This window comes from Benincasa hispida, chromosome 9 (assembly GCF_009727055.1).
Source record: "Benincasa hispida cultivar B227 chromosome 9, ASM972705v1, whole genome shotgun sequence".
NCBI lineage: Eukaryota > Viridiplantae > Streptophyta > Magnoliopsida > Cucurbitales > Cucurbitaceae > Benincasa > Benincasa hispida.
This window is the reverse complement of record NC_052357.1, coordinates 49,285,850-49,357,938: the sequence shown is the minus strand read 5'-3', so window position 1 is coordinate 49,357,938 and position 72,089 is coordinate 49,285,850. Positions and strand designations below refer to the sequence as shown.

Here is a 72,089-nt window from a genome sequence, read left to right as displayed (position 1 = left end):
TTCATCTGATTGGGGAGCTAGGAACATAGCTACACAAGATGGAATTCACTTCTTCCCTAATGTTGGGGTAAGTGGATAAATTGCTCCCCTTAAAAGCTGATTCCAGGGTTTAAACAATGTGGTGCCACATCCTCTCTTGGCTCGAGAGAGGTTTGGTCATAGTTGGACTATAACTTATTGTTCATTAGAGGAATCAGTGTTACTTAATGAAGGAAATCGAACACGAGGATTACCATGAGCAGCGGAAAGATCATTCCAAATTACAATCGTATATGAACTTTACAATTACAATCATAAACAGAAACATACGGTTATGCAAAAATACATAAATTACAGCATGCTATATAAATGATCAAGGACAAGAGTAACACACTTTTGCAGACTCATCACAAGGCTCNCATACGGTTATGCAAAAATACATAAATTACAGCATGCTATATAAATGATCAAGGACAAGAGTAACACACTTTTGCAGACTCATCACAAGGCTCCTTGATCACGAACGCTCGATCACAGCTACACAGCAACACACAAACGCTCATCTAACACGACTGCTACACTGCACGAATACCACGAACTTGAACTAAGTGATCACATTGGTCATGAACACCCCGAACAACACGAACGGCCTCCACAGAATCTCGACAGTGTCGAGTTGTGTATGACACCACCAAGAAGGCTACCTTGGTATTCTCGGTGTGAGAATCTAGAGGGTGGGCTCTGTGTGGACTTGGTTCGAGGCAGAAAACAGAGGGAATCACAATCGTGTAAACGATTAAGCAAGTGGGAGATGGAAGAACCTATCGTATAGGTCGATGCCCAATCGTTTAGGAAAAACTATACGATTGTTTAGCAAAAGTTATGCGATCGTTTAGCTCATCGCTTAGCTGAATGTCTATTGCCTACTAACACTCCACGATCGTTTAGCTCATCCAAGCTGTCACTTAGTAAATCTCATTCACTTGACAACTTCCGTGAGAATTTTTTCGAGAGAGGAAATCTCAAAACTACAATTTTTAACCTTACTAAAATTAGGAAAACATTTTTCCTTTTATCTCACGATTACCAAGAAACCACCAATAACCTCTCACTCAATTGGTTATTAGAGAAAAAGAGATAATTATCCAATAATTAATATTATTATAAATATAAATGATAACTAACTTACTATAATATATTTATAACCTATAGTTTTAATATTTCATTCTCATTAAACATACAAACCATAGCTTTTTTTCTATTCTATGACACTTAATGTAAATCTCATTTACATTAATACTTCACTAGATGTATCTCGTATACCATACCGATCATATCATATATAATCGAATTACCTCTTATCAATTGAACATTTCAAATCAACACCAAGAACTGATCATCAAACTTGAATCCATTGAGCTACCAAGAGGACCTTATGGACCTATAGGTCGAAGCTCCAACGGTACTTGAATAACTGATTAAACTCTTTAGTAACGGGATCCACCACCCGTTAACTGCCAGACACTCTACTAAAGACCGACAGCTGAACTCTCCTTACCATAGATATATTATGTGTCCATCTTAACCAATCAACAGTGCGATAATCCTTCATAGATCGCTCGCAAGTACAGCTCGACCAATGACCGTTATGCCCCTGTAGTTACATCTAACTTCTTAAGTACCACTGATCCCTCTAATGAACATAAGTCATAGTCCTACTATGACTGAGTCCTCTCTTCCAAAGAGAAGTTGTGGTCACTATGTTCAAGCCCTGGAATCAGCCTTTAAGGAAGCAATCTCTCTACTTATCCTTGCTTCGGGAAAGAAGTGAATTCCATCTTGTGTATTGAGTTCCCAGCTCCAGACCAGACAAGTCCCTTAAAAGGTAGACATGTTGAGTTGGCAATTTGGCCACTCTCATCCATACTAATCAAAGGATCGCCCTCAAAGTAGGAGTTCCCGAAACACTCAAGATTAAGGTCGTGTCACCTATGGTCATTTAGGTGAGATGTAAATCTCTAGTATCAACGGCATTATATACAGAGTCTTGTTATCTCGTGGTCCGGTCTTATATAAACTCTTTGTATAGGACACCCCCGTTCGCATATCTCTATATGAATGCTCAGGATCTACCATTTGTGGTAGTTTACAACACTTGAAAACCTCTACAAAGCGAGCCGTATCCGTAGTGTGACCAAGATCAAGTATCCTACCTTAATTCATATACTACAGACCTATTTAGGTTATCACTTAAGGCATGATCCACTTGTATATCATATATACATGCTTAAGTTTACATAAGATAACCATGGAGCTTTGTTTATTAGATATGAGTAAATGTCAAAATGAAATAACGATTATTTTATTCATAAAATAATGTGTATCACTATAAAAAACAAGACTCCGGGAGAATTAAGACACTAATCTCAACAATCTCCCACTTGTCTTAGTGCCTCGGGAGACTAATGTACAATACAATATAAAACATGTACAATATACAATAAACTAGGGCATTATCTAGTATCATTTCCCACTTGCCCTAGACAAGATGTCGCATGTACCGCAGACCCAGACTCTCTAAATGACCCTCGAACACTTTAGTTATGAGAGCCTTTGTAAAGGGATCAACAACGTTCTGCTCTGACATGATGTTCGTGACTATCACATCATCGTGATGCACAATCTCCTTGATCAAGTGGTATTTCTTCTCTATATGCTTACCCAATGATGACTCTGAAGCTTCTTTGAATTTGCCACAACCCCGCCATTATCACAATAAAGAGTGATAGGAAAATCCATATTTGGAACAACTTCCAAATCTGAAAGGAATTTCCTCAGCCAAACAGCCTTCTTAACAGCTTCACAAGCGACTATGTATTTGGCTTCCATAGTGGAGTCCGCGATGCATCCTTTCTTGATGCTTCGCCATACTACAACCCTCCATTCAGAGTAGACACTAACCCCGATGTCGATTTGTGAGAATCTCTGTCAATCTGAAAGTCATAGTTCGTGTATCCTGTAAGGATCAGATCTTTATCTTCATACACGAGCATGTAGTCCCTCGTTCTCCGAAGATACTTAAGGATCGTCTTGACCGTCGTNGATCTTTATCTTCATACACGAGCATGTAGTCCCTCGTTCTCCGAAGATACTTAAGGATCGTCTTGACCGTCGTCTAGTGATCAAATCATGGATTGGATGATACCGACTGACAATCCCTACTACATAGTAAATGTCGGGTCTGGTACACAATATTGCATAAATGTCGGGTCTGGTACACAATATTGCATAATTAAGCTTCCTACAGCTGAAACATAGGGAATCCATATTATTTCCTCAACTTCTTGAGGTGTCTTAGAACATTGATCCTTAAACAAAATAATTCCATGCCTGGAGGATAATAAACCCTTCTTGGAATCCTGCATCCTGTACCTGATCAACAATTAATCGATGTACGATGCCTGAGACAAGGCTAACCGTTTGTTCTTACAGTCTCGAATGATCTGGATCCTTAGAACTTATTGTGCCTCACCTAAATCTTTCATTTGGAATTGAGCAGCTAGCCATTTCTTAATGTCTGTCAGATACCCTACATCATTCCCAATGAGTAGGATATCATCAATATACAGTACCAGGAAAGCTACTGAGTTGTTGATGATCTTCTTGTAGACATAATGCTCATCAACGTTCTGATCAAAGCCAAATGACTTGACCGCAGTGTCAAATTTGATGTTCCATGATCTAGATGTTTGTTTTAGCCCATAAATAGACCTATTAAGCTTGTAAACTTTTTGCTCTTGATCAGGAACAATAAACCCCTCTGGTTGAGTCATATAGATGGTCTCCTCAAGATTACCATTAAGAAAGGCAGTCTTGATGTTCATTTGCCATATTTCATAATCATAAAATGTGGTTATGGACAGGAGAATCTGGATAGACTTGAGCATGACAACATGAGAAAGTTTCCTCATAGTAAACTCCCTCGACCTGGGTATAACCCTTTGCCACGAGTCTAGCCTTAAAGGTTTGCACTTTCCCATCTACACCTCTCTTTCGCTTATAGATCCACTTACGGCCAATAGGTCTTACCCTATCAGATGGATCAACAAGCTCCCATACGTTATTGAAGTACATAGACTTCATTTCTTAGTTCATGGCTTTAATCCATTCATCTTTGTCAACATCCTCCATTGCTTTCTTAAAAAACAACGAATCCTTGAACCCATCATTCGAAATGACGTTTTGGGCTTCAGTCAAACCCATGGAGCGATTCGGTGGGTTCATAACCCTTCCACTACGTCGAGGCAGTCTCAACTCTTGAACTGGTTGATTAGATGTTCCGACCTCAACAACTCTTGTTGATCTGTCGGCCTGTTCAACAACTCTTGTTAAACCCTCAACAGTCTCAGTCTCACTAGAGATCTCACGTAAAACAAGCTTACTCCATAGTTTATGATCCCAGATGTGGTCTTCTTCCAAGAAGATAGCTTTTGTAGAAACAAACACTTTATTCTCACTCGGAGCATAGAAGTATCCACCTCTCGTTTCCTTGGGGTAGCCTACAAAGAGGCAAACCTTCGAATGCGGTTCCAACTTCTTTGGGTTAGTCACTAGTACATGTGCGGGATAGCCCCAAATCCTGAAATAGCGTAAACTACCTTTACGATCTTTCCATAACTCAAAAGGTGTTTCAAAAACACTTTTTGAGGGAACGTTGTTCAGGATATAGCATGCAGTCTGCACTGCAAAACCTCAAAACAAGTCTGGAAGATGAGCATACCTCATCATAGACCAAACCATGTCCAACAAGGTTCTATTTCTCCTTTCTGATACACCATTCTGCTGAGGTGTACCAGCGGCCGAGAGTTGGGACGCAATCCCATGTTCTATCATATAGTTCTAGAATCGGAGGTCCATATACTCTCCACCATGATCAGATCGTAGTGTTTCTATCTTCTTACCTAACAAGTTTTCAACTTCAATCTTATACTCCTTGAACTTATCAAGGGCTTCAGACTTACGTTGCATTAGGTAGAGATACCCGAACCTTGAATAATCATCTATGAAAGAGATGAAATATTCATACCCACCCCGAACTCTAACATTCATCGGACCCAGAGGTCTGAATGTACAAGCTCCAAGGCTTTCTTAGCTCTATAACCTTTTCCAATAAAAGGTTGTTTGGTCATCTAGTCTTCGAGGCATGATTCACATACCTGCAAGGAGTTTTCTTCTAAACTATTTAGAATTCCACTTTTCACCAACTTTTCAATCCTATTGAGGTTGATGTGACCTAACCTTAGATGCCAAAGATGGGCGTTTTCCTTAGGAGAAACCTTTGGTCTTTTAGTTGTTGTTATTGTACTGAACATTTCACTATTAAACAAGGCTTTTATGATTAACGACCTTAATACATATAAGTTACTTTCCATTGAACCATAACTAATCTCCATTCCATTCCTTAAAATAAACACTTTATTCTCAGAAAAGGAGACAGTATACCCTTGTTCAATGAGACAAGAAATCCAGATCAAGTTCCTCCTAATATGAGGAACTAAGAAAACATTATCCAATAACAGATAACGTTTCTTGTCAACAAATAACTTCAGCCTATAAACCCCGTACTCCATTTTTATACATAAGTGAGTAACAAGCGTGTTAAGTAAAATTATGAAAGAAGGTAAAGAAAATAGGCAGATGGAGGAAGAAAATTCTAAGTGTTAGAAATACTTAGTCAAAGATGAGTCTTAGATAATATAACAAGTGAAAATTGGCTAAGTATGAAAGCAAAGTGTAGACATGCGTTGATGGAGAAGTGTGGACGCATGGGGTTGCGTGTGTAGCAACCAAGGCTTGTAGAGGTTAAGTGTTGAAGGCAAGGGTAAACTATGCGTTGGTACTAAGGATGAACGCATGGGTTGAAAGGCATGATGCGTTCATAAGGCTCGCGGCAACCTCAAGTGTGTGCGAGTAAAGGCGTTGGACGATCATGTAGCAGATGAGCGACACTATACGATTGGGTATACGATTGTCAAGTAAGTGAATGACACCATATGATGAGGTAGGCGATCGTGTAGTAATTGCGCGGAGGTAAATGACGCTCGCAATAGCTAAGCGATAGGCTATGCACGAGATCATTGAGAGCGAGATCGGTGAGGGCGAGATCATTTGCTAAACGATTGAGCTAGACGATAGGCGCTGGGCGCTAGACGATACAAAGGATCTCGCTAAATGATAGCGCTATACATTGGATGATAGCGTCAAGCGATGGGGCGTTGGCACTGCACGATTGGCATCAGCGCTAGATGATGAGCTAGACGACAAGCGCTAGACATAGACGTTGAATGCCAGATGATAGACGTTGAATGCTAGACGATAGGCGCTGGGTGTTAGACGATGGAGTGTGCGATACACGCTAAATTTATATTATGAGATGAAGGCCTAACATGGGTTATGAAGGAAGGAAAAATAAATTAATTAAAGAAACTCACTAATGGGAATTGGCCGGGAAGCACTAAGTGTTGGATGAGGTGGCAGTTTAACCCTTGAATAGGGGAGGCGAAAGGAAGTATAAAAGGGAAAGGAACTTCAGAAGCTCGATTTTGGAAAATAACTTGAGAAAATTAAGTGAGATCAGTGCCGTACGAAAGCTGGGAGAATCTAGTTTTTGAGGTTATTTTTCTGGAGAAAGATCTCACACGGAGAATAGCAAAAAGTGAAGAATTTGCAGAAGGGGTAGATTCTCGGATTAATCAGGGCTCGAAGTGAAGACTGGAAGCTCCAAGCAAAATTACAAGGAATTTGGGGCCGATATTTTAAGGTAAGAAAACTAACTCTATTCTAAACAAGTTTGTAGAAGAAAGTTTCTTAAAAAGAGTTCTGGATTTTGAGTTATGAATTTTTGAAATTGGAACAGGGAATCGGTGCGTAAGCATGCAGCTGCTTGGGAAGATTAAGCAAACAGCTCACCATAGTGAGCGAGAGCGAGCAAGAGATAAGAGAATGAGCGAGAGTGAGCGAGAGATAAGAAAATGAGCGAGAGCGAGAGTGAGTAAAGGAAGAGGAGGATCTCGCTAAGGATGTAAATCTCGTTGGAAAGTTTCAAATCTCGCTGGAAGTGTTATGTCTCGCAGATGATGATGATCTCGCTCATGATGATCATCTTACTAGTAATGGTGTTTTGTTGGTGAAAGTTTCATTAGTAAGCGAACTACCTGAAGCATTCTGCTAAGAATTCTAAGGAATCTACCCGGAGATTATGTCCTTTCAGGCCAAGAAGAGCTAGGAGAGGCATATAAATTGTTTAAAAGCCCCGACGAGCTGTGAGTGACTCTAAATGCTTTAAATGTTTTAAGTAACTTGCTAATACTTATGAATGTTTAGCAATGCATATTTACTGAAAGCTATTTATGACAACTATTCTCAAATAGTTACCAAGCAACGCATCTCACATTAATGTTATATTTATGCTATTCTTTTCAATGACCATGAGGATGAGTTAGTATAGAATGTTTTTTGGGCAACTAAGTCATTAAGATATAAGAATATGCAAGTCAAGTATGAGTAGCTTAGTACTGAAGGACTAGATGAGAAGGTACTGAAGCTCAATCTTAGAATTTGAATAGCTCGGTACTGAAGTAGATGGAGAAGGTACTGAATCTTTGTCTTAGAATTTGAATAGCTCAATACTGAAGGACATGGAGAAGGTATCCGAGCAGCTCGATATTGAAGTACACGGAGAAGGTATCTGAGCAGTAGTACCTAAGGTATGACGGTACTTAAACTAGAATCACACGAATGAAAGAAAAGTTGTTATTGGTAGTGTCGAGATCACTCCACACTAGCTATGGATTAACGTTGAGGAGTTGAATAAAAGTTCTCTCTCAACTAAGGATGCAAGTTATGATTGTAGGAAGTAGACAAAAGGGTTCCTTCTCAGTTAAGTAGTAATGCAATAAAGAATGGTAAGGAGTGAGCAATAAGGCCAATTTAGACTAATAGACTAAGGCATAGTCTAGCAAACTAAGTAAAATGCTATGTGATGTTGATGATGGCATGAATAATAGTTGTCAAGTTTATGTTTCAGTTAAAGCTTTTAGTTTTAATATCAAATTTATGTATGAAAATTATGATTTAAATGTTAGTCACTCACTGGGCTTCTAGCTCATGTTTCCAAATGTTTTCCTTTTAGGTAGCAGTCAGTTCCCAAAAGACTTCTTTGCTGCTGCTTTGCCACTTAAAGAGTCAGGTTGAAAGAAGCTTAATTAAAGACCTGTATTAGTTAGTACACATGTGTCTGTCATATAGGGACTAGTATTCTTGATAGGGCTCACTAAGTTGTAATATTCATGTAAAACAATACTATGGAACCCTGTAATGTAAATGTGTTAAGTTCTAAGTTAATTAGTTTTGTATATTGATGAAATGTACGTATTCAGGGTTTGAGAAAATTTAACAGGTTAGATAGGCAGTAAGTGCTAGTAAGAGGGTTGGTAACTGCTGTAGTCACCACTCCATCCAGGTTAAGAGGGTAATCTGGAGCGGGGTGTGACACAGCTTGCCTATAGCAACAACTGAAATAACCTCACCATTGCTGACTCGTAGAGTCATCTATCCCTATGGCAACGTTTGCCAGGAATTAAATCCTTGATAAGAGAAACCAACATGATTGGTGACACCCGAATCTAAGATCCAGGCAAAATCATCATTCTCTACCAAACACGTCTCTAAGACCAATAAATTAGATTTGTTGTTTTTCCTCCTCTTTTGAAGAGTAAAGGGATCAGTGTCAGAACAACTGACACTACTGGTTTTGTCATCTATCCCTTTATGCTCGACAAGTAAAAACTGACGTTCAAACAAATCTTGCAACGAGTCCATGATCTCGTGTCCAATGATCATGTGTTCGTCCCTTTTGGCCAAAACATCAGGTATGTTAGCCAAAATGTGAAGCCGGGCCAATGAATTAGCCTTCATCCACACCTCATATGCATTGCGAACACTTCGCGGTGCATCAAGGGTTGGGACTTGAGGACACTTCTTAACCATGAAAAATTCAAGGTCGTTTGCCACGAAATACGTTTTACATGATTTTTTCCACTGTATGTAGTCAGTCATATTAAAAGAACTAAACGGAAATACTAACGAGTTGCTGAAAAGAAAAACACATTGACCTACGTTAGGTTTTTAAACAAATACCCGTTGTAAAAAAAACATCCAATAAGGTTTTAGCAAAACTAATATGAACCCCGTGTGACATTTAGTTTCGCAATGATGCTTCAAAGGTTTATGATACAAACTGCCGAAGGGAGGTTAATCATCCCTCCTCTGAATTGAGAAGTTCTCAACCAGTCATTAATACCAGAACAACTCTTGCTCTTATAACGACTAACCATCATTGATTTGGCCAAGAGATCATTAACTTATTTAACGATCTCCCATAAGCATGACCCATAATTTTAGGCCCTAGAGATCTGCCCCAAGCAACCAATCTAAAGGGAAAAAATCCGATTGGGGAAAAACCTAAAGCGACCCTATCCATTTTTGGAGTTCACCTTAATCTCGACCAACTGCACAAAACCTAGAAGGGGGACGCTCCCAAGGCGCCACGAGGGAGTACAGAATGATCTCACGCTGTGAACCAATGACAGAGACCATAGGACGTGTTGACACAGACCCTTCACCCACTTACTATAAACACTCTCTTTGTCCACCTTGATATTGACTCATGCAAACACCATCCAAAGGGGGATGCTCCCAGGGCACCACGAGGCCAAGCATGAATCTCACTGTGTAAATATACAGGGAGAAACTTGAGTGGTATCATAAACATATTAGATACATCTCTTCCTCCCACTAAGTATTTTGTAACCTAGGGTTTAGTTAACTTAGAAAAAAACACGGCTAAGAATTTTAACTAAGTGACTTTTAGGATTGTCTAAAAGTAACTTTTACCTTGGATAGTTAAACAATTTTTTATCATCATCATCCATTAATCTCTTTAACGGAGTCTTTGACCAAATTGTCGCATGCTTGTAGAAAATCTATCTAATTCACCTTTCCAAGTAGGTTCCCAGGTAGGGGTGTTTCGTTTCCGTTAACTTAAGAACCCCAGCCTAGACAGAACCTGCCTTAGACAAAAGGTCCCTTATAGATAGATTTAAAACAAATTTAATCTTTTATGCCAATCAATTTAATCCTATTAAACCGATTTTAAAAGATTAATCTAGGTTAGTAAACTCTTTAGAACCATTTGAACTTAGATCTATCTCAATCCAATTTTAAAACCCTTTTAAAAAACTACATGCAACTCTTTCTTATTGATTTTAGTTCTAATTTCCTTTATAACACTTATAAACGGAAACAACCAAAATCACAATGCTAAGCTAAGACATGCAAGGCAATCATAACGATCATAAACAGCCTAAGTATCATGCTCAATGCATTGTTCATTCATTGCTACTTCTTTTATACAACACTTACACAAAACAGCAACGAAACAAGCATAGCATGCTTCCATTCACCCTTAGACTATAACACTTATAATAAAAGGATGATGCATGATAATGCTCACTCCATGCAAAATATACGTTTATGTTTCATGATGCATGCGCATGCGTTCATGTAATTTCTTCATGCTAGATTATAATATTTATAATACATGATGCATGAATAATTGCACAACCTAAGATGGGTTTTTAAACTATATGTCAAACACTTTTCCATATAAACACCATACGTCACATGTATAATAAATAAGTGTTGATGAACCGGGTGAAATTGCCTCAAATTCAGACAATTAAAGCTAACTATTACAAAAACAGGAGTCTCCGATTCAAACAGGCAGTCTTGAACCATCCGGGCGAAGCAACGTGTCTCCAACCATCGTGTACCAAATTCCCCGCGATCATCTACACGAAAGAACAAACAATTTGCTCTATCGTTTACCAACGCTCCTAGAGCTAAGTGATCGTTTAGCAACAATCGTGTACTTTTTACTAAGCGATAAAGATATGCGATCGTTTAGCACACTGCGCACAACGTATGCTTTACGCAATCGTCTAAACGACTACGATGCAACAAAGCACCATCGCCTAAACGATTAGCGAGCGCCTTTGTATCGTATATCACGCGATCGTGTAGGTAGTAACTAAGCAATGAGGCTTGCTAACTACACGATCGTCTAGCGCGCACCTTTTACTAAATGATGAGCATCACATGCTCCCACTACGATCGTCTACCTCCAGGGCCTACGCGATAGAGTAAATGATTTACCCCATCATTTAGTAAATATTACACGATCGTATAGAAAAATCTACACGATCGCTTAGATAAATCCCAAACGATCGTTTACCTTAGGCTACACGATACGACCAACTCTTGGTCTTTTTTCTCGTTGAGAACCACATCTCCATGCTTCGAAACTTTATCACGAACGACTCAACTAACTTAAACTCTTTGAATTACAGACTCGATTGCATGTTAATTACACCAAAAAAACACAAGGGCCTTTACAAATTAACACTTTGTAATTGTAGAAAGCTTTAACCAAAGGCAATTAAACCCAAAAAGATTCATCAACTTCATCCATAAATGCACTTAACAATTAAACACAAATGCAGAAAACCCACCAAGACTGTAAAAGAAGTTCAAAATAGAATTGAAATTTGGAATATCAGAACAACCTGGCTCTGATACCAATTGAAGGAAATTAAACACGAGGATTTCCATGAGCAACAAAAAGATCATTCCAAATTACAATCGTATATGAACAACTGGCTTTGTTTATTGGATATGAGTAAATGTCGGAATGAAATAACAGTTATTTTATTCATAAAACAATGTGTATCATTACAAACAACGAGACTCCGGGAGAATTAGAATACCAATCCCAACACTTAAGAAGTTAGATGTAATTATAGGGGCAAAACGGTAATTTCGACCCAGCTGTACTTACGAGCAATTTGTGAAGGATCATCGAACTGTTGACTAGTTATATCCAATGGACACAGAAATATATCTGTAATGCGAAGAATGCAGTTGTTGATCTTTAGTGGAATAACCAGCAGTTAATGGATGTTAAGTAATTTAATTAATTATTCAAGTACCATTGGAGCTTCAATCTACAGGTCCATAAGGTCCCCTCAATAGTTCACCTGAGTTTATTAAAAATTAATTTTGGATTAATTGAGGGATTGATTATATATGATATAATTAATTTAAATTAATTATATGTTATATAATTAATATAATGTATTTGATACACTATTATGAGAGGAAATAAATATTTGAATATGATTCAAATACTAATATATGGATTAGATTCATATAATTAAATTTAATATAAATTTGATTTATATTAAATATCAAGAACGATTGGGAGAATTTAAACTATAGATTATATTGTATTTGATACAATATAAAACTATAGGTTATGTGTTATATTCGATATAATATATAGTTTAATATATATTATATGATAAGTTGGTTTTCATATATATATGTTAAATTTTATTGATTAAATTATTTGAATTTGATTAAGGAGGGATTTGTAACTCTGTCCCCCAATTTTCTCTCATTATCATTCGTGGGAGTGGAAGTTTTTACGATTACTTCTTCATCTTCTTTATGGAATATTATCGCAGAATGTCTGTGGGTTTTTGGTCTCAGAAGAACTCTCCTAGAAAAATGTTCCTATCTTCTAAATCTTCCTCCCTCTCTCAAAATCAACAGAGCCCACAACTCTTGTAATTCTCAACCCCTAAGGAGAATACAAAAGGCTCACTTTTGGTGGTGTCCAACCAAATAGTGATTTGGTTTTGCTGTGGTTTTTGGTTCAGTTCGTTTTTTAAGAGTTCGTGATCAGATCGAGGAGAATTTTCGTGAAGATTAATTGGTTGTTCAAGGGTAAGTTATCTTCAAACCCTAATTCCTTCTCAGTTTAATTCTAAAGCATGTTGTAAATTTGTTTAATATGCATAATGTGTTTTTCTGTATTATAATTCTGTGAAATTGAAATTGGGATACGATCCACGCTTCCACATCGGACCTCACAGTCCTTCAACCACCACTTGATTTCCTTGCTATTATCAGGACAAAAATCAAGGATGTGTGGGCTCCTTAATTTGGTAGGAAAGATTTGTATGAGAGAGGTTTGGGGAAAAAGATCAAATATATGGAGAGAACTCTTCTTTTTTGGTTGTATGTGATCTATGTCTTAGAAAATAATCACAAAAAACAAATATTCTCCTTTTCTTTTATGTGAGAGTGAGTTGGTTGGAGAAGGAGTCAACTCACAATAATTCCCTGTAGGATTTATTAGTTTAGATTTAAATAATTTATATATTAAATCAAAATTTAATATATAAATAAATATTAATTAACAATTAATTAATTTATAAATTAAATATCATATTTTAGTTTAATTTTGAATCATTTTGAAATAACATCCTCTCACATAACCAATAGTTTTAATATGAATCTCATTCATATTAATTATAACCTATGGTTTTAATATGAACTTCATTCATATTGATTTTAACATATGATTTTGATATGAACCTCATTCATATTGATTATAACCTATAGTTTTGATATGAATCTCATTCATATTAATTATAACCTATAGGTTTAATATGAATCTTATCCATATAATTAATATTTGAATCTTATTTAAATATTTATTTCTCACATACTATAAAGTATAATTTTGAATCTCATTTAAAATTAACTTTATGTTATAATGTATTTGTATATATTATATTAATTATACAATTAATTCTCTTATTTATTTTAGACAATTCAAATTAATCCAAAATTCATTGATTCTTGTTTTACTCTTAATGAGCTAGCAAGGAAACTTTATGAACCTACAAACTAAAAGCTCCAATGATAGGAGATTAATTAAACCCTTTAATTAAATTAATCAACATTCATTAACTGTAGCTCATTCCACTAAAGACCCATAACTGCACTCTTCATACTATAGATATATTTTTGTGTTCATGGATGTAACCAATAAATAATAAGTGAACCCTTCATGAATAGCTCGTAACTACGATTGGGTCAAATTACCGTTTTACCCATGTAGTTACCTCTAACTCTTTAAGTACCATAGATCTCTCTAATGAACAAATAATTTATAGTCCAACTATAAACTAATCCCTCCCATGCCAATGAGAGGGTGGGGCTTAATGTTCAAGACACAAAATCAACCCTTAAGAAAGCAATTCATCTACTTACCCTAAAGATGGAGAGGAACAAATTTCATCTTGTGTAGCTATGTTCCCAGCTCCTTACTTGGAAAAATCCCTAAAATGGTAGGCTTATTGAGTCTGCGAATGTAGCAACTCTCACCCATATAGATGAAATTGGTTTCATCGTCTAACCGATTAATTGTATGAAAATTGTCTAAGTTAGAAAGTAAATGCTTGTTAATTGGAATCCCTAATTAACATAACAAACTGACTTAACTTTTGCTTCTAAGTGATGACTACCTAACGATTACAAATTAGGGCCAAGCAAAGTAGTCAAATAAATATGCAAAGCTAATTTGTCAAATTATCCCATATATGAAAGTTGAAACTTTACTCAAGACAAATTCCATTAAGTCAAAATAATACTCACGGAATTACAAAACGAGTCTCAAGAATTACATTGGAATGAAATTAAACTAACTAACCCAAGCTAAGTTCTTACCCTTTAGCCACGAAACATGTCAAAAAATCAACACGATTGGCAAAAGGGGAGAACTTATTACAAAATTAAAAGCAAAAGCAATAAAAATAGAGTTAGAAAAGAGACTAAAACGCCTAAAATTGGGAGTAGAAGGTAGAAGATGGGATGATTTCGGCTAAACCCTAAGGGTTCCTTTTATAGGCCAGTTGCAGAGTCGCAATGCTAGGGAGAGCATTGCAATGCTCGACTGTGCCGCGTGCGCTGAGAGGTTCACGTTAAACTTCGTAGCATTTCAACGCTCTGAAGGAGCGTTGCGACACTGATACTTCTGTCTTTCAGTATTAGGCTTCAGCATTGGAGTGCGTTGCAACGCTGGCGTCCTTAAGTTTTTGAAGCGTTGCAACGCTGCCCTGCGTCCAGAAATTTGTCCTTTTTTGGTCATTTGATTGATTTAGCTTCAAATTTTGTCATTTTAGCGTCTTTAAGTCCCGAACACTTGATCCAACCTCTTGTATACTCGAGTCCAACAAAATAAGCAATTAAACCAAATTAAGTAGCTAAACAACCCTGAGTTAAGCAGAAGAAAATAGCACATTTCAAGTGCTATCAACACCCCCAACTTAATTCTTGATCGTCCTTGATCAAGGTAAAACAAGCAATCATGCATGAATAATTAGTTTTTCAAACTAGAGTGTTCTCTACTCAAGCCTCAATAGTCACCCAAAATCAAATTCACAATCAAATGGGTAATCAAAAAGCATTCCATCATTTGATGAACAGTTTGAAAATTTGTCATTCACAAGCGGAAAGTCATTCAATGCATTCATTCACTGTAACTATGGTAGAGAAGATAGCTGTAAACGCCTCTGCTCTTGTTAAGCTGGTCTTTCATCTCTATGCTATAAATGAGCAATGCCCTGACCTGGCTCAAGGATAGAGAAAGAGAACAGATAGGCTCTTCCCTCTGTTGTCGATCGGTTCGATCTATTTCTTTATCTCCCCATGAATCGTATGTTTGTAACAACGGGGAAAGAATTTTCTCAATTCCAATCGACTAGGCGTATTGTGTCGATTCTTTTGAGTAATATATCTGGAAATCGCGATTGATTCCTTATTAACACCGTTTCGAACACAACGAGTACATTCCAAAATAAGTGTTACTCGGGCATCTTTACCCTTGGCCATGAACCTCCCTTAGATTTTTGATTCACCAACTCTTCCATTTTTCGATCCAAAGCTTCTCCTTCATAAAAGAGCGCTCCGACCATCAAGCGGAAGGAAGGCAGTGCCCTCGATTGTTCCAGAGAAAAGGATCATGGCGCCCCAGAACCGTGACATCCTTACGTCATCCACGAGGGAAAACAAGAAAGTACCTCGATTCAGTGGAGTAGGTTCCGTTGGGCATTCATTCTGGGCAGAAAGATAGACTGAGCTACAACTTCCTATGCTATGGGCTTGCTACTTTTCATCTGACCTAAAAGTCCCATGAAATAGTTGAACGAAGACCCTAAGATTACGCATTGAATTTCTGGTAGTAGATCCATAATAAAAAAAAGTGTTTGTGATTGTTCTAGAAGAAATGAAACAAAAGATACGGTAGAGCTAGGACAGTTATTGTATGAGGTCTACCCAATGCTAGATGCAGAGGCGCATAATAGATCGATATGAAATGAGCTATCCCGTAATAAAACCTATTGTTGCTGATACTTTCTTCTCGGTTCCTTCTTCCATAACCCGAGCTCGGAGAAGGAAGAGATAAGAGGGCCCTATGGAGAATGTGGTCAGAAATCCACAATAGAGTCTGACCACAATGACCGAATTAATTATCTTCAAGCATAAGGATCTTGAATGAGAAACTCCCTGAAAACAACAAATCTATTTAGATCGATAGATCTACTTTAACATTTGAATTTATCTGACATTCTACGTTCCCGAAACGGATCCTATCAAATATTTCACATTTTCTATGATCATCTCTATTTTAGGTATTCGGGGAATCCTCCTTAATAGACGAAATATTCCTATTATGTCAATGCCAATTGAATCAATGTTATTAGCTATAAATTCGAACTTTTTGGTATTTTTTCGTTTCTTCGGATGATATGATGGGTCGATCATTTGCTTCATTGGTTCCAACGGTCAAATAGTAGTGATTCGAAACACCTCTTTTTACACTATTTCCGAAACCCAAGGACTCAATCGTATGGATATGTAAAATACAGGATTTCCAATCCTAGCAGGAAAGGGAGGGAAATGGATACTCAATTTAAAGTGAGTAAACAGAATTCCATACTTGATCTCATAGATACATATAGAATTCTGTGGAAAGCCGTATTCGATGAAAGTCGTATGTAAGGCTTGGAGGGAGATCTTTCATATCTTTCGAGATCCACCCTTCAATATGGGGTCAAAAAGCCAAAATAAATGATTTTAGCCCTTATAAAAAGAAAACTTATTCTTGAACCCCTTTCACGCTCATGTCACGTCGAGGTACTGTAGAAGAAAAAATTGCAAAATTCGATCCAATTTATCGTAATTGATTAGTTAACATGTTGGTTAACCGTATTCTGAAACACGGAAAAATAAGGGCCTCCATTTGAAAAATTTGTGAAAAATGTCACCTGATCCGTAGGCGGAGACAAATTATGGTAATTTTTTCCAATCCGAGACATAAACAAAGACAAGGATAATCTTTATAAAAAAAGGACCCCTAAAGGCCACCCACAATATACACATAAAAATCAAATTAAAGGATCCGTTTTGACATGAAATGGATATATCCATATATCTCTGACTTAGATTTATGAGATGATAAAATATGGCAAAACCCATACCAAGAATCGGTTCACGTAGAAATGGACATATTGCTCACGTAAAAGTACGCGTAGAATACCAAAGGGCGTTATTCATGTTCAAGCAAGTTTCAACAATACAATTGTGACTGTTACAGATGTACGGGGTCGGGTAATTTCTTGGTCCTCAGCCGGTACGTGTGGATTCAAAGGTACAAGAAGAGGGACACCATTTGCCGCTCAAACTGCAGCAAGAAATGCTATTCAGTCAGTAGTGGATCAAGGTATGCAACGAGTCGAAGTTATGATAAAGGGCCCTGGTCTCGCAAGAGATGCAGCATTAAGAGCTATTCGTAGAAGCGGTATACTATTAAGTTTCATACGGGATGTAACCCCTATGCCACATAATGGCTGTAGGCCCCCTAAAAAACGACGTGTGTAAAAATAAACATTGAAGAGAAATTTCAAGAGAAATAAATAATTCAATGATTTGATAAAAAAAATATTACTATGGTTCGAGAGAAAATAAGAGTATCGACTCGGACACTAAAGTGGAAGTGTGTTGAATCAAGAGCAGACAGTAACGTCTTTATTATGGACGCTTTATCTGTCTCCACTTATGAAGGGGCAAGCAGATACTATAGGCATTGCGATGCGAAAAGCTTTGCTTGGAGAAATAAAGGGAACATGTATCACAGTGCAAAATCTAAAAAATCCCACATGAATACTCTACCATAGTCGGTATTCAAGAATCAGTACATGAAATTTTAATGAATTTGAAAGAAATTGTATTGAGAAGTAATCTGTATGGAACTCGTGATGCGTTTATTTGTGTCAAGACCTCAGTGGCATAGAGCAGAAGTAGAAGCATTAGCGTACCCAACGTACAAGACAGATGCCATGGATTTATCAGCAGTAGAATAATGAAAAGATGTTATCTCTTAGTAGGATGCCAGATCAAAAGCTCCTGTTGTTAGGAATGGCGGGACTGTTTTTAAAAAAATATTTTTAATGCATGTTCAAACTCAAAGTTATTTATTTTGAACCAGAGCGAGCCTGGAATGGCTTTATGAATCTTCTATTTTACTGGCTCGAAGGATCCTGAATTAACTTTCCTAAATTCAAACGTGGTGATGACATAACAATGGATTCCGTAAAAAATCTATTTACCATCACCCCACATTTTTTTCCTTTTTTTTTTTGTCTTTTGTTTTTTTTGCTTTTTGCTTTTTGCTTTTTTTTTTTTTTTTTTTTTGCCAACAAAAAATAAAAAGGGAAAACTTAATTAGGAAATCGACTTTCGTTTTGGCTTGCCCACACGGTGTCCATACGAATCATCCAACTACGGGCCAATTTCCCTTCAAAAGTGCCTAAGCTTACTCATTCGTCTAGGATACTTTAGCTCAGAGGGAAACCACAGGTGTCATGACCGCCCCAGGTGAATCATACCCTTTGAAGAAGAGGGGTAGACCCCTAAACATGCATAAATGAAAGAAATATTTTGTTTTATTATCATTATCATATTTTTTTTTTCTGGCGATAGTAATATCAATTGACTACATCTCAAGCATGCATTGCTAAATTGAACCTTAAAAAGACTAATATCTATAACCAAGGCCATTGGAGTGACAACAAACTTATGGTCTCATAATTCAATTCTAAGCAAGCATACAGGGTCAAGATAGATATGCAAAAGGCTTGCAGATGTAATAAAAATTTTAAGAAGAATTTTAAAAAATATCATGAAAATTATGAACCCTTTCGTCCAACCTTTTCTCATGCAAAAAAAATTCCTACGAGTGCGTCATAGGCTAGTCATCATAAGGAATACAATAGCAAGACAAACAAGCAAGCAATCATTGTTCGAGCACAACGCTCAAGGACTCCAAATAATATCATCAATAAAAAATTTAGCCAAAAAATTTGAAAAAAATGGCCCAAAAATCCAAACAGCTCACCCTCAACTTTTTAAAATACACATTGTCCCCAATGTGATCAGAAATAAGGCATGAGGGATCAGAATACTTCCCTGAACAATGGGGTGAAGAAAGAATTTAAGGCACTTTGCTCAGCCTTTTTTTTCTTTCCAAAAATCCTATCCTAAAAAGCAAGTAAATTTAAATCCTGACTGCCTCTAGGTAGCGCAAATGTTTATGGTCGGTTGCTCGACTGTTATGGATCGTTTCAGATGTAGACTGGTAAGTCCAACCGGTAGGAGATGTCGAAGCAATCCAAAGACTCTCTTTCTTGGAAGACCTTTAACCTATGCCCATTAACTTTGATGACTTTTCCTGTCTCAAGATTAACAATGTCTACTGCACCATGAGGATAAATGTGAGAAACACCAAAGGGTCCAATCCATTTGGACCGGAGTTCACCAGGCATAAATTTCAATCGAGAGTTATAAAGGAGTACCTTTTACCCTACCTGAAACATCTTGGGTGCAACGTGCAAGCATCTTGTCATGAAGATCCTTCGCTCTTTGCTTATAAATTAAGGAATTATCAAAACACTCTAACCTCGGCTCTTCCAACTCCTGAAGCTGTAAAAGTCTGGCCTCCCTAGCTGCCTCTAAGTTCTAGTTGCAATTTTTTTATAGCCCAATAAGCTCTATGCTAGCTTTCAACTGGAAGATGGCATGCCTTACCATAAACCATCCGGTAAGGGGACATTCCAATGGGAGTTTTGAAAGTTGTCCTGTAGGCCCATGAGCGTCATCAAGCCGAATGCTCCAATCCTTTCTTCCTGGGTTGACCTCATTTTCCAAAATTGTCTTTACTTCCCTGTTGGACACCTCTGCCTGCCCATTGGTCTGAGGGTGGTATAGGGTGGCAATATGATGTTGGACACCGTAATTCTTCAACAGGGATGCAATGACTCTATTGCAAAAGTGTGATCCCTGATTGTTGATGATTTCTTTAGAGAAGCCAAACTTGCTAAGAACGTTAGTCTTCAAAAAACCTGTAACCACTTTAGCATCATCAGTAACTATGGTCTTTGCTTTCGCCCATTTGGAAACATAGTCCACTGCCAATAAAATATATTTGTACCCACAAGAAGAAGGAAAAGGTCCCATAAAGTCAATCCCCCAAACATCAAATATCTCACAAAAAAGTATAGGGAATTATGGCATCTCATTCCTATGGGACAACCCTCTAGATTTCTGACACCATTCACAAGTTTTGCAAACGAAATATGCATCCCTAAATAGTGTGTCCCAATATAAACCAGAATCTAAGACTTTTTTGGCAGTTTTCTTAGGACTGAAGTGCCCTCCACATACATGCTTATGAAAAAAATTCAAGAACAAAAAAAAACTCATCATTAGGGACACACCTCCTAACTACCTAATCTGAACAAAACTTCCACAGAATAGGTTCCTCCCGAACATAATATTTTGACTCACTTTTAATTTTATCTTGCCTATGTTTGTTCATACCATGCGGGAACTTACCAGTGTCAAGTAATTCACAATGTCAGCTTACTAGGGAATCATAGAAATACCATCTACCTGCATTAAAGTGTGGTCAGGGAAGTCTCCATCAGAACTGAGGCAGCCTCCCTCTGCTACAATCCTACTCAGGTGATCGGCAACGACATTCTCGCATCCTTTTCTATCTTGAAGTTTTAGGTTGAACTCCTGAAGGAGAAGAACCCACCTCAACAATCTAAGCTTGGACTCCTTCTTTGACATCAAGTAGCATAGAGCTGCATGGTCAGAAAAAACATTAACTTCAGATCCCAAAATATAAGAGCGAAATTTTTCTAAAGCAAAAATAACAGCTAAAAACTCATTTTCCATCGTGGTGTAGCTGCATTGAGCTGGGTTGAGGGCTTCGAAGCATAGTAGATAACATGATGTTTCTTATCAATCTCCTGGCCCAACATTGCTCCCACAGCATGGTCACTCACATCGTACATGATCTATAAGGGAAGGTCTCAACGAGAAGCCTGAATAACTGGAGCGCACGACAAGACATTCTTTAGCACATCAAAACTTTTTTTTGCATTCGTCAGTAAAATCAAAGGCCACGTCTTTTTGGAGAAGAGAGGTCATCGGTTGAGCAATCTTACTGAAATCTTTAATGAACCTACGATAGAAACCTACATGACCAAGAAATGAACGAACCTCCCTCACATTTATGGGGTAAGGGAGCTTAGTAATAACATCAATTTTAGTAGGATCTACCTCTATGCCATGTTCAAATACTATATGTCCTAAAACTATGCCATGGGAGGCCATAAAATGACACTTTTCAAAATTCAGAACAAGGTTAGACTCAATGCATTTTCCAGCACCCTAGACAAATTAGATAGACAATCAACAAATGAGTCTCCATATACAGTAAAGTCATCCATAAAAACCTCCATGCATTTCTCAATATACTCATAAAATATGGACATCATACATAACTGAAAGGTGTCGGGAGTGTTACATAGTCCAAATGGCATTCTTCTGAAAGTGAAGGTGCCACAAGGACATGTAAATGTCATCTTCTGTTGGTCTTCTTGATTTATCGGGATCTGATAGAAACCAAAAAAACCATCGAGAAAACATAAAGAGGGCTTTCCAGCAAGTCTTTCAAGCATCTGTCAATAAATGGAATGGGGAAGTGGTTTTCTAGTTACAACATTTAATTTCCCAAAATCTATACTCATTCTCCACCCATTCTAGACCTTAACAGGAATCAAACTACCCTCATCATTTTTAACCACAGTAATACCCATTTTTTTAGGCACTACATGAATAGAACTGACACACTCACTATCAGGGATAGGATAAATAATAGTTGAATCCAAGAGTTTGAAGACCTCTTTCATAACTACCTCATTAAGACAGGATTCACACGTCATTGGAGCTGTCGACAAGGCTTAGCTCCATCTTCCAAAGAGATTCCATGCATGCATACAGTAGGACTAATACCTTTAATGTCGGCCAGCGTCAATCCAATGGTCATTTTATATTTATGCAGTACCTCAACCAACTGCTTTTCTTGTTCCTCAGTTAGATGCTTGGAGATAATAACAGGCAAGGTCTCAACTTCCCCCAGATAGGCATACTTTAAGTGGTCTGGGAGCTCCTTCAGTTCCAATTTAGGTGCCTGCAAAACAAAAGGAAGCACCTTGTCAGAAGATTCATCATCAGAACATGAGGGTATACTTACCGGCTCTATCATGGACAAGGTGGCAAGCTCTCCAAGGGGGATTAAATCTCCCGAGTCATCCTCATCGTCATCATAGACATCCCATATAACCTCTTACTCAAGAGAGTCAAACACATCAATCTAGCACAAATAATGTACTTGCCCTACGGTGGAAGTTTTCATAGCATCGAAAATATTGAACTTGACCAACTCACCATCGAACTCCACAGACAAAGTGCTCTTATCTACATCAATCTTAGTCTTAGTCGTCTTCATAAAAGGCCACCTAAGCAAGATTGATGCAAATGAGATGGATATGGGCTCTTCCATCTTAAAACATAGAAATCAGCATAAAAAAGCAACTCATTAACCTAAACTAGGACATCCTCTATGACTCCTAATGGGTGAATAAATGACATATCTGGTAATTGTATGACAACTCCAATTTCGGTTAAACCCTTTAATTTTAATTCTTGATAAATTGAATAAGGCATAACATTTATTGATGCACCCAAATCTAGCATGGCCCTATCAATTTTCTTTTTGCCTATGATGCAATGGAGAGAAAACATACCTGGATTCCTTTTGTTTTTCTGGCAATTTTTTCTATAGGATTAAAAATACGGATTGGTTTACCACCATTTTCTCTTTTTCCTTGGCTTGTCTTTTCCTCATGCAAAACTCCTTAAAAAAATTGGCATATTTAGGGATTTTCTTGACGGCTTCGAGGAGAGGAATATTTATCTCAACCCTTCTAAACATCTCCAAAAGCTCCTTGTCTTTGACTGCAATTGCTTCCTTTAGCCTAGCAAACTAGGAAGGAAAAGGGGCTTTAGGTACATATGCATCTAAAAGAGGATAAGGGTGAGAAGATACTCCCTATTTATTTCGTGGTGGCAAAATGGTTTGATCTGAAGAAGGAATTTCTGGCTTCTCCAATTCTGGCTCTTTCACTGACTCAACAGGTGGCTCCAACTCCTTGCTACTCCTCAATGTGATTGCACTAAGCATTGACTCAGGTTGGGATGGAAGTTTGCCAAATTGTCTCTCCAATTTGCTCATTGAGGTGGCTAGTTATGAGACTTGGGTCCCCAAAGCTTCAATGACTTTCCTTGTAGCTTGTTGAAAATGTTGTGTATCTTGTTGAAATTTAAAAGAGTTGTCAGTAAGACTTTTAATAATGTCTTCCAAGGACATACCTGAACCAGACGGAGCTCCATGATTAAGCTGGGTCTGCTCATTCTATCCTCCCCATTTGAAGTTTGGGTGGTCTCTCCACCCAGGATTGTAGGTCTGACTAAATGGGTCCTGTCGTCTGCTTTGCCCATTATAATTGTAGCCTCCAACGACATTCACCTCAAGAATTTCTCCTTGTAGAGCACTTGGGCAAATGTCGGTTGAATGGCCAGTTCCATGACATACTTGGCAAACAGTAGCAGGTTGTCCAATCTCTACTTTCGCCAACTGTTTCACAGCAGAAACTAAGTCAGAAATTTCTTTCTTAGGTTCATTTACCTCATTGGCGGACTTTACACTGACTGTAGCTCTAGTTCCAAACTGTTGAGAATTTGCTGCCATAGTAGCTATCAAGTTCATTGCCTCAGTCGGGGTTTTATTGACTAAGGCTCCTCCTGCAGCTGCATCTATACTACTTTTGTCAGTCTGCATCAGTCCCTCATAAAATTACTGGATCAAGAGTTGGTCTAAGATCTGATGATGGAGGAACTTGGCACAGATCTTTTTGAATTGTTCCCAATACTCATGAAGAGTCTCTCCATCGAATTGCATGATGCTATAAATTTCCTTTCTGATGTTAGCAGCTCGGGATGTTGGAAAGAATTTCTCCAAGAACTATCTCTGTAGTTCTACCCAGGACGCGATGCTTCCAGGCGGAAGAATATAGAGCCATTCCTTGGCATCTCCCTTCAATGAAAGGGGAATGCCCTCATATTGATCTGCTCCTGAGTCACCCCATTGAGATTCATTCCATTGCACACGACATAGAATTCCTTCAAATGTTTGTGCGGGTCTTCGTCCTGCAAACCAAAAAAGGCATGAAGTAAGTTAATTAAGCCAGATTTAAGTTCAAAGTTACTTGTTGTCTCCGGATAGGCAATGCACAAGGGCTACTGAGTGAAGTCAAGGGTTGCAAGCTCTTTAAGGGTCTTTTCTCGTTTGGGCATTACTGGGAAATTTCCAGAGACGTCTCCTTCAAATGTGTCTTCAACACGAATCTCGTGTTAAGAGCAACTTGTTGTCTCCTTTCTCTTCTAATTCTCCGCTCTTTCCTAGAGATCTCTACAAAATCTAGCACCCTGGGGAGTGTGGGTCATGCACTAAAAGGAAAAATTGATTAGCAAGGATAAACACTACAAGTTTCAAAAATTAAGGATTCTATCAGCTCCCCGGCAACGGTGCCAAATTTGATAGCGGTAGTTTTGCTATCGCTCCCAAACCCCTTGCTATACAAATAAAATTTATAAATCACCGAACAAACCCTTTATACTAAATAGTAGTATAAGTAGCAAGTTCAGGGTCGAACCACAGAGAGCCTAATATGGATTCCTAAAAAGTTGGAACTTGTAGAAAGTAACCAGGGGGTTTGTGAAGATTGTTAAAAACAAATTTTGAAAACAAAAAGGAGTGAAATGTAATAATTGTGAAAATTATCAATCAACAAACACTCGGCCTGGGCAATTGTAATCTAATTCATTCCTCAATAATTCTATCATAGACTACTAAAAATTTGTGTGAGATTAATTGAACTAAAAACTTAGTCTACTCAATTAGAATCCTAACTGGTAGTCCAAAAATCAAGGTAATTAAAATAAGAGTGAGGATCCTCAACCAATCAATTAACTAACAGGCTTTAAGCTTCAGGGCAAAACTAAGCCAATTAATTGGTTTCATCGTCTAACCGATTAATTGCATGAAAATTGTCTAAGTTAGAAAGTAAATGTTTGTTAATTGGAATCCCTAATTAACACAACAAACTGACTTAACTTTTGCTTCTAAGTGATGAATACCTAATAATTACAAATTAGGATCAATCAAAGCAGTCAAATAAATATGCATAGCTAATTTGTCAAATTATCCCATACATGAAAGCTGAAACTTTACTCAAGACAAATTCCGTTAAGTCAAAATAATACTCACGGAATTACAAAACGAGTCTCAAGAATTACATTGGAATGAAATTAAACTAACTAACCCAAGCTAAGTTCTTACTCTTTAGCCACGAAACATGTCGAAAAATCAACCCGATTGGCAAAGGAGGAGAACTTATTACAAAACTAAAAGCAAAAGCAATAAAAACAGAGCTAGAAAAGAGACTTAAATTTAATTAATTAATTTTAAAAACATGATTTAGATTAAAAAAAGTTCTTAAACACACAAAATGAATTCCATAATTCAATTTTTCGTCAAGAAACTTACCAAGAAGGAAATGTAATTTTTTCGGAAAAAATTCTTAATTATTATTTAAAAAGTACAACATTCCTTACTTAATTAACTTCCCGGTAAGTGACAATTTTGTTGTTGTTGTTGTTATTATTATTATTATTATTTTATATATATTTAAACTATTTTAATTAAATAATAAATATAGATAGATTAGGAAAATTATTATAAATAGAAAAATCTGGAATATATTTACACTTTGTTAACAAAAAGTGTATTGATAAATATTTGTTCGCACGAGAATTCAAGAGAAATTTATTTCGTGGAACTTGAACTTTGTATTTGTATTAATTTTATGGAAAATGAGTACAATCTCTAATACATAATATTTTGATGCTTTCAAAATAAACTATAATCTTTAAGTTGGTTGATCTTCTTGAATGATCGGCCTTTGGGCTTGTTGATCTTCTTGGATGATCGGCCTTTGGGCTTGTTGATCTTCTTGGATGATCGGCCTTTGGGTTTGATGATCTTCTTGGACGATCGGTTTTTGGGCTTGTTGATCTTCTTGGATGATCGGCCTTTGGGCTTGATGATCTCCTTGGATGATCGGCCTTTGGGCTTGTTGATCTTCTTGGATGATCGACCTTTGGGCTTGTTGATCTTCTTGGACGATCGACTTTTCGGCTTGATGATCTCATTGGACGATTGGCCTTCGGGTTTGAGGATCTTCTTAGATGATCGACCTTTGGGCTTGATGATCGACCTTTGGGTTTGATCATCTCCTGATCTGCTTGTTGGGAGAATTCTCTTTGGGCTCTCTGGAATGTAGAATTGATGACCTACTTGGAGTAGTCTTTGGGCCTGTTGATCATCTTGGAGCGGCCTGTGAGCTTTTCCTTGAGTTCGAAGAGATTGAATTTTCAGCTTATAGGTTGTGAGTCAGTTTGTTGAAGTCTTATAATATTCAAACCTTCAAATAGTTATCTTCAGTTCTTTAGAATTTGAGTGTTTTAGTCTTCGAGACTTTGAGAAGCTTTAGTATTCAACACTTGAGAGCTTGAGAGCGTTGGTTTTCAAGAATTAGGAGCTTCAGTATTTGGATTTTGAGAGGTTAAAACTTCAGAGCTTTAATATGTCTTCTGATCTTCAAAACTTTAGTATGTCTTTTGATCTTCAGAGTTTTGATATGTCTTTTGATCTTCACAACTTTAATATGTCTTCTGATCTTCAGAGCTTTAGTATGTCTTTTGATCTTCAGAGCTTTGAAGGAGTTGTGATCTTCAAACCCTCAGAGCTTCAGAATTTCAGATCTTCAGAGAGCTTTGGCCTTTAAACCTCCCCTCCCAAATAAAGAGATAAGACCTTAGAGGTTTCTCATGAACCTTACATGGGCTTGGGCCTAATTGCTTTATTGAGCCCAAATCGGCCCAAATTGGGTTTGGGCTAAAGTTGGGCTTGGACCCATTTGTTGTTGGATCAAAACACTGGGCTTGAGATTAATCTTTAATTTAGCCTAAAATTTCACCATGGGTTTGAATTGGGTTGGACCCGAGCGACTTTAATTACTCAACCCAATCCAACTTATAATTTTTCCAATAAGCTCGGGCTTTCATTGATGATGTGGCAACTCGTGATTCGCTAAAATTTCTCATTCAACATTTTTTTTTAAATACCTTTTCCAGTAAGTCAACCTACCGGGAAACATGTAAGTTTCTTTTTTAATAAATTAATTAATTAAAAAAGGACTATGCATCCTTGGTAAGTAACTTATTCGGAAGTTCAATTTTCCGGTAAGTCCCTTATTAGGAAATTGGACAGAAGCCAATGCTTTTTTTCCCTAGATATACATCTTTGCCATAAGTAAGGATAGTTGTTTTTTTTTTCTTTTAAATAATATTTAATATTGATACAATGTCGTGTGTACTTTTTTTAAATTTTATTTAAATCATGTTTTTTCATGAAACTAATTAATTAAACTTAAGTTAGACCAATTCCAACTTAAAAAAAAAAAAAAAACAATGAAGGGAACTTTTGTAGAAAGTGACTTACTGAAAAAATTGTACCTAAGTAAGGATAGCTGTTTTTTTCTTCTAAATAATATTTAATATTGATACAAGAAATTTACATTTCATTCCCGATAAGAATTCGAGTAAATGTCGTGTGTGTACTTTTATTTTATTTTATTTAAATCATGTTTTTTTCCTTAAAACTAATTAATTAAACTTGAGTTAGACCAATTCCAAGTTAAAAAAAAAAAAACCTCCAACTTTCACAAAATTCCATGAGAAATGAAAATTATGGAAATTTCTCTATTTTTAAATTCTCAATAGAAATTTCACCTAAGAGCTTTGTCAAAATGGTACTTTCATAGTGTGGGATATTCCATCGAAAATCTCAAAAAGTAAAAAAGAATAAAAAACTAGTTTTTAAAAAACAAGTTAGTTTTGTAAGGTAAAAACCTTTTTGAGTTAAAAATAGTAATTTTCTTGAAAAAAAACTATTTTAACCAGTTTTTTAAAAGCATGCCAATTTTAAAAAGTGAAAAATTGATAGAGTTATTTTAGAAATTACCGAAAATAGCACGTTTCAACTTACAAAACTAGCATGCTTCATAAAAATTATAAGAATTTTTAAATTTCTAAATGTATTTAACAATTAGATTTTTTGAGATTGATCATTTTGATTTAAAAATTTCAAGAAGATTAAATTTACAAAAAAAATATTAGATAAAATGTGAAAAATATATAAATCTTGATATTAATTTGTCTGAGACTAATATCAAAATTTTATATATTTGTTCATATCTTACCTACTTTTTTTTTTTGAAAAATTTAATATTTCTTAAAATTAAAAAATAAAAAATAAAAAACTAATCACCTAATCCATCTAAAAATTAATTTGAAAATTAGAATTTGGGTAAAAAATTTAAAAACTTATTTAAGATTTTGATATAATATTCGATAAAGATAATCAAATTCGAAGAAAATTTTGAAAAATATAAAACTTGGTATAAGATTTAGGGATATTATATAATATTTAGAAAAACTATCAGAATTGGGTCTTAAACCTACAGAGGAAGACTTAGGAGGGCCAAAACAAGTCAGAAAAACCTTTATTTATTTTTTTTTTTTAACTAAATCTAAATCTAAATCTCAATATTATTTGAACAAATTAAAAAAAAAAGGTGCTAGATTTGTAAAAATTCTATTTCTGACCAATTTCCCGAGTTATTTGTCACGGTTTCACACAGGAAAGAGGAAGAAAGAAATTAAAATATAAGCGCCCCTAAATCACTTGCTGCCGCCTCCCTTCAATATCTCTCTTCTCTCCGGCACAGACAAGTACGAGCGGCGGCAAGTCTCGGCGACAGCCCGCCCCCTGCACGACGTTTTTGGCAGTCTTTCCCACCTTTGACGGAAATCATCGGTGTTTAACCACGGCGGGAATACCTCCTGCAACGGCGACCGAATCCCAGTCCCTCGCAGCTTCTTCTCCGGCTACGTCTCCCACGCTCCACCCGGCGTTTACACCAACAACAGAGAACACCCACGGCTCCAACGACGTACAGACCAGCAACCCACGACCAGATCTGCTGTGACAGCGACAGCCCCGATTCGTGGCGGCCAGGTATATCTTGGCTGATTAACTAGGGCCGGTAATGACCCACTCGGCCTTAGTTTAGAGTTTTCCACTCCCTAGAGACTTCAAATAAGCAGGATTAAGCGTATTCGAGCACCAATCAGCAAAGATTCGAGTTGTTTTGGATACGATTCTGTGGGTAAGGACATTTTGAACTCTTTTGAACTCTTGTAAGTGCTGCGTTTTAGCTCCGAACCTTTAGAACTATTATCTTTGCAGTCTTGGGAACACTTTTGGACATTTGTTAGCATTGATTTATTTTTGTAGACTTAAGTTCTCTTGCTAATGATGAAAAATTCTTGTAAATGTTTGTTGGTATCGGTATCCATTTATTTTGCTAGATTTAAGTTCATGAGAATCTCTCTCAGATGTTTGTTGCCATTGATTTATTTTGTTAAACTTAAGTTGGTCTAGATGTTAAATTGATGTTAGTATTGAGATTTTGATCTAGGAAGAGTGTATGAGAGGAATGTTTTGAGAAAAGAATTGGTTCAAGGAAGAAGTTTTGATGTGGGAATGTCTTTGATGTCTTAAGAGGTTCATGTTTTGAAAATTGAAAACAAAGAATATTAGACCAGCCTTCCAATGTTTTAAATTTGCAACATAAAAACATTGATGTTGTTTTTATTAATCAGATCTTTAAGTTGTCTCTTTTACTGCCAATGCCATGTCCTTTTGTATCATTGCTTTGACTAGCATTATAAAATTATAATGAAACTTATTTTCGAGCATTGTAATTGCATTCTCATAATACCAGTAGTATCTGATTGCTATTTTTTTCCTCTTTTCTTTCTTTGGTTGGAGAAGAATTCAAGCGATATAATTGCAACTCACGGTGATATTTGTAGGACATTTAACCATGTGTTAAGGTTGGTAGCTAGTTAACTGTTTGTAATATTTTAATAAACTTTTTGATTGATCGAATCTCCTTATTTCTTTTTATTTTCCATGTTCAAATTAATGCTTTTGACTGTTTGGATGGACATAATACTGTGCTTGCGAGGTAATGAATAACTGGTGGCTTGGTGCATTTGTTTGAGTGCTTATGTTTTGAATTATATATCCATTACCATGTAGAAAACTTATTGACCACATTTTTCATTGGACATTGTTACCATCTAGATATCTGTACATTTGCTTGTATAACTAAGCACAATAGTGCTAAAAGTGCTTGTGTTTCCAATCCTTTGTAATTTTTTTCGTTATATATTCCCTTTTCTTTTCCTTGTTCTTATTTGTTCTTCATTGTGTAAAACTTTGGAGTTTTGTAGCTCTTTCATAAAACTTTTGGATTCTTTCTTTTCATGTGTCAATTCATTGAAATGATGGTTTTGACTTGTATTGCTTGAGACTTGAGTTTGATTGAAGTTGACTAGTTAGGAGGTTCAAATCTTGTGTCTTTATCTAAAAACAGTTTATAATATAACAATTGCGCATATGCTATCTTAGACTGATCGTGCCTTTATGGGCGACTTGCCTTTTTTGATGAGCTTGTCATAGGGTCAAATGAGGCAAAAAAGAGTCCAAGAAAAACTTTAGGAGATGGTTATTTATTTTGTGACTTGGTTGGGTGAAAAGGTTTAGTAGAGAGTTATCATGCAACGTGGTTGTGATCTTTCATTAGAATATGTGAAATTTGGCCGAAACTGACTTCACAATGACTTTGCTATGTGCTAATAGAATAACCGAAATTTAGATGAAATTTCCTTCAAGGATTTTGATATGTGCTTATAGAATGGGTGAAATTTGGTGAAAAACGACTTCAAAGAGTTTGCTATCTTGGTGGGCCTCCTTTACATTCAAAATTCTTTTGTAACTACAACATCTTGATGATTAACGATGACTGGAGAACTCTTTTCTTGTAGCTAGTTTTCTGGGAGGGAGCTTCCTCTATCCCATCCCCTAGACCTTTTGATATATACATATTTGTAATCTATTAGATTCATATTATGCTCTTGAAATTAGTTGAAATGACTATAGCTAATACCAATGTCAACCTCCAATGCGGTGATGTTTGAATTGTTTCTTTACCACATAGCTAAAAAAACCTAGTCCAACTCGGAAAAGAGAATTTTAGTCCATTAATTTGTAGGCTCATTGTCTCCCAATTCTCTTATTTTATTGACCCTGTGTTAATTTCAGATTGATCGAGTTGGAGATTGAGAAATATGCCTCAGAGACACTCAAAGAACAATAACGATTTAGCCTTCTTCACCTATGATGAGAAGCGGAAGCTCGGGTATGGAACACAAAAAGAGAGACTTGGAAAGGACTCGATCAAGCCCTTCGATGTCTGTTGCCTATGCTTGAAACCCTTCATTGACCCCATGTGTTGTCAGAAGGGTCACACGTTTTGCAAAGAATGCATTCTTGAGTGCCTTTTGGCTCAAAAGAAAGATAATCAAAGGTATGTTCCCCTTACAAAACTTGTATGTTTCCATTTGGTTGTGCCTTTATCTGTGCAGTTTGAATTTCTTTATGTAGTTGATAGTAATCAAACTATAATCTTTTATTGCCTTCCTTGAATCCATGAGTTGTCTGTTTCAGTTTTTTGTATCGGTTGTTCCTTTATGATTGCTTTAGGCTTTAAAAGTTGAAAATTTGATCTTAGTTTGTAGTCAAAATGGGATCATGATAAGTAACTTCTAAGGAAATGTGATGTTACTAACCACCCTCTTATTTGGTCTAGTGGCTAATTAAAGTCAACGTAAAATAAAATAGGATTTAAAGTTAGTGGGTTCAAGTCATGATGGCTAACTACAAGTTACCTTAACAATCAAATGTAATTTTGTTACGGTTGTCTCGAGAAAGAGATGTTACTATGTTGCACCCATTATGTCTTATGATGATGTGTGAGAAGTTGATATAACCAATGGGAATTTTCATTTTCCAACCACTTTATTTCTCTTATACTTCTTACCTTTCTAGTTATAAACTAAAAAATGGCTCATGTTGTATTGGGTCCTATGGTATTTTCCCTTTCTCTACCCTGATCGAGTTATCTTCTCTTTCGCCCAAGACTAATAGATTTAATCATAAAAAATTTGGAAGGTGAAGTGAAATTAGATCTATTTTTGGGGGTATTTAGATTAATATTATCAATTAGAATAAATTATGGTTTTCTTGATTGTACTAATTGTTGAAAATAAACGGCTGTTATGTATTAGCCCTAAAGACATTTTAGTATTTTTACTTTGCCCTATTCTGTATTAGGGTTTCCTACAAGTCTATTTATACCTATGCCCTCACTTGTATTTTGATAAGAAAAAGAATAATAAAAAGAACTCTTCTATCATGGTTTTTTTCTCCTTGTTCTAGGGTTTTCCATGTAAATATTGTGTCTTCTTCTTCCTTCAATATGGTATCAGAGCATGGTGACAAAACTCTAGCCGTCTCGATGAAAATCAACTGTTGGTCTCTCAATCTTCACCACCAACAGCAGTCGACGACACCACCTCTGTCGAAACAAGTGGCGTCGTTGCCGCTGACGCAACTCACGCCACCGTTGTGCAAGCGGCAGTGGATCGGTACTTCCAGATGACCCTTCCGCTCCTCCTCAAGCCGACGACCACGCTGCTGCATCCTCACCTTCCTATTGCTGAGGCGTGACCGATGACGGGTTGACCGCCATTGCTGTGAACGCTCTGACGTTCCCGAGCCAATCGAGCCACCCGAGCAACACGTCGATCTTCCTATTGCTGGCCACTCGAGTGCTGGTGCTCCTTGTGTAAGCCACTCGAGCGTTAGTCACATGGGATGCACGGGCATTGACAACCAGATGCATGTTTTTTGAAATCGGGGAGTCTTCATCTCTTCACCGTGGATAGCAACCTGTTCTATCGGCCACGACCAACCATTTGCAATCTCTTCCGGGGAGTCATGGTGCTATGGGTTTAATGAGTCTATCTCCAATAGAGGTCCAACAATAGTTAGCTAATCTTCAATAACAGATTGTAGCTCTTGGGGCAGTTCTTAGGACAACCACAAACATCCAATCACACACCCGTTAACTTAGATCTCTTTTCCAGTCTACCGATGTATTCAGAAAATTTAGTAACTACTTTTCCTGCTTTACCTACAATAAATATTTTGTTTGGATCAATGGGAAATTCTATAGGGGAAAAGTTGAATGGTCAGAATTATTTCTCTTGGTCTCAGTCTATCAAGATGGCCCTTGAGGGGCACAAGTTTGGGTATTTAACTGACCTAGACCTAGTGATCCTCAAGAGTGCATTTGAAAAGGAGAAGACTCTTTACTTTATTTGTTGTTAGTTCATAGTATGGAACCACAGATAGGAAAACTCTTACTTTAAGCTGTGACTGCTTGAGATATTTGGGATGCAGTAAAAAAGTTGTTTTCTAAGAGGCAGAACACATAACAATTGTACATTTTGCATAAACAGGTCCATGAATGCAAACAAGGAATGATGGATGTCATTTCCTATTTTAACAAATTTTCTCTAATCTGGCAGTAGATGGATTTGTGTTGTGAAATTGTCTGGGACTGTCTGTGTGGTGGAGTTCAGTATTCAAAAATTGAGGAAACTGATCGTGTTTATGACTTTTTGCTAGTTTGGATTCCAAATTTGATATTGTGTGCAGTCGAATACTGGGACAGAGACCAATACCTTCCCTCATGGAAGTTTTCTCTGAAGTTCGTTTAGAGGAGGATAGATCGAGTGCCATGAACAATCCTATTGTACCACAGATTCCGTTGCATTTAGTGCAAAATCATTTGGGCTTGATGCTAACAAGCAGAATAGTAGACCTCCTCCAGTATGTGAACATTGCAAGAAGCCTTGGCATACTAAAGATCAGTGCTGAAAGTTGCATGGTCGTCCTCTAAATGGTAGACGTCGTCATTCAAACGATAAGTCAAATCCTGGTCGAGCACTTGTGAATGATTCTACAAATGGTGTTCTCAGTCTCAATCTTGGGTGAATAACTATAATGACTTTGGTATTATTGGGGTCAATGCTATTTCCCAGTCAGGTACGTTTCAGTCCTTCAACCTTCTTAGTATTAATGGTAAAAAAAACCGTGTATTCTTGATTCAGGAGCTACAGATCATTTGACTGACTCATTTGATCAGTTCCTCTCATATTATCTGAGTGCTGATGATGAGAGAATTCGGATTGTAGATGGGTCCTTTGCTTCAGTTGCGGGAAAGGGTCATCTCTCTCCTTTTTAGGGTTTGACCTTATAGGATATGTTACATGACCCAAAAATATCATACAACTTACTGTCTATCAGTAAAATTACTAGAGATTTGGATTGTCAAGTTGTATTCTCACCCGATACTGTTTTCTTTCAAGACCTGAGCTCGAGGACGACAATTGACACTTCTCGACACGACAGGAGGCTCTATTTCCTTAATGCTGATGCTTCCTTTAGGAACTGTTATAGGACTAGTTTATTATCTTCTTGTTTTTCAACTTCTGAAAAAGATTATAGATGGCATTTTCGTCTTGCTCACTCAAGTTTTCAATATATAAAGTATTTATTTCCTCATTTATTCCATAATGTTGATGTTTCTTACCTGTATTGTGATGTGTGTATTCGTGCTAAATAGCATCGGGTCTCTTTCCAATCCAAACTTTACAAACCATCTCAGCGTTTTACTCTTATCCATAGTGATGTTTGGGATACCTCAAACATCACTATTTCTTTTGGGAAACGTTGGTTCATGACCTTTATCGATGATCACACTCGTCTTACTTGGGTGTTTCTTCTCACTGATAAATCAGAAGTATCATCGGTATTCCAATAGTTTTATACGACTGTGGAGACTCAGTTTGACACTAAAATTGTCATCCTTCGCAGTGACAACGATCGCAAGTTCTTTAACAACACCATCCATGATTTTTTGACTTTTGAAGGAATTGTCCATCAAAGCTTACTCCTCAACAGAATGGGATGGCTGAACGGAAAAATCGTCACCTTATTGAGGTTGCACGGTACCTCATGTTATCTACTTCCCTTCTTTCTTACTTGTGAGGGAATGCTGTTCTGACTGCAGCACATCTGATCAATCAGATGCCTTCCCGTGTTCTCCAATTTCAAACTCCTCTTGAGTGCTTCAAAGAGTCATACCCAATCACACATCTTATTCTTGATGTCCCTTTTCGAGTGTTTGGGTGTATTGCCTTTGTCCATAATCATGGTCCTAACCGCACTAAATTTATCCCTCGTTCTAAAAAATGTATCTTTGTCGGTTATCTTTTTCACTAGCGAGGATATAAGTGTTACCATCCATTTTCATGGAAGTATTTTGTCTCCATGGATGTCACATTTCTGGAGGACAAACCATTCTTTCCCATTAATCATCTTCAGGGGGAGAGTACTAGTGAAGAGACTAATTGGTTCACATCTTCAATTTCTACGGACTTGCTTCCTGAACCTATCTTGGATATGAACGATACTGTCCTACCCATTAAACAAGTTCCATGGATAACGTACTACAGGAAGAATCTTATAAAGGAAATAGTGCCACTTGTTGCTTCTTTGGCTTCTTTGGCTACAGTTCATGAATCAGAACCAACACCAGCCCAAGGTACTCCTATTTCTGATAATATTGATGTTTGTGTTGAGGGTGATATATGTGATGTGGGTGTGAATGACAACTTCTGGTAATATTGATGCTTGTATCAAGGGTGATATGTGTGATGTGGTCGTGAGTGACAAAAATGATGTGTAACTCAAAAAAATGACAAAGTTGCATGTAGGGATGAGTGTTTGGAAGAAGCACCAGAGGATGAGACTCTGTCGTAGGGAACTGAGTTTGATCATTATCTTCTTACTGATAAGGGGCCTGACAAAATAGAGAGTTATGATGCCTCTCTTGATCTACCCATTGCATTGAGAAAGGGTACTAGGTCTTGTACTAAATAACCCATGCATAGCTTTCTATCTTACTATAATTTATCTTCTGAGTTTAGGACTCTCACTACGAGTCTGGATACGTTAATGATACCAAACAATATACATGCAGCAAGGAAAGTTCTTGAATTGAAGGCTGCAATCATGGAAGAGATGAGAGCTTTTGAAAAGAACAATACATGGGATCGTGTTGCTCTTCCTAAAGGGCATAAGGCAGTTGGGTGCAAATGGGTGTTCACCGTAAAGTATAAGTCTGATGGAACTCTTAATAGGTACAAGGCCAGATTGGTTGCTAAAAGGTTCAGACTTTTGGAATAGACTACTCAGAGACCTTTTCTCCTGTAGCGAAGCTAAACACAGTTTGGGTTCTCCTTTCAGTGGCAGTTAACAAAGACTGGCCTCAACTTGATGTGAAAAAATGCGTTTCTAAATAATGAATTAGAGGAAGAGGTTTATGTGAGCCCTCCTCCTGGTTTTGAAGCTCAGTTTGACCATCAGGTGTATAAACTCAAGAAGTCTCTGTATGGTTTGAAACAGTCTCCAAGAGCTTGGTTTGATAGGTTTACTACCTTTATTAAGTCCCAAGGTTATATTTAGGGGCACTCTGATCACACCTTGTTCATAAAAAGGTTAATATTAGAGAAGATTGCTATTCTTATCGTGTACGTAGACGATATTGTTCTGTCAGGGGATAATGTTGCTGAGATTATCAAGCTTAAAAGGAAAATGGCGGAGGAGTTTGAAATTAAAGACCTTGGAAGATTAAGGTACTTTCTAGGAAAGGAAGTAGCAAGATCAAGAGAGAGGATTTATGTTTCTGAACGGAAATATACACTTGATTTATTGAAAGAGACAGGTATGACCGGATGTAACCTGTTGATACCCCTATAGAATTCAATGTTAAGCTGGGAGATTTTGTTAACAAGGTTCATGTCAATAACGTGAGATACTAGTGTCTAGTGGGAAAATTGATTTACTTATCCCATACTAGACCAGATATATCCTACCCCGTCAGTGTAGTTAGTTAGTTTATGCAGGCACCTTAAGGAGAACATATGAAGGCTGTAAATCGAATCCTGAGATATTTGAAAACTACTCCAGGTAAGGGTTTGATGTTTTGGAAAACGACAGACGATGTATTGAGGCGTACACCGACTCTGATTGGGCAGGATCTGTTATAGATAGAAGATCGACGTTTGGGTATTGTACTTTTGTGTGGGGTAATCTTGTTACTTGAAGAAGTAAGAAGCAAGGTGTGGTTGCTAGAAGCAGTGCTGAAGCAAAACACAAAGCTATGAGTTTGAGAATACGTGAAGAAATCTGGTTGAAGAAAGTCTTGTCTGATCTCCATCAAGGAAGTGATCTTCCTATTAAGCTCTATTGTGATAACAAAGTAGCGATAAACATGGCCAATAATTTGGTTCACCATGATAAGACAAAACATGTGGAAATCGATAGACATTTCATCAACGAAAGACTGGATAGTGGCAATATCTGTATCCCTTACATTCCTTCTAGTCAATGGGTTACTGATATTCTCACCAAAAGGTTACTCAGGAAAAGCTTTGATTCTTGTGTTAGCAAGTTGAGTCTTATTGATATCTACGCCCCAACTTGAGGGAAGTGTTGAAAATGAAGGGTTGTTATGCAATAGCCCTAAGGGCATTTTAATATTTTTACTTTGCCATATTCTATATTAGGGTTTCCTACCATTCTATTTATACCTATGCCCTTTCTTGTATTTTGATAAGAAAAAGCATAATAACTCTTCTATCGTAGTTTTTTCTCCCCGTTCTAGGATTTTCCACGTAAATATTATGTTGTCTTTTCCTTTTTTCAATACTAATAAAATGACTCTAAGCTCAAAAGTAAAGAACCCTTTGGCAAAAAGTTAAAAGACTAATAAAATGAGTCTAAGCTCCGCTTAAAAAAACTCAATTCGGAATCTATCTATTTTAGTGTAATGAAGATTGAAGATCATTTTGTGAAATGTGTAGGTTGCATTTCCCTTAATGGATTCTACTTTTTGTGAGGTTTTAGCGAAAGCTAATGAAGAACGAAACATGAATCTAGTAAAAAATTGTACTAATATTGATTAACTAATATATTGTGAATTTAGTTTAGCTATTAGGCCTCATTTGGTAATCATTTCGTTTTTTGTTTTTGGTTTTTGAAAATTAAGCCGATTTCCTCTCCATTTCTTACAATGATATGACATATCTTTCTTAAGTACAATGGTTGAATTCTTAGCCAAATTCCAAAAACAAAAATAAGTGCTTAAATGTTACTTTTTGTAGTTTTCAAAATTTGGCTTGATTTTTTAATCCATTTGTACAAAGTAGATAACAAATGAAGGAATTAGTAGGTGGAAGTAATATCTATAGGTTTAATTTTCAAAAATAAAGAATTAAAAACTAAATGGTTATCAGACTTGACCATGTCGTGCATGACCAGGCTCCGTAAGATCCAGTAGAATAGGTGATATATATGGCATAATACAGATTATGTTTTATCTATTTTACTTAATAGTATGAAAATGCATTCATTTCCTCTGCATTGACTCGATTTATGATACTATCAGAGTGAAATCAAGGGATCTAAAGAAGAACATAGGCTAGACTATATTAGTAACAAGTAAATCCTTTCGATGTAAAAAGTATCAATATTTTTGGGGGCTAAAGCCCCATCGCAAGGTCAGTCGTTGAATAAGCATTGAATAAGTGATAATCCAAGGGCTCTTACTCAGTGAATTTTTGAACTTTTTTTGGAAGGTTTTTTATTGAATCATCCTGGTTCTAGTCTAAATCTAAAGTTTTAATTGATTCATAGGGTAACAAGAGAATTCCTATCAATAATAAAGAAAACAAGAGTAAAGTCGCATTACATACAAATCAAAGGAAAAAATAGGTAAATAGAAGATTCAAGAGGCCCCTAATGATCAATATAAATACGAATGAGCCGACTTGATATTTGGGCATTATAACTACAAAGAAGACTTTTCGGATTTTGATTCTTTGGGGCCTTAGTTGTCGATTTTGAGGCTTTTAATTGATATAAATATTAGCCTTAATAATGTAACAGTGTGATTGGAATATTTTGTAAGAACCTATGAAGCATAGACACCTCACTTTTGACAAAGTGTGTGGCTGACATGGATACATCCTTACATGCTCCCGACACATGTTTGACACGTGAAAATTTGTGCCTATTTTATTTATTATTATTATTTTAAAATTTCGGACATGCGAGGTGATAACTTGTAGAAATACAAGTTATTTATGCTGTTTTATTTAGATTATGCGGCAAAAAGAAGGAAAAGTTGCGTCGATAGTATAAGAATTGCCTTAGAAATACGAAAATTGTAAAGTGTCGTGAATACACCCACTAACCCCATTGCGATGGCGAAATGATATGTCAAAGTCTTTATTTTGCAGGAAATAGGTCATCGCATGCGTTAATTGCTCGAGGACAAAATGTACAACGCATCTACTCAGCATGCGGCAGTCGATCAAGAATGAAAAATATCAACGCAATTGCAGCGCATGCGACAATCGAACATGGATTCAAGCGATCAACGCATTTCCACCGCATGCGGTAATCAACAAGAGATCAAAACAACTACACCACATGTGGCGATCGATCGAAGATGTGAAGAGCAACGCATTCGCGGGCGATTCTGACAAGTGTACAACTTTTCTGTTGTACGATTCTGACAAATTGATCGTGGAGTAGAGAGGACTTTTCTATTACACCATGATAGGAATTATAAGAATTACAAAGTGGGACCACTAATACAGAGAGCCAAGGTCTTGTCTATAAATAGCTTCATCGAATTCATTGTAAGGGAGGTTGGTCTGAAGAGACATTACAGAGAAAATCCGGGAGAACGACGAGACAAGGCTGAAAGGTGAGTCTCTGAACAAGAAATTCTTCTCATTCCCGAAGCAGAAGCTTTGTGCAAGAGGTCACTTCGATTTGGAAAGCAAACTTGAGAGGGAAGCTTTCCATTCCATTTCATTCACATGCCGGCAAGCACAACATCTTCGATCGGGATCTGTGTCAAGACGTTGACACTATTTCCGTATTTGTTTCTATTCTTTCATTCATCTACTGTGTTCATCTTCTTTAATCTTTCATTCACAATCATGTATCAAACGCTGATCCTTAGATTTAAAAATATCATTATTGTAATCATTATCATCTCTCTGTTCCTTTCCACACACTTATCATCCATTTTCTACATCATGTGTTCTTAATTCCCTAGGTAAAGGGGAAAGATTAAGCGAGTGAGTTAATCCTTGTTAAGGTAATCGGCTAAGTTTAACTAAAGCATACTCGACGACATCTTCACCTGTAAGAGCAGAAGTGAAGATGTTATTCCGCCTATCGAGAGAAGGTTGGAAGAATGCGTTAACTAAAGCGAGAAGTATTTCCAGAGATGGAAACAACCTTGCGTTCATTACATTCATCTCTGTTTCACCATAGACATATGGGAACGCGACCGATCACTGAAAGGTGTACACCAAGGGAAAGTGGAACCTTAGTTGCGTCCTTAACAAGATTGACCCTCAACTCATTCTTTTTTTGATTCATTCACAAGACTTGCCACCTCATTCATTAGATTCTTTTGTACAACTTCACAGCCAGACCTCACCCTATATCATTATTAGTTTAGACATTTATTTTATCAACGCAATTTTACTTTCATCGCAATTTACATTTTCTGCACAAACCAACAATTCTTTAGTCTTTATGATAACCGGTCGCATTTACCACATTAGTATCGCATCTAAACAACAACAATCCCCGTGTTGGACCTTAGGTCAATCTGAGAAACTTGCGTTGGAATTATACTTGGTTCCAGCGCAAGAAAACTTGTGACACACACTACATCATCGCATACTACGAAGCATATTATCATCATCGCATACACTTAGAGCGTAGTATAGCGCAACAATATCTTTATTGCAAAGCACTTGAGCGTATAGAGCATCATCAATTTCATTCATAAGCAACACATTAGATAAAGATTAAAAATTTAATATTACAAAGTTTTGGCGCCGTTGTCAGGGACAAGAACTTGAATCATCAATTCATCAGTAGTGCATAAGCGATATATAGCATAACATTATATTTTTATATTCAACAAGTTTTTGAATATGCGGTGTTCATTTTCTCCAAAAACTTGTTGAATATAAAAATATAATGTTATGCTATGTATCGCTTATGCACTATTGATGCATGAATGATTCAAGTTCTTGTTTCTGACAACGGTGCCAAAAACTTGTAATATTAAATTTTTAATCTTTATCTAATGCGTTGCTTATGAATGAAATTGATGATGTTCTATGCGCTCAAGTGCTTTGCGATAAAGATATTATTACGATACTACGTTTTAGGTGTATACGTTGATGGTGATATGCTTCGTAGTATGCGATGATGTAGTGCATGTCACAAGTTTTCTTGCGCTGGAACCAAGTATAATTCCAACGCAAGTTTCTCAGAATGACCTGAGGTCGAACACGGGGATTGTTGTTGTTTAGATGTGATACTAATGTGGTAAATACGTTTATCTCTATTTCACCATAGACATATATTTTGATAAAGATTAAAAATTTAATATTACAAGTTTTTGGCGCCATTGTCGGGGATAAGAACTTGAATCATCCATGCATCAGTAGTGCATAGGCGATACATAGCATAACATTATATTTTTATATTCAATAAGTTTTGGAGAAAAAGAACACATATTCAAAAACTTGTTGAATATAAAAATATAATGTTATGCTATATATTGCTTATGCACTACTGATGAATGGATGATTCAATTTCTTGTCCCCGGCAACAACACCAAAAACTTGTAATATTAAATTTTTAATCTTTATCTAATGCGTTGCTTATGAATGAAATTGATGATGCTCTATGCGCTCAAGTGCTTTGCGATACTACGTTCTAGGTGTATGCGATGATGATAATATGCTTCGTAGTATGCGATGATGTAGTGCGTGTCACAAGTTTTCTTGTGCTGGAACCAAGTATAATTTCAACGCAAGTTTCTCAGATTGACCTGAGGTCGAACACGGGGATTGTTGTTGTTTAGATACGATACTAATGTGGTAAATGCGACCAGTTATCATAAAGAATAAAGAATTGTTGGTTTGTGTAGAAAATGTAAATTGCGATGAAAGTAAAATTGCGTTATAAAATAAATGTCTAAACTAATAATGATACAGGGTGAGGTCTGGCTGTGAAGTTGTACAAAAGAATCTAATGAATGCGGTGGCAAGTCTTGTGAATGAATCAGAAAAAGAATGAGTTAAAGGAAAAGACATCGCAAGTTCGTCAATTTTGTTAAGGACGCAACTATGGTTCCGCTTTCCCTTGGCGTATACCTTTCACGAGGACACGACATTGGACACACACAGAAAAAGATGAAAAGAAAAGAAAAGAAAAAAAACCAAAACTTGCCAATCAACCGGTGGCGTTGGAGAGGGGTGGTCGGCGAAGGAGGAAGGTCGTGCAACTTCGATGTCGGGGGAAGGGAGAGCAAAATCGAGGAGGAGGGTGGCTGTATGTGGGAAGAAGAGAATAGTGCAAGAAGGAACAGGAAACATTATTAGGGCTAAGGTTTTTCCTTTGGGCCTTATTACATCCATTCCATGTGATGTGGTCATAGGTTTTTTTTTTTTTTTCTTAAATGGGTTTTGGTTTTTTCTTTTCTTTTAGATGACCTTTTCTTTTCCTGTATTATTTTTTTTAAACCGTTATTTTTAACCACTGATAGAAAAACTAGTATTAATTATTTTAGTACTTAATAAAAAATATTATTTATATATAATTTAAAAATAATNAAAACTAGTATTAATTATTTTAGTACTTAATAAAAAATATTATTTATATATAATTTAAAAATAATTAGAAATGACGTGTCCTCAACGTGTCGTATCCTACATTTTTAGAAATTGGCCTGTCGCCGTGTCGAATCGTGTCACGTGTCTCGTGTCCATATTCGTGCTTCCTAGGTAAGAACTCAGAAGTGCAAGTTGTACATGTGAAACACTCGAGAACAGTGTTGGATCCACCATTTAATAACGTTCGTCATAAATACCTTTCAGTGCTCATGAGCATGTTTTATTACTCTGCAGGAAGCTTGCTGCGTATACTGCTCAGCAGAAGCAAGAGAAGGAAGAAGCAGAAGAGAAACTGATGCAGCAGAAAGCTAGAGAGCTTGATGCATTTGATCAGCAAAACCATGGCGCTGTACCACAATACAGCGATCGAAACCACAGTAGGGATAAGAATGGTTTCCATGGGGCAAATAGTGTAAAGGTTACTTCTTATGAAGAAGAAGCACTTCGGACCATGAAGGCATTTTGGCTGCCTTCAGCTACGCCAGAAGCTCCTGTTAAAGCAGGAGCCCCTCCAAGCAGTACATTCTGTCCAGAAGGCAACGAAAAACTTAAGCTAAAGTCCCTTTTCTCAATATATTTCACAGAGGACAAAAGTACGCAGAAGAAATCAAAATCTTACGATTTTACGTACGTATGCCCTAGTTGTAAAGTTACTCTAACAAACACAATGTCTCTTGTGGCCTTAAGCACGTGTGGTCATGTCTTCTGTAAGAAATGTGCTGATAAGTTTATGGCTGTGGACAAAGTTTGTCTTGTCTGCAACAAAGGATGTAAAGTAAGGGATTTGGTGAACTTGGAGAAAGGAGGCACAGGGTTTGCTGGCCATGGGAATTCACTTGAAGCAAAAGACTTCAAGCATTTGGGAAGCGGTTCTGGTTTGGGGCTAGTAAGACCTGCCATGAAGACTTAAATCATCTTTGATTACGAAACTAGAACCACTTGCCCTAGCTACTTCATAATTGTGAGTTCCTTCCATAATCCTTTCTTCCTTTTTTATTTTCTTAACACGTGGTCTTGTAAAATGGAAATGTCAATATTGAATCTCTTTGCGATCTTTATAATAAAATTTAGAAGTTGGAGTTGCTTTTAAATTGAGATTTATCAACAAGAATCTTAAAAATGAGAATAACCAAAGCTTGGAGGCTCTCTTATAAGCACGTAGCTCCCTCTTTGTAATCTACGGATCGCAATTCCGGGTGTCAAAATGGCAAAATCTTTCTTACCTGTAGCTTTGGCATAAAGAGATATTTTGCTGTGAATCACAAATATTAATGGCATCTAGGGGATGGATATGGGTTCATGTAGAGCAAGTGGTAGGATTGATAAATATTGATAGATTTATACTTTCGAGGACTTAGAATGGAAGTTTTGGAAAGGTCAAACTTTGGTGGGACCGAGGGATTTTGTATCATTGGCTTATTATTTTGACTTCAGCTCTTTTGAATTGGGGATTGAGCCCCTTCCGTTTCGAGAATATGTGGTTGGACTGATAGAACCAAATCGTTTAGAAGATATTTATTGATAGTTTGCGAAGTACACAATCGTCTGTATGTTTTGCTAAACGATATTACATATAATTCGCTACACGATGAAAGAACGAACAAACTACTACATGATCACGTCTATTCTCTACACGATCACACTCCCTTGCTACACGATCGTTGTTACTCTACTACACAATTGTCTATTAGATGAAGTAGACGATGAGCGATGCTTCTGCCAGCCTTTCCACGATCAATTCTAACTCGAACTCCCCCTCACACGCGAGAGCTCATCTTCCCTCACCCAAAATGTCCATATGTTCAATGCCCCCTCCTTTCTCGCTTCCCTCTACTTTTAAATGAGAACTTCTCCCAACCGAATTGAAAGTCATTTAGTTGTGGTCCTCAACACCCCTAATTGTCTTAACTTCTTTTCTCATATTACCCATTTTCTTCCTTCTTTGATACAATACAATCGGAGACCTAACATTACCTCCCTCCTTCACTTTTACTTTGTCCTCAAGGTAAAATTCTGGAAACTGTTTCTGAAAGTCATCCAACACCTCCCAAGTAGCCTCGTGTTCTGGCAACCCTTTCCATTTCACCAAAACTTCACGCCCCCAATGAGGCGACTGAGGTCGAGAACCCAATACAACCTATGGTTCAGTCAGCCATGTATGGTTTTCATTGACTAAGGGATCTACAGACGACCTCCCTTCTGGCTATCCTATCACCTTTTTAAGTTGTGAAATATGGAAGACTGGATAGATTGATACCGTTGATGGACTCCAATTTATAAACTACTAATCCCACCTTGTCAATAACCTGATATGGACCATAATACTTGGAAGACAATTTGACATACCTCTTTTGTCTTACTGAGATTTGGCGATAAGGATGCAACTTCAGCCATACCCACTCTTCGACTTGAAACTCTACATCCCTTCTCTTATTGTCCACAAATTTCTTCATTTTCTCTTGGGCCATCCTCAAATGCTCCTTAAGGATGCGCAAGGCAACATCCATGTCTGGCATCTGTTGGTCTAATGTTGCATTCGAAGTGCAATCATCCCCATAATTAATCAACATCGGAGGAGGACGTCCATAAACAATTTGCAAAGGAGAAAAACCAGTGGTGGCATTATACGTAGTATTATACCAGTATTCCACCTAATGCAACCAATTAATCCACTCTTTTGAACGCTCCCCACAGAAACATCTCAAATACATCTCTACGCTACGATTCACCACCTCTGTCTGACCATCTGATTGAGGATGATATGCTGTACTACGATAAAGCTTAGTACTCGACAGTCTGAATAGCTCTTGCCAAAAATTGCTCACAAACACCTTGTCCCGGTTTGAGACAATAGACTTCAGAACCCCATGCAACTTCACTACTTCTCTACAAAATATATCAGCCACAACTTCAACATTCAGAGGATGTTTTAAAGCCAAAAAATGAGCATACTTGCTTAATCTATCCACTACTACCAGGATCACATCATGTCCTTTGGCTTTGGGTAAGCCTTCAATAAAATCCATCGATATGTCAGTCCATATAACATCAGGAATAGGAAGCAACATTAACAGCCCTGCAGGGGATAATGCCAAGGATTTGTTCATCTGACAGACCAAGCACTCTTCCATATACTTCTTAATAGCCATATTCATTCCTTCCCAATACAATTCTTCTAATACTCTTTTATATGTTTTCAGAAATCTCGAATGGCCACAAAAAACAGAGTCATGATATGTATGCATGATAATAGTAGGTATCAGAGTTGAAGTACTTGAAATCATTAACCTCTCTTTGAACTTCAGCACGCCCTGATGTAGAAAGAAATCTTGTACTCCGTCCTCCTTTTGCAGTACACGACTATTGATTCGTTGCAATCTAACATCATGCTCTACCTCCTTCTAAATTACTGGCATATCAATCATAGTAGGGGTCGTCAACTGAGCCAACTGAGTTTCAATTTCCACCCTGGACAGCGCATACGCGACTCCATTCTTCAATCTTGGACGATAGACCACTTCAAAATCATAACCAAGCAGTTTAACAACCCACTTCTAATGTTGCGGTTGTATCGTCTTCTACTCAAGCAAAAACTTAAAGGCTTTCTGATAAGTTTTAATCACGAATCGCCTTACCAACAAGTAAGGCCTCTACCTTTGCATGATCATGACAACAGTTAACAACTCTCTCTCATATACTGGTTTCGTGCGGTCCCTAAGTGAGCTACCCCATGGCACATGTGTGTGTCATGGTGTGGGCGAGCGTTACAAGACAAGTGTCTTGGGTGTCTTCCATCGAGAATCGGATCTCATGGATAGTGTCGGACGACACGTGTGCTGGTCTTGTGCCTCTTCCCATGGGCCAGAGGTTCGATGTAGCACCCGGTATGCCGTTTTGATTCGACAAGGGTTCGGAATGGCCTAAGTCTCGATTATGTCCAGATGGATGGATGTTTGGGAACTCCCGAGTTGGATTGTTGCCCATGGGTCGATTGATGATGATTCTCGATAAGCGTATCCGAACAGGAGAGAGAAAGCTGATATCTCGACACTCGAGATGGCATCCTAAAGCATTAGTGGGATTCGATAGTTCTCGGTTGGTTCGATACTTGCTTGAGTTGTCCTGGTAAGCAGTGTAATGGCCCGGTAGATCCCGGTAAGCGACCATTAGGTCGGTAGAAGCCCAATAGGCGTTGAAGTAGGTCAGTAGAGCCTAGTAAGCATTATTATGTCCCGAAAAGCCACGATAAGTGTCTGAATCATCCAGTAAGCGACGAAGAGAGATGCGACGTTGCACTGTGATGACCTTAGCCTCATATATGGGCAAGGTCGAGCCTCAAGACTCGATATCCAACTTCATGGTCACTCGATATGGCTGCAATCGACATGTGTATACTCGATCATATTAATGTCATACTCGATGCTCGATCATTTTATACTCGATTATTTTGAATTATCCATGTCACTTGATACATGGTGAATTTCAAATCGATTTCTTGAAATGTGAAGTAATTTTATACTTAATAACTTTGACTATATAGGTGGTTGATTTACATGTACTACAGTGTAATGTAGAGACGTTCTGATAAATACTTGATACACGGTCACCTGATACTCGATACTCGTTAAGATATACTCGTTATACGATATTCGAAAATACTCGATCAACATTGACTTTAGAGAATTAGATTAGGGTTTCTCAACTATTCTCTTACAAGTGAAATGAAAGCTAGTTTAAATACAAGAGAACCTAAGATCCAATGAGCTTTTAAATATACAATAAACTAAACTAAATAATATTTAAAATATAACATAAGCTAAATCTATTACATTTAATATTAAATTCTATAACATATACTCTAACATACTACAACTCATTAGCTTGGATCAATTATTTTATTTGATTTAGGGTTCAGACAAATCCTTAATCACATATTATTAATTATCGATCCAATTTTTATATGAAAAATTATTGAAGAACTACAAATAACATTTTTTTCAAATTAAAATTTCTAAGACTAAAAGTATGAGAAGTTTCAAAGAAGGTCACATGCCCATATTATCAATTATGGGGCACAAGTTCAAATAAGCAAGAACTTTTTTTTTCTTTTTTTGTAAAATTGTTATTGGTGGCTAAAAATAGATAGCCAAATTGAAATATTCAAAAAGTTTTATATATCTTGAATTATAGCAGCTAAAATAGTAGGTGATGAAAGTGATTTTTTTTTCGAGTTATGGGCAGATCAAATTTCTATGTAAATTTTCACATTATTTTGACATTGTTTATGTGAATTTTGACATTATTTGTAAATCTGACATTATTTTTATTAGGGTTTTCTATGTGAATTCTAGCACTATTTGTAAATCTATACCATCTATAGTCACCAATTTTTTTTAGTATTGTCGAGTATCGTGTAACATGCACCGAGTATATAGTAATCAACCATGTAAATAGTCAATGTTTAAAGAGTATTTTCGAGTATCGTGTAACGAGTATATAACGAGTATCGAGTATCGAGTGACTGTATATCGAGTATTTATCAGAACGTCTCTACATTACACCGAGTATATAGTACATGTAAATCAACCATCTATATAGTCAATGTTTATCGAGTATTGTCAAGTATCATGTAACATGCATCAAGTATATAGTACATGTAAATCAACCATTTATGTAGTCAATGTTACCGAGTATAAAATTACTTCACATTTCAAGAAGTCGATTTGAAATTCACCATGTATATCGATTTGAAATTCATCATGTATCGAGTGACATGGATAATTCAAAATAATCGAGTATAAAATAATCGAGCATCGAGTATGACGTTGATATGATCGAGTATACACGTGTCGATTGTAGCCGTATCGAATGACCATGAAGCTGGGTATCGAGTGACCGTGCATCGAGGAACGTCTAACGAGCCATTGAGGAACATGTGATGAGCCATCGAGGATCGAGTAAATTTGTATTGGCAGGCGCGATGAGTACATATCAGGGGTGAATCGGTAAAATCACATGCTTATGACGTACAAAAAACCCATGAAAGAAAATAGAGTAGAATAATTGAGTGCTAATTGGAGTAAGGAAAACGAAGGAGAGTAAGGAAAATGAGGGAGAGTAAGGAATCAGACTAAAATAATCGACCGCTTAAGTGAGATTTGGGTTCCAACTATTTTAGTTGGAGCCCCAAACGTTGGGTGGGCTATTATGGCCCACCTACCCAACTATAAATAGGTGGCCCAAATGCCCCTTAGTGTTTAGAGGGTTGGAGAGGGATCCTAATGATTTTTAGTGTCGGTAAATATGATGTTTCTTGTTGGTGTTCAATTTTAAGTATCTTTTGTAATTATTTCGAGGGTAACTAGATATATTGCTAAAAAATAAAAACATTCATTGAAAAATATACAAATCACCTTTCGTGGTATGCGGGGGTATGTGCTATTTTGTAGGATCTTTGGGAAGAGAGAAACAATAGAGTGTTTGGTCTTTAGTGAGGTTTTTCTTTGGGCTTCGGTCTCGATTTTATTTATTTATTTATTTTTGTATTATTCACTAGGTATATTTTACTTAGTCGAAAACCCTTTCTCTAAGGGGTCTTGTGGGTTTGGTTTTTTTTTGTATGTCATTGTATTCTTTCATTTTTTTCCCTCAATGAAAGTGGTTGTGTCTATTAAAAAAAATATAGATCACTATTCTTTTTAAAAAAAACTAGTCAGCCGGAAAATCAATTAACTTTTTAATCAATTAAACTTTTTATTGTGTAAATGACAAAGATACCCTCGTATGAGAAATCTATTTGAAAAGAGATTTCAAAATAAACATAAACTAACCATAAAAAATCAAATATTTGCTGCAACAAAATAGTAATTTAAAATCGTTCTGTAAATCTTATCGAAACAAGCTAAAACATTAAAAAGGCAAAATGCTGATATAATTATGTTCATGAGAGCAAAATCTAAGAAAACACCATGTATTTGAAAACTAGTTTTTTAAAAAAACAAATGGTCACAGACTGAACTAATCAAATTGAACTTTGTTAAAAAAAAAAAAAAAAAAAAATCAAATATTGGTTACAATAATAATTTAAAAGCCATTTCTAAATTTTATCCAAACAAACTAAATCTTATAAAAATAAATAACTTAATTTCAATTTTTGGATATAAAAGGTAAAAATAACGTTTTATCAAATAGACCGACAAAGATATTCCGAATGAGAAAATGAGAGAAAATACAATATATTTGGAAATAGGTTCCAAAACATAATAACGGAACAGACCAACACAATTATTTTAAAATACGTAAATTAGTACAAAAATATAAAAATTTAAAACCATTTAGTGAATGTTATCAAAATATGCTAAATCTTATAAAAATAAAATAAGTTTGTTCACTTTTTCTTTTTTTAAAACTAAATTGTAAGATCAATGATGTATAGGGACTAAGAATTAAGTCAAATTTAAGATAATCAATTTTTTATTTAATTAATTAATAATTAGTAGATTAAAAAATACTCTTAAAGAGCATGATTTTATCTGAACTATAATTTTTGAATTATTAAATTTTCGAACTCTAAATATTTTATATTTTCATTTAAAATATTTTTTCTGATAATTTGGGAACCCAACATAATTGAGCCTAACTACTTATTACATCTTAATTGAATGACCTCATAATATATATTTGATGATGGTGTAATGTTCATTAGTTAATTACTTTAGAAAAATTTGGTGAACAAACGAAAGAAAGAAGCTGATAAATTAGTGACTGAATAAAAAATAATTATCAGTCAATTATTTCTCTTCCTCTTCATCTTCTAATTTTGAGTTCACCATCTCTTTTCACCTCGTCAAGCCTCTAGTGTTTTGTCCAGCTCGCCAATAAGCTCTTTCACAAAGGTCAGTTGTTTCCTCTAAGTTTCTCCATGTTCCGTACGACAACTTTAGAGTGCGATTCGACATCTATATGACGAAGAACTACAATAACAGCTCCAATCCTAATTTACAAAATATAATTAAGAAGAGCTAATACTTCTCACTATTCTGATTTTTTTTTTTTTTTTAAAATGTTTACAAAGAATCGATGACGAATAACTCAGAACTTGAAATTGTATGGATTGCATGTCAAGAAAATCATCTCTTCCATGAAGGAAGTTTTCAAGAAGTGTTTAAAGAAAGTCAAGTAAGGGAAATTACATTGTGTGATAAATACATTTTAAAAACTCAAAGCCATGACTTCAACTTTTTTATAATTGTAGGTATGACAATCACATAGAAATCAGATAGTAATCAAATTTTCAAATTTTTTGACATGTTTGCAAAAAAGCAAAACAAAACACACGCTCAATTTTGAATATATATATATATATATTTTGTTATTAAAGTTGCAATTGCCCCGTGGTTATAAGGAAATTTTTCAAAGAAGCAACAACAAAAGAAGATAGATAAATCTGGTAAAGAAGATAAACCATCAAACATTGAATTTTTAGGCAATAACTCCAAAAAATTAGAAAGAGGAAGAAAAGAAAAACCAAAAATTAAGGTGGAGGAAGAAAAGAAAAACCAAAAATTAAGGTGGGGTAAAGTTTGAAAAATAAAAAGATTTGATCCTATCTCAAAATTGAAGTAAATATAGGCATTTTGTCGACTATAATTTGATTTGGTGATATTGAAAAATAGAAAGGGTAAAATGTAATTATAATACTAGCTTTCATAAAAAAGCATAAACATGTGCATTAGATGAAGTTTGTTACAATTCTAAGAATTTCTGATTTTAAAAACAATGTAACATCTATCATGTTACTTGATAGCCAATATATATATATTTTTTAAAATAAATACTCATATCATATAACTTACTCATGAACATTTATGATGGGTTCATATACATATTCACAAAGTAATCAAATTGAGATATATATATATATATATATATATATAGTAATGGGATATCCTTCTTTAAAAATAATGAGATATTGGAGTGAAATATCTAATCATTTGAGGTGGTTGACAATTGACTAAACAATAACTTTTCTTTAGAATGATTCAAACGAGGTGTAACATTTCAAACTTATAATGTTGTAACTTTACAGGTAGTTATTAATTTTTATTTTTTTTTAAATTAACTAAACAATATAACTCTAACGATGTAAAAATTTATTGACTTTTTTAGTTCAACAATTAGTATATTTTTTTCTCTAAATTTTGATCCTTCAACATTATTGATAAGTATATGTCAGTTACTATTCAACTACGTTAAAAAATGATTTACTTTTATATTTATACTATAAATAATATTAACATACTCTTATGATTGTGTATACATTTATGATATAAAACATAAATGTTTTCCTTAGAAAAATGATTATGGTACTATGTGGCATTCAAGCAATCAAATAACAATGGACTAAATGGTCCCTCTAGTTTAGTTTGTGTTAAATATATATTATATATCTCGTTAATTGATGCTTCAAAAGTCTTATTTCTACAATTTAAAAAGTGTTGTAGTTATACTTTTTGAAATATTTAAAAAAATGTAAATTTAATTCTTTGAAATTAAATGGTCAATCTTATTATCGAGAAGATATATAGAGACCTCACAATTTTTGAAAGATACATGTATTGCTCATTTCATAATTAATTAATTTTGAGATGGATTATTGTATTTATCTAATATGGTATCAAAATTCATAAAGCATAAATGTATATTGACCTAAGAACGATGAACCCAAAGAGAGTTATCTTGAGGATATATATAAGTTGAAGATCTAACATCGGAAATTTTTTTATATATGATGCATTGTTTATGTTGGGATTAATGTTTTAAATCTCTCTTTATTCTTGTAGTTTGTAAACTCTGTAAACAAATTGTTATCAACAAAATAATTGTTATTTTATGTGCATTTACTCAATCCAATAAATTAAGATTCTAGGTAATTTTATGTAACTTAAACATGTATGTGGAGACATACAAGTGGATCATGTTTAACTAATAACCTAAACGGTATGTAGTAGATGGATAAGACTGGGTACCTTATCCTGGTGACACTATGGATATGGTCTGCTTTGTAGTTGTTACAAGTGTTGTAAAGTGCTATAAATAATTTGATCCTGATCATTCACGTGGAGACGTGTGAGCGAGAGTAATACAAAGAGTTTGTATAAGATTGGACTACGAAATGAATAGTCTCTCTTTATAACACCGTTTTTAGAAGAGACTTACATTTTTCCAAGATGACTATCGATGACTTGACCTAAATCCTGAGTGAATTGTAAACTTCTGTCTATGAAGGTGGTCTTTTGATTTGCATGGGTAAGAGTGGCCAGTTTCGCCGACTCAATATGCCTACCATTTTGGGGATTTATCTGATTGGGGAGTTGGTAACACAGCTGTACAAGAAGTAATTCACTCATTCCCTATTGTAAGGGCAAGTAAAGAAATTACTCCCTTAAGAGCTGATTCTAGGGCTTGAACATGGCGTCACACCTGATCAGAGAGAAATTCAGTTATAGTTGGACTATAACTAATTATTCATTAGAGAGATCAGTGGTACTTAAAGAGTTAGACGTAACTACAAGAGCAAAACGATAATTTTGGTCTAGCTGTACTTACAAGTAATTTGTGAAGGGTCAACGTACCGTTGATTGGTTATATCCAATGGGCACATAAATTTATCTGTAGTGCGAAGAGCGTAGATGTCGGTTTTTAGTGGAGTGACCAACAGTTAATGAAAGTTCATTAATTTAATTAAAGAGTTTAATTAATTAATCAAATACCATTGGAGCTTCAATTTATAAGTTCATAAGGTCCTCTCGTTAGCTTAATTAGGATTACTGAGAATCGAATTGATTTTTGAAATTTCAATTGTTCAAATTAATTAAAAAAAAATTAATTATATAAGATATAATATAATGTATATGTTATGTTAAATATAAAGTTTTAATGGGAGAAATAAGTATTTGAATATGATTCAAATATTAATTATATGAATATAATTCATATAAAAATTATATGTTAAAATTAATATGAATGTGATTCATATTAATTCTATAAATTATATGAGAGATTAATAAACTATATGTTATATTATATGTGATATAATATAAACTATAGGTTATATGACATATATTATATAGCATATAGTTTTATTAATATATTATAAGGTTAGTTATCATATATTTTATTTTTATTTAATATTCAAAATTTTTATTTATTTAATTTAATTTTTTTTAATAATTAGGGAGGAAGTTATTTTGGTAAGTTTCCCCATTAATCTCTCAGCAAATGGAAACGTGAAAAGGGTTCACGTTGAATTGAGGATTGGAGATCATCTTCCTCCTCCTAATTAATCTCTCTAAGAAATAGTTCTCTGAGATTTTTCCCGAAATTTAACCAAATTGAGCCAGCAACTCTGCTTCGATTCTCGTTTTTGAGAATAACGAGGAAGCCCTGTGATGATGTCGGTTGTCGTGTTCGTAAAATCGAATGAAGAGTTCGTCCCATGGTGGTGTCCAGTTGCTGAAGAGTCCGTTTTGTTGGAGATATTACAGTAGATTGGAGAGGAAGCGAGAAGACTTGTACAAGGGTAAGTTCTCGCATTCCTTCAATTTCTCTTTGTTTTAAATAGATGCTAGTAGTTTAATTGTTTATCGTTTAGTTTCCGTCCTTTAATTTTTTTATAGTTCTATAAAATGAAATGGAAACACGATTGCTATTATTGCTTCCGCTTCGGTTTTCAAAACCTTCAGTTTACTACACTCGTAGTCAATCACACTAGGAGAAATTAAGGTTTAAAAATCTCAATTTAGTCCCTATACTTTCATATTGTTATATTTTGGTCTTTAAATTTTTCAAAAGTTCGTTTTGACTATTAAATTGGTACCTGTATGTTTTTTAAACTCCGGGCAATAATTTTTTGAAAAACGCCATTTTAATCCTCGTTATTAAGTTTAAATTCAGTGTGTCCAATATTTGTCTCTAACTTTTTTAACGTCATATTTTATATAGATATGCTAATACACATACTTGAACCTACACGATTATAATTTGCCTAAAGCTAAAATAAAAGTAAGGATCAAAATAGTATTTAAAATTTGGAGACTAAATTGACGTTTGAAATATTTGAAGACCAAAATAGAACAAACCAAACTAAAATAAATACTTTTGAAAGTTGAAGACAATAAAACAGAGAAATTTGAAAATTTAGGAATCAATAACTCAAAAATTTTAAAAATGAAAAAATATTAAGAAATTTTGAAAAAACATGCCCACTTCTTAAAAATCAAGAAGAAAAAGTCAAAACCCTATAGGATAATCATTTTGGTTTTTGAAAATTATACTTATTTTTGTAATAATTTTATTCTGGTTTTCATCTTTCCTAACTAAAAAATATACTTTGATTCTTTAGTCAAATTTCATAAACAAAAACAAATTTTAAAAACCTATTTTTTATTTATGTCTCGTTTGGTAACCATTTGGTTTTTGGTTTTTGTTTTTGAAAATTAAGCCTATTTGATCAACATTTTTTTTATAATTATTTGTATTTTTCTTAAGTATAATGGTTAAATTATTAGTCAAATTCTAAAAAACAAAAACGACATTTTGAAAGCTATTTTTTTTTAGTTCTTAGAATTTGGCTTTGTTTTTTAGACCATTGGTGAAAAGTAGATAACAAATGAAGAAATTTGAAGATGAAAGTAGTATCCATAAGCTTAATTATTAACCACAAAAATAAAAAAATAAAATAATTACCAAATGAAGCCTTAGTTTTCAAAACTTAACTTCGTTTACAATTTTTTAAAAAAAGATACGTATAAATGGTATTGATAAGCTTCTCACAATGAAACGATTATCATCAAACAATAGCATGAGCGATTTTGTTTTTATTTTTTTTTTTTTTTTTGTCTTTTTTGGGAAAGAGGAGACTTTAGGAATACTCCTTTGACTAAAATAAAAACAAAAGGGAAAGAAAGTAAAAAAAAGAAAAGAAAAAAAATAATAATTTGGTAGAGAGAATGTGGTCGAATAAATGAAAGCACATAATGTAAAAAAAGGGCGCATGGCCAAAAGTTTGCCTCCAATAATCATTTGAGTTTGGAGGATCCAACGTTCATATAATTCTTTCTCTTCCTTTACACTTTTCCCTTTTCTCTTATTCATTTCAAAAGGGACCAACAACAACCTATACTAAGGCTTATTGAGGGAAGACTAATTCTTTGTTGCCTTCAAATGGCTTTGTTTTTCTTCCTCCTTGGAAAATTTTTTATGTGCTTGGAACGATTAGATTTACGTAATTATACTTGTGCGTACGTAGTTTTTGTGGAATATTTTGTCCATCGACCATAGAAATTATGCGTTATGATCCATCGTGGATTGTGAAAAGGTTATAGTTCATTATGGTTGAAATAAAATGAATTATTATAGTACGTTAGTTATAATAGTCTCTTGATAATAATAGTATGTATGTGTTTGGGGTGCAAACTAAAATAGTCTGCGTTGTAATAGTCTATGTTTGATGTGTAAACTATTTTAGATCGAGTTTAGGTTTTTTTCTACTATTTTTTTATTATACAAGTAATATAATCTTACCTATCATATTTTGCCAACCATATAAATTAACCAAACTTGTTTCTTAATTTGTGCATAGCTCAACTTACGATTAAAACATATATTTGTAATTAAGAGATACAAAATTTTAGGACACTCGAACTTATACAATTATTAAAACTAGGTCCCAAAAATTGTAAATCTATAGAATTTTGATCCTTGAACTTTTAGCTAGTTATACGATTGTAAAAAATGAGTTATTTTTTAATTAAAAATTTTGTTTGTATCAGTAATCACTAGATAAAATTTTGAAAAACAATCATTTTCCTATATTTTTTATCTGCTATTTTCTACCGTTCATACACTAATTTTAAAGTTCAATTATAACAATGTCAATATATAAGTTTGGAAATTTATTTAATTTCATGATTTTATTTTTATAAGAACTAAGTTATAAAAAAGTGAAAAATAGTATGAAAAAGAAAGGGAAAAAATATCTTTTCTGTCGTTTTGGGTCTAGTTTTCATTTGGTCTTTATGTTTCAAAATATCATGTATGTTGGTCTTAAGAGTGTTTTTATACACAAGTTTGTTTGATTTGCTATATTCAAAATGTTTCTATTTATGTCAAATTACTATAAAAGAAGAATATTAAACACTATGAACTAGTTACTAGAGATGATTATCGAAGTTTGTCGTCGAAGGAATTCCTTGGATGGAGGTGGTTATCATCGAAATTAGGGGTTGAAGGTGTCTTCTTGGAATTGGCCTCGAGAGTGATCACTGGAGTTAGTCGCATAGGTGTCGTTGGAGGTGATTGTTGAAGTTAGCTACCAAAGGTAGCCATCAAAGTTGGTCGCTAGAGGCAGTCTTTGTTGAGTTGGCCGTCAGAGCGGTTGCAGGAGGTAGTCGTTAGACTGATCGCTGGAGTTAGTCGCACAGATGGTTTTTGGTGGTGATCGTTAGAGTTGGTCGCAAAAGGGAATCGTCGAAGTTAACCATTGAATGTGGTCATTAGAGATGTCCACGGGCGGGGTGGGGCCGGGATGCCATTCCCTATCCCCATCCCCGTGAAATTCCCCACGGGGATCGGGGCGAGGATTCCCCGCGGGGAATTTTTCCCATTACCTTTTTTTTTTTTTTTTTTTGTAAAAAGTCAATTAATTTAAATTACAAATATGAGCAAATTTTAATTAAATAATTAACTTTATCACTAAATTGTTTTTATGGTTAGTTTTATATGACAATTTGAATTTAAAGATAAATTACTCAATTTTTTGCCTAAAAAATTAATTAATTTTTTTAGTAGAAAAGAAATAAATATAAATCAAATTATTCATATATATATATATAATCTAAATTTAAACATATTCATTAACTTTCCCAATAAATAATCAAATTTAAAATTTAAATGTAATATTATATAAATAATAATAATAACATAACATTAGATAACTATACTAAATAAATATGTAAAAGCTAATCGGGGCAGGGACAGAGAACGGGACAGTGGCGGGGACGGGGAATGCATTCCTCGTCCCCATCCCTGTTTAGCTCACGAAAATTTTTTTCCCCCACTTCCCACCTAATCGGGGAATCCTCGCCCCGGATCCATTGGGGCCCTGTCCCCATGGAGAAATTGGACATCTCTAGTGTTCATCAATGAAATTTAGGGTAGGAGGTGGTCTTTACTAAAGTTGGCTGCTAGAGTGATCTTCGGAGTTGGTCGCATGGGTGGTCGTCACCGAAATTGATCGTTAAAGGTGGTCTTCACTATAGTTGGTTGTCAGAGGTCGTGGTCAGAGGTGATTGTCGATGATGAAGTTATTAGAAACATTGGAGGAAAGGTAGTTGATTATTTTACCTTAATTTAACCACTAAGTTGTAAATAGTTATACTATAGTAAAACAAATATTAAAATAACCTTTACTCCCCCTTATTTTAACACCCACTTAGATGTTGAGTGGACTATTATAGTCCACTCAACAAACTTCAAGATCGGAGTCCAAGCACCTCTCAAATTTCAATTATTTTATTACGAGCTTAAAGTTTATCGTTTGTTTTGTTATGCCAAATTATCCCTAAATTAATTAAATAGCTAACAAAAAGTAAGTGTGGCATGTGACTTTTATTTATTTATGAGGCCAAAATATTTATAATAGACTAAGTATTTTGAAGCCAGGTGTGTGGGTGAGTAAATGTTCATATTAAATATAAGTGGCCATTTTGCTTTAAGAGAATTACCATAATAGTTTCTTTCTAGAAAAGATTAAAAAGTAATAATAATATATATATATATATAAATATATATATATTAAAGTGTTGAGGTTTAAGGAATATTTAAATTTAACTATACTTGTGTCAGTTCTTGGAAATAAACAAACCTTGAAAATTCTAAACCCTTTCACTTAATTAAATAAATTAAAAAAAAAAGTGGTTGTTTCTATTTTGAAAATTTAATATTTTCGAAAGATTAGTAGTATTGTTATAATCATGATATTAACTTTCTGTCAACATGTAGATATTTTCAATGACATTTTTACATTTCATAAATTTAATATTGACATAAAAATGTAAATCAATATTTCTATCCTATCGTATCAAAATTTAAAAAAAAAATCTAAAAGAAATTAATAACGAAATGTCGCAAATAAAAATACAATATAAATAATAAATATTTTAACAGACATAAAATATTATTAATTTTTTTAATAATTTCTTAAAATATATAACCATTTTTATAAAATTGAGACTTAAACAATTTGTTGCTATTAACCTTTTAAGCCTAACTTATAATTATGTTACTCTTGCATTGATTGCTTTAGGGAATTTGGATAGTTTTATCGTATAAAGGAATTTCAAGTCATTATGTTATTTATGGCACTACAAAATCAATAGTGGTCCCCCAAAGTCAAAGTTTATTGATCATATTACAAATTCTTTTTGGTATAGAACTCTATTATTATTATTATTATTATTATTATTATTATTATTTGAATGTAGAACTCTATTATTTTATTGTCTTTAATATTGACTGACAATATATTAATTACATGACACTTCTTTAAAATATTTTCTTGATGAGATGGTAATGGGAAGATTAAAGCTGAATTAGATATGGGACTGTAATCTATTTGATTAGGCTAAACAAATTAAAATTAAAGAATAATAATGGATTTATGTTATTTAGTGAACATTTCATAATTCATTCTATTAAAGAAAGAGTAATTTACTAAAATAAGATAAACATAGTTTAAGTGACATAAATATATGTCTTGATTACGAGGCATATGGCTTGAATCCCTCACCTCATTTTACTTAAAATTAAATAAAAGAAAGACTTTGAAGTTTAACCAACATTTTAAAACCAAATTAAAAAATTTTAAACCAAATAAAATCATAATTTAGAAAATGCTTTTATTGACTTTCATAACTTAACAATAGGTGTTAAAATTAGCCTAGTTCAATTAACAATATATATATATACTATGGACCTTGATATTTGACTATCCTAATCCTGCATATTGTCAAAAAAAAATAATAATAATTAAATTTAGGTTTAAAATAATTTAATCTCTCTATTGTCATATTCATAATAGTTTAGTCGTTGAAGGTCAACATGTAATAATTTTGTATAAATTTCATTTAACTTAAACGTCAATTTTTACCATGCAAGAACTTAGTATTTATAGTTTATTTAGAAAAAATTGATCTTTTATTAGTTTATCAATATATGTATAAGAAATTACATTAAATCTTAATAATATTTGGATTATAAGAACTAATCATTATGAATTGCAAAGTTGAAGATCCAAATTGTTATATATTATCTACGGACTAAAATAGGAACTAACTAATTTAAAAATAAAATTTATTAATTAAGTTGTAACTTCCATAAAAGTTCATGGTCAAGAGTACTTTTTAACCAAATTAAAAATCAAATCCAAACTATAGTAAAAAATTTATTTAAAATACTTTTTTAGTCCTTATGATTTGAGTATACATTCCATTTGGTTGTTAGGTTCTAAAATATTATAATATTACTCATGAGTTTTAAGTTTAATTTTTATTTAATTCATATATTTTAAAATGTTACATCTTTACTATTGAATTACGAGTTTAATTTCCATTTGGTCTATAGATTTATATATAACACTTTTACCTCTAATGCTCTCTTTTTTGTTTTCAATTAATTAATTTATAATAATTATGATGTGAATTTTGAATTAATTTTAATAGTGACCAAAATTTAATGAAAACTAATTTAAGTATAATTAATTCAGATTTAGAACCATTAAAAAAATTATAAATAACTAAAATGGAACATTAATAAAAGTTTATGGATAAATGTATAAAATCTTCAAACTTTCAAAATATAATGTGATGAAATTTAATATCAAAATAAAAATTAAGGTCTCGTTTGGTAATCATTTTGTTTTTTTTTTTTTCGTTTTTTAAAATTAAGTCTATGGATACTATTTTAATGTCTAAATTTCTTATCTACTTTTCACTGATAGTTTAAAAAACGAAGTCAAATTTTGAGAATTAAAAAAAGTAACTTTCAAAAGGTTGTTTTTGTTCTTGGAATTTAATTAAAAATTTAATAATTGTACTTAAGAAATATGGAAATCATTGTAAGAAATGTAGATGATATAGGTTTAATTTTTTAAAAAATTAAAAACTAAATGATTATCAAATGAGGCTAAATTAATAAATTCGAGGGTAAGAGGTAATATTTTTAAATTTAAGACTTAAATAAAAATCATACTAAAAAGGAAATTTACCCCATTATATCTTATGCTAAAATTATTAAAGAGTGGGGTCAATGAGAAATCGAAATGCCCGCATTGATTCCGAGGGTCACGGTCGTCGGTCAAATCATTAAAAAAAATCAACCATAGCTTTTAATCATAATAATTACCAAAACCCTTCCGTTGATTTTGGAAGGACTATTCGTACTATAGGTGTGAGTAATGTAGCATAGCACTCCTACTTCCACAGGTAGGTCCGACGTGGACGACAATGTACACGTGTCATTACTATATTCTCCCATGTCATGACACGTGGAATAACCGTTTTCAACGTCAAAATTTTCATAATAGTTCAAAACTCAGTCAAAACTAGACTGACTTAATATTAAACTAGCCACATTCCACAAAATGCTGCAGGCCGAATTTATTATTTTATTTTAGTACGTTAAAAAGGGGATAACAATCTCGAGCTCTTAATAAAGATCCTATATTTTAATTTTATCTATATTTTTTATTATTTTCATAAATGTTCAAATAGGCTTCTTAATTACACAAAAATTAGTATCCAATTTTTATGAAATATATCGTAGGGATTATTTATTTTCAACCTACTTGAATAATAAAAGGAATGTTTTTATGCAATATACTGAAGCGATTATTGGTTTTCATGCAACGTATTGTATGGATAATTTATTTTTATGCAATATACTATTGTGACTATTTGTTTTCAAATTACTCACAATCTTGGATTGTTGTTGGGATTTAGGCATTCAAATTTATGCATTGAAGTTTTTCAAGAGGGTTGTGGAAATGTAGCAAATTTCCTTTTAAATTCAAATTTAGAATGTCATGTTAGACAAAAAAAAAAAAAAAAAAAAGAAGAAAAGAAATTGTATAAGATGAGATTTATGTACCGTAGAATAAACGATGTAAACTATCACAGATTCATCTTACATGCTTAATGGTTTAAATATGTACTTGATAATATTTGATATATACGTTTATTGTGAAAACCTAAATAGTTTATATATATATACTTGAGATCATTTGATATATACTTTTGATTTCAAACTACTTAAAATCTTTGATTGTTGTTGGTATTTCGACATTCGAATTATTTAATTTATGTACTACTATAACATATAATTTGTGTAACATATATCATGTGGTAGGATGAATTGTATAACATATAATTTTTGTACAATTATAGGAAAATGGTTTGGATAAAATTGTCAAGTGAAAGAGGTGAATGGAGATGGAATGAAAGGATATTGGGTTCGTCAAACAAATAAGGATCCAAGCAATAACATGAGAAGGAGAGTTATATTGATAGAGACTGATGAATTTTGAACTTTGGATTTAGTATTCAGTTAGAACAATGGATTATAATAGACCTTTTTATTTCTTTTTTATTTTGTTTTATTATTATTATTATTTTTAGTTTGGACAAACATTACTGACTGTTTAGGTCCATATGATATATCATAAAAGTTCACTACTGTCCATCTTATAACATTTAATATATAGCATGTTTAGGTACATATGATAAATCTGAAAGTTACAAACTTTCTATTCCAGTAGATCTCATATATACTCTTAAGTGCAAATACTTTTCATATGTGTGTTATAAGGTATGTTTTAGAGTATTGAATATAAATTATGGAACAAAACTTACGAAATGATGAACCATAGTCTTTTGTATATTACTAATGAATATGCAATAAACTGATAAATGTTTCATATATTTAAGTATAAATGTACTCGATACTTCATATCCATGAGATAATGACTTAAAATTCACATATAATATATATTTCATATACTAAAAAATCTTAGTAAATGTTATATCTATGTTACACCAAACATACTATAGAAATAAGATTATTGGATACAAATGATACATAACAAACAAAGTCGTAGTTTATATCATAAAAAAATGTTAGGATATTGCATTCAACAAATAAGAAATCCAAAGGTATAATTTTAAAATTATGGAACAAATATATTATCGAATGCAAACTACTGAAGAGTTACAAAAACATATTAATACGATTCTTGACAATATATTACCTTAGAACATGGCATATATAGGAAGGGATATTTCATATAACTACCACAAAATAGAACATATTTAATTAAAAAAATGTTGAAGATCCATCAGAGTCTAGAATATAACTTAATGACAAAGTTCTAAAAAAGAAAATAACAACTAAAATTGAAAGAAAACAACAATGAAGAGCACTATTGAGTATTATTGGGTAGAGAAAGTTTGCAACTCTTATTGTTATGATCTTTTCTCCTACAACGACTATATTTTATCGTCTTCTTAAATTCCATTTGTGAAGGGATCCTTGTCTTCTTAAGCCTACTAGAAGGACACTTGACATTAGGCGGAAGTAAAATCAAGATTCACTTAAATGACCATCATATAAAATTGGCATGCAAACGACACCTAATTAATATAATATATATATCATAACATTTGGGGTATATATATAATAGACAATATATACAATGGTATATGCATAATAACGAAGGGTAATATATACATACACAAAATATACAATGACATATAATAGACAAAATAAAATAGGACTAACCATCATATAAAAATGGCATTAAGATCACATAAATAGCAGAACATTTTTTTTCCTACATACTAAATAAAATATATACTATAATATATGTGTGATAATCCTAGGTAATATATATATTATCAAAATAAACAATGAAGTATAATAGACAAAATTATGCATGCACTATAGTATATATTTTTTAAGAATACTTGGGTAGATAAACAACCAATATAAACTAATATATATTTATTCAACAATATGAAAAAAAAAAAACTCCAAATAAACAATGGAATATATTACATGAAATCAAATAAAACCTGAAACGAACAATGAAATATATAACATAATATCAAAAATCAAACATACTCCATAAAAAACTATTAAACACAGAAGGAGAAACACAAAATGTAAATTATTATGCTTCAAATATACCCATCAACTTGAAAATTGCTGTAAAAAGCCCGTAAAAATATTACGAGAAACTGAAAAATAAGAAGAAACTAACGAAAAAGGGGAACATAAAAAAACAGTACAACAAAACAAGAAATAAACAAAAATCTTAAAACGAACCTATAGTACAATACAATAACTTCGAGTCTGTTGGGTGAAAATTTTAGTTTTAAAAATTAAGAGGGAACCAACCTTTGGTTAGAGAATCCCACATTGGAAAATTTTGCTTTGGAAGCCTCCCTCATGTACTCCAACCTTAGCTTTGGGTTTGGGCCCCAAAGGGTATCCATGTTTTGGAGGGAGTGAGGAGACCCACTAATGTGGGTTCGATGGACATCTCACATGCATGGTGTGTGTGATTATTATTATTATTATTATTATTATTATTTGTTTTAAAACCGAAAAAAGAAACTCGTTCGCATGAGTCTTGCACGTTCTGGGGCTCTCCGCCTCTTTCTCACTCTACCGTTCAACGCTAAAGGCCTATAAAAGGCATGACCTTCAACAGTTCATTCACACAATTTTTTTTTCACTTCCATTCGAATGTTTTCCTTTCCTCTCCCACTCTTCCATTTTTCGCTTTTCGAGCAGCGAATTATAAAGGGTGTGTGTTCCGGTCGGTAACGATGCATTTTCGATCAGGTTGTTTGGCTGTTTAATCCTGGGGACGATGTGACAATATTCCAGACTTGCTTGCACACTTGGGCAGAGCCGCAAAACATTTTAAAGAGAGTGAGCTCCGCGACTCAACCCATAATGAGTTTCTATTTTGTAGATTTTGTTCTTTGACTGTTCGTTGTTTATCGTCTGAGGGTCTTGTCGTTTCTAACAATTTTAAGACGTTCGTACCGCCACATCACTAATGACCCTCACTAGCAACAACGACACTATGATATCTGACCTCGACCATCCATTCCAGTTCAAAGGAGCGAACTTCAAACGGTGGAAGCAAAAGATGCTATTCTTTCTCACCGTCAAGAAAGTTTTCGAAACTTGTACTAGAGATAAGCCGATCGTCCCTTTGAAAGAACCAACTGAACAACAAATAAAAGAAGCTGCCAACTGGGAGGAGAAAGACTTTCTTTGTAAGAACTTTATTTTAAATGGTTTGACTGATGATCTGTATGACTACTACAATACAATAAAGACAGTGAAGGAGGTCTGGGATGCCTTGCAAAAGAAGTACGACATCGAGGAGGCCGGGTCAAAGAAATATTTTGTTAGCCGTTATCTCAAGTTCCAGATGACGGATGAAAAATCTGTAGAGGCCTAGTTCTATGAACTTCAGAAGATAGCCCACGAGATAATTACTGAAGGTATGCCTCTAAACGAACAATTCCAAGTTCCTGTTATTATTGATAAAATACCCCCTCTGTGGAAGGACTTTAAGAATACTTTGAGGCATAAAACCAAGGAGTTCTCCTTGGAGAGTCTTATCACCCGGTTAAAGATCAAGGAGGAAGCTCGGAAGCAGGACTAGAGGGAGGAGTGAACGAAGTATTGGGATTGGTGTCCTAATTCTCCCAAAGTCTCATTGTTTTGTAAAGATACACATTGTTTGATGAATAAAATAAGTGTTATTTAATTTTAGCATTTACTCATATCCAATAAACAAAGCTCATTGGTTATCTTATGTGAACTTAAGCATGTATATGTAATATAAAAGTGGATAATGCCTTAAGTGATAACCTAAATAGGTTTGTAGTATAAGGATTAAGATAGGATACCTGATCCTGATGACACTATGGATACGGCCGGCTTTGTAGAGGTTTGCAAGTGTTGTAAACTACTATAAATGGTAAATCCTAACCATTCATGTGGAGACGTGCGAGGGGGGTGTCCTATACAAAGAGTTTGTATAAGACCTGAACCACGAGATGAGTGACTCTATAATATACTAGAGACTTACATCTCACCTACACAAACCATAGGTGACACGACCTCAATCCTGAGTGTTTTGGGAACTTCTGCCTTTGAAGGCGGTCCTTGATTATATATGGGTAAGAGTGGCTGATTGCCAACTCAACATGCCTACCTTTTTGGGGACTTGTCTGATCTGGGAGCTGGGAACTCAATCCACAAGATGGAATTCACTCCTTTCCTGAAGCAGGGATAAATAGAGAGATTGCTCCCTTAAGGGCTGATCCCAAAAGCTTGAACATAGTGGCCATAGATTCTCTTTCGAAGAGAGAACTCAGTAGTAGGACTATGACTTATGTTCATTAGAGGGATCAGTGGTACTTAAGAAGTTAGATGTAACTACAAAGGCATAACGGATATTAGCCCAGCTGTACTTATGAGTGATATGTGAAGGGTTGTCACACTACTGATTGGTTAAGATGGACACATAATATATCTATGGTAAGGAGAGTTCAACTGTCGGTCTTTAGTGGACTGCCTAGCAGTTAATGGATGGTGGTTCCCATGACTAAAGAGTTTAGTCAGTTATTCACGTACCATTGAGTTCGAGCTACAGGTCCATAAGGTCCCCTTGGTAGCTCAATGGATTCAGTTGAGGATCAGTTCTTGGTGTTGATTTGAAATGTTCAAATTGACAAGAGGTATTTTGATTATATATGACCATTGGTATCATGTATGTAACATTTTTGGAGGATTAATGTAAATAAGATTTACATTAAAGATCCAATAATAAAAGAACTATGGTTTATATGTTTCATGAGATGAAATATTAAAACTATAAGTTATAAATATAGTATGATAAGTTGGTTATCATTTATATTTATAACAATATTAATTATTGGATAATTAATTCTTTTTCTCTAATAACCAATTGAGTGAGAGGTTATTGGTGGTTCATGGTAACTATGAGATAAAATGAAAATTGTTTTCCTAATTTTAGTAAGTTTTTACAAAAGGTTGAAAAGTTTTATTTTTGAGATTTCTCTCTTGGAAAAACATCTCACGGTAGTTGTCAAGTAAATACAGATTTACTAAATGACAGCTTGAGCGAGTTGAACGATCGTGTAGTATTTACCAAGTGACAGCTTGCCAAAGTAAACGATTGTGTAGTGTTTGTAGGTGACAGACACTGAGCTATGCGACGAGCTAAACGATCGCTTAGCTTTTGCTAGAAAATCGCGTAGCTTTAGTTAAATGATTGGGCATTGACCTATGCGATAGGTTTCTGTCTTCTCCCACTTGCCCAATCATATACACGATTGTTCATTCCTCCTTCTTCTACCTCATTCCAAGTTCGAATAGAGCCCACCCTCTGGATTCTCACACCGAGAATACCAAGGTAACCTTCTTGGTGGTGTCTTACTCAACTCGACATCGTCGAGGTTCTGTGGAGGTCATTCATGTTGCTGAGGAGTTCGTGACCGAGGCGATCGCTGAGTTCGAGCGCGAAGTGTTTGTGCAGTGTTGCGGTCATGTTGTTTGAGCATTCGAGGTTGCTGTTGTTCGAGCGTTCGTAAGCAAAGGAGCGTGGAGACGAGTCAACAAATGTTCGTAGCTTTCGTCTTGTTCATATATAGTTATCATGCTGTAATTTCTATATTAATTGCATAACTGTATGTTTTGTTTACGACTGTAATTTGTAATGTTCATTCATGATTGTAATTTGGAATGATCTATTTTCCACTGCTCATGGAAATCTCATATTCGATTTCCTTCACGCAATACCGGGGAAACCCACCTCTACCGTGGTAAAACCTAACAAAAAATCTAAGGGGACAAAGAGAAAATGTCAGAACCGTAGCTCCAGCAACCAGAACCAACAGAAAAAACAGAAGCCCCCTTCAGGAGAAATGGTACAGTTCCTCTACTTTAATTGTAATAAACCTAGGTACATAGCTAGGAACTGTAGGAACAGGCATCGTCCTGCTGGTCAGGCAAACCTAACAGAAGAACCGTTAGTCGCCATGATCATAGAAGTAAATGTGATCGGTGGTTGTGAAGGATGGTGGATAGACACTGGCGCTACGCCCCATGTCTGTCACAACCTTAGTCTATTTAAAACTTATATTGAAACTAAGGATAAGAATATTTTGTTGGGGGATCATCACTCCACGAAAGTTGCTGGAACCGGCAAGGTAGAATTAAAGTTTACTTCTGGGAAGACCCTTACGTTGAAGAACGTCTTGCACAGTCTGGAGATAAGAAAGAATTTGGTATCGGGTTATCTCCTCAATAAATTCGAGTTTACTCAAACTATAGGGGCAGACTTATATACCCTTACCAAAAATAATGTATTTGTAAGGAAAGGGTATGCAACTAAAGGAATAGTCAAATTAAATTTAGACCTCAATAAAATGAAATCTTCTGTGTATATGTTGTGTTTTATGAATGTTTGGCATGCTAGACTCTGTCATGTGAGTAAGAATTTAATTAGTAACATGATTAGGCTGAAAATGATATCTAAGTTATCCACGAATGATTTTGATAAATGTGAGTATTGTAGTCAGGCTAAAATTACTAAAACTCTACATAAATCTGTACTTAGAAATTCTGAGTCTTTAATTTAATTCATTCTGATTTATGTGAACTTGATGGCATCTAGACTAGGAACAGTAAAAGATATTTCATTACTTTTATTAATGACTGCTCTGATTTTACTTTTGTATACTTGCTGAAAAACAAAAGTGATGTTTTTTATGCCTTCAAACTTTTTGTTTATGAAATAGAGAATCAATTTAATAGAAAGGTTAAAAGACTTCGTAGTGATAGGGGAACCGAGTACGACTCGGACTGTTTTAATGAGCTTTTTAACTTACATAGAATAATACACGAAAAGACTGCACCTTATTCAGAACCGTTACTACAACGAAAAGAGACGACAAATACGTCGTAAGCACATTACCATTAGAGAGTTTCTCACTACTGTGCAGTTAGAGTGGATCATATATGAACTGATGAAAATTTAGCAGATCCTTTGACGAAAGGACTGGTTAAAGAAAATGTTTTCAGAACCTCAGAAAGGATGAGACTCATGCTTATAGAAAGATGAATCACGGTGAGAAAACCCCAACTTGTAGACTGGAGATCCCAAGAAATAGGTTCAACGGGTAATAACTGATCACGAGTGATATATAATGAATCATGCTAAACTAAACACAGAGTTCCATTCCAATGACTTATAGTCTGAGCATGATATCCTAAAGCATAAGAAAGGTTGAACTCAGTTCTTAATGAGATCTACCTAATGACAAGTGGGGTACCTAGCTATAGGAGTACTCTCGATAGACTTACCGATGTGAATGCGGAAGTAAAGGTTGCTTCCTATGGAGTTTTAGCCAAACTCTCTAGAGCGTTCACTAAACTGGGATACATGTGCTAGGCCTTAAAGCATGGGCTTTCATACTACACCCTAATGACACTCTGTATGAGATACTATTAGAGATAGAGTTTAAAACCAAGGGTTACTCTAGTGTATTCTGAATCATCTACACTATGTAAAGGTTCAAGTTATAAGACACTTTTGCTTATGCACAATGTTGTATAGACTGAAATTGCTAAATGAAAAACTTTCTTTCTTTTTTGTTTAAATTTTCAAGTGGGAGATTTTTGGGTGAAAATTTTAATTTTAAAAATTAAGAGGGAACCAACATTTGGTTGGAGAATCCCACATTGGAAAATTTTGCTTTGGAAGCCTCCCTTATGTACTCCAACCTTGAGCTTTGGGTTTGGGCACCAAGGAGTACCCATGTTTTGGAGGGAGTGAGTAGATAAACCAATGTGGGTTCGGTGGACGTCCCACACACGCGCAGCCATTGCCATCGTCTAGTTGGGCAAGGTGAGTGTGTGTGATTATTATTATTTTATTTTGTTTATTTTAAAACCGAAAAAAGAAAAGTCCTCCCCAGTGAGTCGTCCGCGCGAGTCTTACACGTTCTGAGGCTCTCCGCCTCTTTCGCACTCTACCATTCCACGCTAAAGGCCTATAAAAGGCATGGCCTTTAGCAGTTCCTTCACACAATTTTTTTTTACTTCCATTCAAATGTTCTCCTTTTCTCTCTTACTCTTCCATTTTCCGTTTTCCTAACAGTGCGTTAGAAAGGGTGTGTATTCTGGTCGGTAACGGTGCATTTTTTATTGGGTTTTTTGGCTGTTTTATCCTGGGGACGACATGGCAATATTCCAGACCTGCTTGCACACTTGGGCAGAGCCGCGAAACGTATTAAAGAGAGCCAGTTTCGTGACTCAGCCAATAACAGATTTTTATTTTGCAGGTTTTATTCTTTCACTGTTTGTTGTTCGCCGTCTGAGGGTCTTGCTGTTTCCAATAGGGTCAAAAGCGAAACAAATGGAAAAAAATGAACATGAAAATCGAACTTGAACGAAGAGATTCTGACAAACCAAAAAATTTTTGCTATTAAACCAACTATCTTCACACGCGAGAAAAACGGATAGAGACGTGATTTTGAAAAAACAATAATAATAATTTTAAAATAGAGAGAAGATCTAGGACTGTTTTCAAACCTAGAAAAATGAACAAAAATATTTATAAATAATAACAAATATCACCATCTATCTATGATAGACCGTGATAGACTACTATCTATGTCATGATAGATACAGATAGTAGTCTATGCTGTCTATCGTGATTTATCACAGATAGACTGTGATATTTTTCTATTAATTGTAAATACTTTTAGCAGTTCTGTCATTTAAAATAATTTTAGAAAATGTAAACCAATTAATGGAATCTAATAAATGCATATATTCTCTCTCTAACATTAAAACGATTTCTTAAATATGTAAAGAGAATCCTAGTAATTGGCGCAAAAAAACCAACCGGCCATCTCTAGGGATATTATCGTCCAAAATTGATATTAAATCCCTTATATGGAAATATCTAATTATTTGGACATTTTTTAAAATAAGTTTTCAAGAGTGATTGAATCTCTAATAATTCCTTAAACAAGTTTAGAGGATCGGAGTTTTGAATCTAGTTTTTGTTTGGTCTAGGTTTTAAAATATTACACTTCTAACATCTGAAGTTTGATTTCAATTTAGTCGTTAAATTTCAAAATGTTACAATCTTACCTTTAGAATTTGAATTTCATTTCAAGTTGGACTTCAAGTTTTATCAAAATTTACATTTTTAACCTCAAATTTTCAGTAAATACTCACTTTTAGTGCATTAATATCTATTAATTTATTTAAAATAATTATGAAATGGAATTTTAAATTTAGTTTTAATAGTGATGAAAAATAGTGAAACTCAATTAATTATAATTCTTTTAAATTAAGTAATAAATATTACCACTAAAGATAAAAAGTAATATCTAGTGAAAATCGAGGTCAAAAGTGTGAATTTTGAAATCTATAAACCAAATTGAAATAGAACTTAAATCTCAATAGTGAAATTTTAACACTTTGAAACC

The 72,089-nt window shown here is 34.8% G+C and overlaps 1 protein-coding gene across 2 annotated transcripts; it reads left to right on the top strand.

The window, feature by feature from the left end:
• Positions 1-29,216: 29,216 nt before the first annotated feature.
• On the top strand, positions 29,217-50,018 carry LOC120085594 (E3 ubiquitin-protein ligase CSU1-like). Of its 2 annotated transcripts, XM_039041659.1 has the most exons (4): positions 29,217-29,771; positions 30,440-30,501; positions 31,775-32,039; positions 43,657-50,018. In XM_039041659.1, the coding sequence occupies exons 3-4, from the start codon at positions 31,801-31,803 to the stop codon at positions 44,330-44,332; spliced, it is 915 nt and encodes a 304-aa protein (XP_038897587.1). In that variant the 5' UTR covers positions 29,217-29,771; positions 30,440-30,501; positions 31,775-31,800; the 3' UTR covers positions 44,333-50,018. The 2 variants fall into 2 exon arrangements, with proteins under 2 accessions (XP_038897587.1, XP_038897586.1); XM_039041658.1 differs by lacking the exon at positions 30,440-30,501 and having other exon boundaries at positions 29,222-29,771; positions 43,657-50,017.
• Positions 50,019-72,089: the final 22,071 nt, after the last annotated feature.

Excerpts from the sequence above, each read along its gene's own strand:
- LOC120085594 (XM_039041659.1), top strand. The coding sequence starts at position 31,801 with ATGCCTCAGAGACACTCAAAGAACAATAACGATTTAGCCTTCTTCACC. Across the intron at positions 32,040-43,656 it reads CAAAAGAAAGATAATCAAAG|GAAGCTTGCTGCGTATACTG; the intron begins GTATGTTCCCCT and ends ATTACTCTGCAG.